The sequence below is a fragment of the Bidens hawaiensis genome, unplaced genomic scaffold, assembly GCF_021521415.1.
Source record: "Bidens hawaiensis isolate Kalapana, Puna unplaced genomic scaffold, B.hawaiensis_p1.1 tig00018566_1, whole genome shotgun sequence".
NCBI classification, from domain to species: Eukaryota; Viridiplantae; Streptophyta; class Magnoliopsida; order Asterales; family Asteraceae; genus Bidens; species Bidens hawaiensis.
The window spans coordinates 162,120-234,208 of record NW_027492809.1 but is presented as its reverse complement, the minus strand read 5'-3'; the positions used below and the strand labels follow the sequence as shown (position 1 = coordinate 234,208).

The 72,089-nt window shown below is 36.0% G+C and overlaps 4 protein-coding genes and 1 non-coding gene across 7 annotated transcripts in view; 2 read left to right on the top strand and 3 right to left on the bottom strand.

Moving 5' to 3' along the window:
• Window positions 1-324, top strand: part of LOC143556364 (protein PHOTOPERIODIC CONTROL OF HYPOCOTYL 1-like) — a 3,544-nt gene extending 3,220 nt beyond the window's left edge. For both annotated transcript variants that reach the window (XM_077045700.1, XM_077045701.1), the window contains exon 4: window positions 1-324. This exon is cut by the window's left edge and continues 529 nt beyond it. In XM_077045700.1, the coding sequence (XP_076901815.1) occupies window positions 1-164 (164 nt within the window). In that variant the 3' untranslated portion in view covers window positions 165-324.
• Window positions 325-1,959: 1,635 nt separating this feature from the next.
• TRNAE-CUC (transfer RNA glutamic acid (anticodon CUC)) lies at window positions 1,960-2,032 on the bottom strand. Its single transcript has one exon. It is a non-coding gene; the product is annotated as a tRNA-Glu (tRNA).
• A 1,793-nt stretch (window positions 2,033-3,825) lies between these two features.
• Window positions 3,826-7,486, bottom strand: LOC143556363 (glucose-1-phosphate adenylyltransferase large subunit 1-like). Of its 2 annotated transcripts, XM_077045698.1 has the most exons (14): window positions 7,200-7,486; window positions 6,824-6,946; window positions 6,042-6,212; window positions 5,809-5,901; window positions 5,614-5,697; window positions 5,471-5,526; window positions 5,304-5,397; window positions 5,039-5,224; window positions 4,881-4,961; window positions 4,708-4,794; window positions 4,501-4,605; window positions 4,298-4,404; window positions 4,154-4,214; window positions 3,828-4,073 (listed from the first exon to the last, which is right to left on the bottom strand). In XM_077045698.1, exons 1-14 carry the CDS (start codon window positions 7,419-7,421, stop codon window positions 3,972-3,974), a joined length of 1,572 nt encoding a protein of 523 aa, XP_076901813.1. In that variant the 5' UTR covers window positions 7,422-7,486; the 3' UTR covers window positions 3,828-3,971. The 2 variants fall into 2 exon arrangements, with proteins under 2 accessions (XP_076901814.1, XP_076901813.1); XM_077045699.1 differs by lacking the exon at window positions 4,881-4,961 and having other exon boundaries at window positions 3,826-4,073.
• A 43,623-nt stretch (window positions 7,487-51,109) lies between these two features.
• LOC143556362 (protein PLANT CADMIUM RESISTANCE 7-like) lies at window positions 51,110-53,610 on the bottom strand. Its single transcript, XM_077045697.1, has 4 exons — window positions 52,926-53,610; window positions 52,613-52,684; window positions 52,277-52,489; window positions 51,110-51,303 (listed from the first exon to the last, which is right to left on the bottom strand). Exons 1-4 carry the CDS (start codon window positions 53,308-53,310, stop codon window positions 51,239-51,241), a joined length of 735 nt encoding a protein of 244 aa, XP_076901812.1. The 5' UTR covers window positions 53,311-53,610; the 3' UTR covers window positions 51,110-51,238.
• A 2,802-nt stretch (window positions 53,611-56,412) lies between these two features.
• Window positions 56,413-57,211, top strand: LOC143556360 (uncharacterized). The gene is made up of 2 exons (XM_077045695.1): window positions 56,413-56,507; window positions 56,560-57,211. The coding sequence occupies exons 1-2, from the start codon at window positions 56,413-56,415 to the stop codon at window positions 57,209-57,211; spliced, it is 747 nt and encodes a 248-aa protein (XP_076901810.1).
• Window positions 57,212-72,089: the final 14,878 nt, after the last annotated feature.

Genomic DNA, 72,089 nt, shown 5'->3' with positions numbered 1-72,089 from the left:
GCCAGGTGGACAACGCGAAGTCGGAAATGGAGGAACTTGAGAAGAAGCAGTTTCCAAGCATTGCTGCAATGGCACTAATGGGTAAGGCCATGACTGGGTTTAGACAGTTTGAGTTGCAGAAAAAAGATTCTTTTGTTGTTTGGAACACTAAGGCTTTAGATTAGTTAGTTAATACCTTGGAGCGTGCTTAGCCAGGAATCAAGAATTAGTTAGTTTGATAACTTGATTTGGCTTTAAGTAGTGTGTGAGTGCTTTTATGGTTCTGTTTACTTGTTATAAAGAACACATGATGAAGTTTATGTAGAGTTCTTGATTCATGTTTTACATTATTGCTGTCTACGAAGGCATCAGTAGAAGACTAGATGGATAATCAGAAGCAGAACTAGAATGCTAAAAGTGATGAGTGGCACAACTTACAACACTTTCAACCCTGGTCATCAACGGGCGCTGCACCTGTTGTCATCACAGCTGGCACAACTTGCAACTTGTTGACACGATCACCATCATCAGTACCATGACCACCTACTATTCCTTGCACCACCATAGGACACATTAGAATTTCAATTAAAATTTTTAGTTTTTTGAACCTCAATTGCTTACATGACTAATATCTGTTCGATATCCTAATAATTCAATACAAGGTGTTTTTGTTTATTAGATAGAAGGCTTTAGAGTTAAGTGTCACATGTGGTTTAGCCAATTACGCAACTTTAGTACCTAAACTTTATTTTGTGCAACTGGCTACCCCAGTTTCAAAAAACTTGTCATTTTAGTATTTTTGGCTAACCCTGTTAATTTTTTCTCGTTAAGTCAAGGGTAAACTTGTAATTTCAGTTTTTTTATTATTTCATTTAAGAGTTAAGAGCCATTTTAGTACATGTGGTTTGGCAAACTACGCAACTTTAGTACCTAAACTTTCAACTTTAGGTACTAAAGTTGCGTAGTTGGCTAAACCACATGTACTAAAATGGCACTTGACTCTTCATTTAATCAAATTCCCCCTTTTGTAAAGGTTTTGTTTAGTTTTAAACATTTGTAAACCCTATGGACTGATGGTGTCAAATCTTAAACTAAACAGCCCCCACCCCCTTTCTCTTTCGTTTTTCGGCTTCTGTCCCGATCTCAATACCGGCGGGATTCCGGCCATCGCAACTCTGGCTAACTGGTTAATTTTCATTTTGAATTCCAACCCAAAATCTGCTATACAATATGTGCAGTGCATTGACCTGATTAAGCAGGGGATTAACAGCTCTGATTGACGAAATCAGAGGGCGGAATTGGGCCCAATTGTGGTGGTGTAACTAGTTGCATGATCCGTTATGACCAATTTTGACATTTCTATGGTTTATGAGGATTTGAGGGTCTTTCAAACTTGACTATAAGTATTCAGAACCAGCTTATGAACAAGTCAGTCACTTGTCCTACTGGCTATTGCATCCCTCGTTAAAACTTTGTAAAAACCATAGGCGCGAGTTCGAGTCCCTGTCACCACATATTTTTTTTGAGTTTATGATAAAATAATTGAAATTACAAGTTTACCTCTGACTTAATGAGAAAAAATTAACGGGGTTAGCAAAAAGTATTATAATGGCAAGTTTTTTGAAGCTTGGGTAGCTAGTTGCACAAAAAAAAGATTATGTACTAAAGTTGCGTAGTTGTCCAAATCACAGGTACTAAAGTAGCACTTAACTCTTTTTGAGTTTATGATAAAATAATTGAAATTACAAGTTTACCCCTGACTTAACGAGAAAAAATTAACGGGGTTAGCAAAAAGTACTAAAATGACAAGTTTTTTGAAGCTGGGGTAGCTAGTTGCACAAAATAAAGTTTAGGTACTAAAGTTGCGTAGTTGGCCAAACCACAGGTACTAAAGTGACACTTAACTCAAAGCTTTAAAATGTATTTATGTTGGTTATAAACATATAAATATATACCAAAAGTTAATAATCGAAAAACACATTCCGTTGCCGGGACTTGAACCCGGGTCTTTCGGGTGAGAGCCAAATATCCTAACCAACTAGACTACAACGGATTTATGCCTTGTTGTTACCTAAATATAATTAATTCAGTAGCTCTTTGATAAAAACACTTACATTTTTTATGATGCAGAATGATTAGTTCATATTTACTAGATTAATTTTATTTGATACTTATTTAGATATATATATATATTAAACTTTTAATCATGTTTTTTAAAATAAATAATAATATGACAAATCAATTTTATATTAAATCGACAAGAAACATATACAATTAAGTGTAGAGGTGCTCGGTATTTAAATACTAACTAATAAAAATCAAAATTCCAACCAATTAGAATTTGAATAACATGTTTGAATAAGGTTTTTGGTTTTTGAATAAAATTTGGACCCGAATCGAATTCTTAAATAGGCTTCCGGGCCATTACTTGATACACTTATGCATAAGGAAGATGCCATAGGCTGCTAAGACAATCATTGTCTAAGGATGGAGTCATGGAACAAGTTGACAAGCATCTCACATAGTGATCGTTCTTAGTTGGACCATGGGTTTACCTTAAATTGCATCCCCATACGCAATAATACAATAAAGCTACTTAATATTCGAAGTTATCACAAAAGACTTTCATCTTTTTATAGAGGAGCATGGGGCAAGTGGTGTGTATACCCGAATAAAGTACAGTACAAATACAACAAATACATCAAACTTTGGTTCTTTTTTTATACTTTGGTTCATTGTTATCACCGGAGTTTCTTGGTCCATAGCGGAGTAAAAAGATCATTCTTAGTTGGACAATGGGACAAGTGGTCTGTCGAGTGGATTCACGAAATGAAGCACAATTGCATCAAAATATCCATGTTTTATTGCAAAATCAAGCTAAAGGTCTACATGTGAAATTATACATATTCCTACTTATCAAGATTTCACTTACTACCATCAATGGCTTATTGTATCGTAAGTTAGTTAAATAGGACAATCAAACAACTCTGAAAGTCTTGGTACATTATTAGTAAGGCAAGACTATTGAATATGTCATGTGGAATTCCAGGACGAGCTACAAATTCTCTATCCAAGTATCCAGACTTGTGATCAAGAATTGGTTCAACTACGCTATCTAGACTCCAATTCTTGTGGAGAGAACTTGGTTGAAGTAAAGGATATTGTTTCGAAAGTTATTGAAGCACGTAGAGAAGTGTTATTGTAATAATGATCAATGACTATCGAAAGAAACATTTTTTTTTTAATTTTCAGTTTACCTGTAACGTATTTGACGCTTCATGTGTGACTAAAAACCCCATAGACGGAGATCCCAACAACCGGGTAAACCGCCCGCAAGATTAAATTATTTTTTGGTAGAAGAAAACCCCAAGATAGAAAAGGACAAGTTCATTGGTTAGGAAACCATGCACCTTGGAAATTTCGGTATGTCCATATTTGTTGAAACATATTCATCCAATTTTGGAATTTAATCACATCTGCACTCTCTTCTATACTCCATTGGATCCAACAACTTCGACAACCAATAATACATAAATATCAATAAATTTATAAATTTATATAACAATATAGAAATTATACTAAAATCATCCAAATGTTCTAGCAAGAAGCTAAAACCATATGTTCGAATCCAACTTTTACTGGTTTTCTATCTATAAATATTAAAGATTACCTCCCAACGCAAGTTACAGCTTTTAATATTTCAACGATGTTCCATATGTTTACCGGTACAAGTACAAAAATAAAAAGAAAACATTCGCTTATTACCATACATATGATACATAGTACAACAAAAAGGATTGATGTGTTGTGGCCCCATGTATGGTTACAACCAACACTAGGGTTCAACCAGCATGACCCATAGAGGTTAGCACCCCACTTGATCATGGTCATATGAAGGATAAACTTGTACTCTCTGCAATATCACTTGTACTTTACCCTCCAACCATCCATCCAGCCACCATAAAAGAAAGACCTTCATATATATATATATTTTATATAACAACACCATCTTTGATTGTAGCTTTCTCCAATATGATTGTAATCCCATCTCTTATGTAGAATCCTTCCTCTGCTCTATCACATTCTTCAACACCCTATCAACATTCCAACGCATAATTATTCCGGTTTTGACGATTAAGAAATAAATAAGTGACAAACATGAAACTTGGCTTACATCTTTATTCATGATCATGACATCACTTCCAATCTTTGCATTCTTGTAAATAATGCAATTCCTGCAACAAAAATAACAACATTAAAATTAAAGACCAAATTGGTTTTAAGGTGCTTAAAGTTTTCAAATTTGGCGTCTTTTTACCTGATTTTTGTGTTACTTCCAATACCAATTGGGACCTTTCCACTAGCCAGCAAAGACGCGATCTCAGATTCTGTCTGATAATAATCTGCCCCCATCATTAATGTATCCTGTTACAAGTTTTAGTCAAGAAAATGTTGTGTTCTGTTTAGATATCGGATCACGATAGATGCATATGTTAATAATGCAGATATAGATATTGTTACCTTAAGCTCAACCCCTGAGTCTATTCGTGAGCGTTCGCCTACTATCGAGTGTTCGATGCTGCATTCTCTCAAAAAACAACCGTGTGAAATGATTGCATTCTTTATCTGCAAATTTGACCAGAAACAAATCAGCTTTTTCTGACAATCCGACAAGCGCATGGACCGGTAAAACCCCTGTAAGGTTTAACTTTCTGCATTGACTTTTACCTTGCATTTTTCAATCTTGGATGGTGGCAAGAATCTTGGAGAAGTGAAAAACGGGGTCTTCGGGTCATAAAACTGGAATTTAGGTACCTTCAAAGTGACATAACGATATCAAGTGACAATCAAAATATAAAATTATTTCATCAAAAGAACACGGCATTTAACATGTGAATCACCTCATCTGTCAGAGCCAAATTCGCATCATAAAAAGACTTGATCGTCCCAATATCCTCCCAATAATCTCTGAACAAATACGCCTGTCACGATCATCAAAATTTAATAAGCAAAAATCACAAAAAACAACAAAAATGGATTATCTTCATTATGTCCTTACTTGCACATTATGTTCTGTCACTGCAGCGGGAAGGATTTCAGACCCGAAGTCGTTAGAGGTCGGGTACCTCCATCTTAAAAGCTTTAACAAAACATCTCTTTTGAACACATAAACGCCCATTGATGCAATATATGGTGATTCCTCAGCATCTTTTTGTGATAATCCAAGTATAGTTGTATCAACCCGCTGCAAAAAATAAAAAGAAATTTTCAAGAAAACAACTTTAAATTCAAGAGTGTGTTTTGTTTACAACATGTATACTCACCAGTGCTTGCAAATTGTCCCCTTTCGGTTTTTCAGCAAATTGGACAACTCTACCCTTGTTATCAAACTTTAACAGTCCAAAATCAGGCGCCCGACTGAAAAACACAATACTCGTGTCAGATTTGATAAATAAAGCACAAAAAAAACATATAAAGCAGACTAATAGACCTTTCACCAACGGGCACGCAAGAAACGGTGATGTCAGCGTCTCTGTCAATGTGATTCTGTTTGTTCATTATGAAGAATAGTGAAATCAGCTATAACTTAAGTGTTTTTCACTTCAAGATGCTAAAAAGAAAGAACAAACATACCTGCAAAAGGTTCAGATAGTCCATACGGTAAAGATGATCACCCGACAAGATTAGTATATCCTCAATATCCTTGTTCTTGGCATCCTACATTGACCGGAAAAAGTCAACACAAAGAAACATTGAATAAGGCATTAATTATTAGCTAGTACATAAAATTAAAGTTTTCTTTAAATGAAATACACGCACAAAACAGACCTCAAAAACCCAAGTAAATTGCCTCACGGCATCTGCGGTTCCTTGGAACCAATTCATACCAGTTTCGCCAGATGTTTGAGTAGCAGCCAACACCTATAGAAATCACAACTTTTTTTAAGAATATCTCAGAAAGTACAATAATTTATGTCTTATGTTTTAAAGCTACTGGTATCAAGTACACGGGGCCTACAATCACATGCTGAAACTTGATATTTATAAAATAAAGAACGTACCTCTACGAAACCATCACCGAAATTGACACCTTTGCCAAAATACGTACGGGAAATGTGACGATTAAGTGAAGCAGAATTGAACTGAGTTAGAACAAAGATCTTGTTTATTGTGCTGTATATACAATTGCTCATTGGGATGTCTATAAGTCTATAGCATCCTCCGACGGGTACCTGTACAACACATATCATCAAAATCACAAACAAGAAAAAGCATAAAAAGCTAGAGTTTTAAAGGTTATTCACAAGCTTTCCTTAACCCTCAAAAACATATCCTAAAAGCATTTGTAGCATATTTAAAAAGAGATCAACTTTGTCGAAAATTCATGATCTGCTACTGCGCACGGCTACACGAGGTGTTCATAATTCAAGAAAATCATAGCATGACTCTTGAAATAGATATAAACATCATGATTTCTTCACATATGTGAATCGATAAAGTAATAACAAGAATCTCGAAATCGATATAAAGATTAGAATTTCTTCAAGCTTTGAATCAAGAAAATCATAACATGAATCTTGAAACTGACATAAAGAACATGATTTCTTCAAGTATGTAAATAATGAAAATCATTGCATGAATCTTCAAACAGATACAAAGAACAGGATTTCTTCAAATATATAGATCAAGAAAATAATAATAAGAATCTTGAAATAGATAAAAAGAACACGACTTCTTCAAGAAAATCATAGCATGAATCTTGAATCAATATAAACAACAGGATTTCTTCAAGTATGTGAATCAAGAAATCAACAACAAGAATCTTGAAATGACATATGCTTACAGCCGGAGTAGCGGTTTTGCTTGTAAGAGGAAAGAGTTGAGTTCCTGCACCGCCACCGAGTATTATTGCCGCCACATTTTTGGGATCAACTCTTCTTCTCTCAAATTGTGGTGCTGTCAGTGTCTACAATTTCAAGAACACACACATGAATCAAACTCAAATGTCAAATAAAAATCAACAAATCTAAAAAGTTATTGTTTGTTTTCAAAATAGATATCAAATAACAAAAATCTTGAAAATTGTGATCAGTCACAGTAAATTGAAAAACAAAAAATTCTAATTGTAATAAACATGAACAAAACAGTATTAACCATCTTTCCCTCCTAATAAAAATGCAAACATTAAAAAATTTAATAAAAATGTGATAAAATCTTACCTCAACCAAGGTTTCTTTGCCATTATCAGATGTGATGACAGAAAAAGCAACCCCAGGTTTTGCAATCTTACTAATCTGCTTCTCAAAACTCAACCTTTTTTGAACATGATTATTATTATTATTATTATTATTAACCCTAATCTTATCCCCTCTCAAAAACCCATTATTTCTTAATTTTGGCAAATGGGTACCATTTTTTATCATTGAACAACAGTGATCCATCTTCAAAACTCAAAGTCTCACCAAACCCACAAAATAATAAGCCAATTAATACTAAAAAAAAGTGACAAAACCCCCTTGAATATTAAAATTGACTTAGTACATTAAAATTGACTTAATACTAAAAAAAAGTGACAAAACCCCCTTGAATATTAAAATTGACTTAGTACAGCTGATAATCTAAGTAACCAAGTAAAGTATAGATCACATAAAAATATCAACTGTTACTCAAAATCAAAGCTATCTCTTGGGATGGATTTTTATAGATTTTGATATTCAATGGGCTCAAACTGAAGCTTCCAAGAAAGTTTTTTTTTTTTTTTTTTAAAGAATCTTGAACTGTGGACCTTAGAAATAGTGTGATTAATGCATACAGTTGTTAAGAAGTGAGAATAAGATGAACCCAGATGATAAAGATTGAAACCCAGTTGAGTTGGGTGATTAATGAAAGACAGACGGTGAAGGGTTATTGGCCTGTGAGCTTTGTCACGAGAAAGCTGGTGTGCCTTTGTTGCAGGCTTAATGTCTGCATTTGTGCATGTATATAAATCACCCAGAATTTTAAAAAAATTAATAATTATATGATAATAAAAAGAAAAGAGCTTGGTAAAATCAAAATGTATTCAAACACCCCCTACTAGACACCAAACATGTTGTTGACGGGCCTTTATACAAGTCGTATAAAATCAGTCAACGAGTTTTGACAATAGATGACACTCATATAAGTCGTAAGAACGTATACGACGACTGAGTGTCTGAGTGTGAGGACGAAGTCATTCAAGATAAGGACTTTATTAATTTTGTATATAAAAGTTTCTAACAATTTAAGATATGGATTTTATTAATTTTGTATCCAAATAATTAATTGGAATTATTATTTAATCGGCTTGTTTTCTATTATTTGTGTGCTTTGCAACGAACAAACCGTGACTAAAAAGGATGGAAGATGAAAGATACATTGATGCTTAAGTGTTTGAAATTTCCAAACTTGTCATATACAAAATGTAGGTAGAAAAATGAAGTGGTATATAAGTTGAAGTCATCTAATGATGTTTAGTATTAAAAAAAAAACGAGTGAGAGGTTAAAGGGTGTGAAGCACGATGAGTGGCGCTCGGGTCAAAGACGTCTAATACAACTTAAAACTTTAAGGGTAAGCAATTTTTCATTGTTAAACTACTTAAACAAGGTGTTACCTAAGTTGAAAGAATTATTGATTAACTAGATTTTGAGAAACTTTGTACGCATTCAAGAATGCACAAACACACGTTTTCTGACAACATTTTGACACACATTTTTAAGGTGAGTTTTAAACTCATTATTCTTTTATAGTAAGAGAAAATGTTTCTTTTTGTTGTCTCCTAAGAGTGAGAGCCGATGTGTTCTCATAGGAAACACGAAATATACTTTTAGGAAACTGTGTCAAACACATTTCCTTGTTATTCTATTTCTACCCAGTTTTTCGTATTTTTCTTATTAAATTGTAATAACGATTGTAATTTTCTTTAATACTGTATTTGTTTTTCGATCATAATTTGTTTCTAAATTATGAACTGTGTTGCTACAGAATTTTGGTTCAAATGCTCGGCTAGACAAGAGGTTTGTGTACATATCTTAAGTACTTTTTAGCTATTTACCCATATAAGAGATCCATGATGAATAACCAAAGAGTGTGACGTGTGGTAATATAGGTAGGTGATAACTATACAAACACAAAATTATGTACACATTTGAACACCTTTGGTGAAGGGCTACATGTTATGTCGGTTAAAATAAAATCCATCAATATTAAATATACAATAAATATGCATATTACGTTCATTTTTTTTAAAATTTTTTAACAACAAATTTTTACTCTACTGTAAACCAATAATACACGTTCTTGCCCAAGTTTGAATCTAAGGCCTCTCCTTTAAGACCACACGTATTGCTAATTAAGCACATATGAGTGTTTTGTTTTTTTGACACGTGACATCACAGTTAGTAGTGACTAGTTTTGCAAAAGATGACGTTGTGATAAAATGCTCTATTAACCCATTATTAATCATTATACAATTATTACTTTTTAATATAGATAAATATTAAAATTAAAAAAATTGATTGGTCAACCATCCACTCGTTGTGTGTACAACGAGCCGGGCCAAAACAAAGAGGAAAACGAGGCAGGGCAGTGTTCATTGTGTTTTAGAGCCCGTTTTAGACTCTATAACAAACCACTACGTGTGATATAAGAGAAACATGTCTATATCAAATGAACCAGCCGTGCTAACATTATTTTCATTGTTACATAATTGGTTTTGGACATATCATAATGTAATCAATGTTACTGTAGATATTGGCCAGTGGGGGCTGTAGACTGGTTGTGTAATTATGTCTACACAATTTAAGGCTCCACCACCACCAACAAAAATCAACGGTTTGTATTTTTTTTTCTCAATTTATATGGTGGGGTTCTTTCACGTGTATTTTAAAAATTCTCTATATTGTTAAACAACATTATATATAGACACATTCCAAACGGGACAAAATATACTTCAGACATATTTTAATCATTTTGCTCATTTCCAAACTAAACTAGGCGTACTCCAAGTCGAACTTTTGAAAAGCACGAACAAATTCCGATTTGGCCCGCTTTTAGAAATATTTATATAGGAAAAAGATAACCTCTATTTATGGAATCACATCACATGATATGAAAATAGTCAATCTATATCCAATTAATCATCGGTTTATTCAAACAATAAAAAATCTGGATTGTCAATCGATAAATTTTGAACTTGTTCTTAATGAAAACTTTTTAGAGCGTAAATGAATTTTAACCTTGAGCATAATTTGTTGCGTGGTTCACGTATGTAATGTACGGTAAGCGATTATTGTGCAGGTTAAGTTGTCTAGCCATAAAAAGGTAACATTTATAATCGGTCCATTCGATTATAAAGTTTTTGTCCAAACATGTAAATACAAAGAAATAAAGGTTTTTAAAAATGTTATGAAGCCCATGAATCATTATGTTTGGGCATGTTATCATGTTTGGATCCTAGTAGGTTAACTTTTGGTTTCAAATCTCGTTAAATGCTTTTTACTGAAATGATGGGAACGTGTTGTGGGGACTATGGCAACCATTATTTGAATGAAGAGTAAATAAATTACATCTTTTGTATTGTTCACGTCGTCAAAATTAACCTAAATTTTTATTAATAAGTTACACTTTAAGATTACAAAATAACCACAGTAGTAGTCACATAAATAATACAATTATGAAGTTCATGGCAGGCCTAAGGGGTGGTAGGGTAGTAGATGGTCACATGGGCGACACCAAGCTAAGTTCGATTTTTTTTTTAAATTATATGAAAAAAAAATATATATATAATCAATGTTTCAACCCAATTACATAACCACTAGTTTGGTCTAGTGGTAAAGGGGTATGAAATCTAATCAAAAGGTTGTGGGTTCTAGTCTTATTTGAGACATTTTAAGCTTATTTTTATGCAAAATTTGTTTACACAACTCAAATCATAATCAAGTAAGCAAATTTAAAATTAAATTATTTAAACCCAATAGAATGTTCCTTTTATATAAAGACAAAAAAAAATAATTCACCTTTCGTCCAAAAAAAATTTCGCATCCTCGAAGCCGGCTCAGATGAAGTTCATTCGAAGACTTAAAACAACTTAAAAATCTCACACTTGCTATTAATTGATGCTAATAGATACATTTGGTGAGTTCGTGAAATCCATTAGGGGGTGTTTGGCCTAGCTTTTTTAAAGCTTATAGCCTTTTTAGTTTTTTTTATAAAATAAGCTTAATTTAGTGTTTGGTTTAACTTTTTAAGCTTATGCTTATGAGCTTATATAAGCTTATTTAGAGAAGCTTATGTGAAGATGGTTTTTTAGCTTATTTGAAGAAAATTATTTGTTTAAAATTGTATGTTACTCATTTTCTCTTAAATGGCGATGGATTAGTAATTATTGAAGTAACTTATTACTCTCACAAATTAAAAAATGGTGGATTTAACAACTTATTAAGACACATAAATAACTTGTAAGATATAAGTTAATCTAAACACTTGAAAATAGCTTATCAAATAATAGAAAATAAGCTATAAGCTAATTTAAAATATAAGCATAAGCCAAAATAAAAAAGCTAGGCCAAACACCCCTTAAGACTGGAGCCTCGTCGATGCAGGTTTCCATAAAAATTAGGATCTTCTTCCATTACTCAAAGAATGAATACAAGAATGCATTGCTTTCAAATTAAATATAATGTTATTAGTTTTTGAGACGGGTCCAACTGGTGAACCACTAGAGTAGTCTATTCAATTACCGATCTTGTTTTCAAAACGTTGATTATGTCATAGTCTCATAGATAGTGGTGATAAAGACGTTGGCCAACGCTTGAGTGGTTAGACAACTAATAATAATGTAAGACAATAATACTAGTAATGAAAATGTAGAGAGTTTTATATGGGGATAGAGAAACCATAACACCAATTTAGAAAAGCATACACACACTAAGGTAGAAGTCACAAAAAGTATCCAAAGTCCACACTACACTCCAATTTATTTCTGAATATTGGGATTTGAAAAATAATCAAAATACAAGACATTGATTCACCTAGCAGCAACAAACATTTCAAACTAAAACCTTGTTTAGACAGCAAAACAATCTATCATGGGATGTCTAAAATATTTGCCATTTTGCTAATGTCATCTACCATCCAAATACATACAAACAGCGTGCATGAAATTGGGATCATAATGCTGCAAGTCATATGCCTGGACGCGCAAAGAGGCAACTGCCTGTCACGCAGACGCGAATATCCTTTAAAACTGTTAAATTTTATTCCCTTTAATTAATGATTAGGTTCTACATTATCACTTAATTTCTAGAAACAAGAAACATTAAACTGACCAATATACTTATGTTATGTTACACCTATGTATCTATTTAGCTGTAAAGTTTGTTTTTGAGATTAAAAGTAAGGTGAATGTGAATATGCTATAAATCTCAATAAAGTAAGCTGTAAAGTCAACTTGTTACAAACTCTATACAAAATGATAGGATACTATATTGAGTTACAAACTCTATATTTACAAACTTAGTCAAGCATCCATATTTAGGATCCATATTTAGTCAAGCATCCATATTTAGGATGACGAGGGAATCTATACAAAATATAAATAAGAACTATGTTACAAACTCCATACAAAATGACAATAATACCTCTATGCAACTAACTAGTAACTATCTAGTATGCCTCCACGAGCAAAACAGGTGCAAGAACGTGGAACTTGGACCTAAGAGTTGTTAAACGTGTCCAACATCAAATTAGATTGGAGGCTCCTAAAATCTTGAAGAATATTTAATATAATAATTATTTTATTATTATAAGATAAGTTAGTCTTATTTTATTTAATCCTATTTGTTTTAGATTCAAATTGTGTATTTGAGTTAGTATAGTATTAGTCATGTATGGGCTCTATATAAGCCATACATTGTATCATTAATTATTAAGTTTTTTCCGTTAGTCGTTTTCTTAATAAAAGAGTCGATCGTGTGTTGATGAAATCTCATGTTTATGTTCTTGATTCACCCGCCTAAAGTTTAACAAGTGGTATCAGAGCCAAGGGTTCGTACCGAGAAGCGGTTTGAAGATCGGGGCAGCCTCCACCAGTGAGTGTGTCCGTCGGTGGAGGGCACATGTGAAAGATTGGTTTCTGTCGCAACTGGAAGACTTAACAAAAGTATACCGAGACCGGTGAGGTGTTGCGTTCAACCGTTGTTGTGCGAGAGTTCCGTACGTTTGGGGTTACAGGGGCGTCCATACGTCCGTGGTTGTTAGAAGAGATATATGGTATCGCAATTATTAAGTTTGCAATTCAAATTTGTTCGGCACTTATCTTCTTGGAATTGGTTATCAAAAAGTCAACCATAATCAACAAAGTTATTTTTATGATTATATCGAAGAAAAACAACCATATATATTATATTTGAGTCTTATTTTATCATCGATTGTTAGCAATAAAATCTTTTATTGGGTTTTGCTAATGTCGCGTTTAAGAAAGCAAAGGAAGTAGTTTGCTAGCATGTCTTGTTTCGCCATTCCGATTCTAGTTAAGAAACTGATCGAAGGAATGTGTGTTTGTGTTTCGATCGCGGTAAGTTTTCGATCGAACAAAGGTGTGTCCTGGTTCTGATCGATGTGAGTATGTTTTCGATCGAAGGTGTGTCCGGGGTTCCGATCGTGATCGAGTTGCGATCAGTTTGTCGGGTTAGTGACTGAACAAGATCAAAGTCGAAGGAAGCGAAGGCCGGCTGTTTTAGTTCGTTTAAAACAGAGAAACCGATCGAAAGAAGGGGTGTCCACGTTTCAATCGCCTTAAGTTTTGAAGATCGAATGAAGGGGTGTTCGCATCTGATCGCGGTACGATTAGACAAAGGAGTGTCCACGCTTCAAGTGTAGTACGTTTCTGATCGAAAGTGTTTGTGTTCCGTTGGAGTATGAATTCGATTGTATGCATCAATAAGATTGTGATAAAAAAATAATCATGATTTAATGATATGGTGATCGTTCGGCAACGAGGTGAACGTGGGCTGCATGGTAATGTGGTCTGGTAATTGCTGAAGGATTATTTTGTTTGGCAAATAATATTCTAGTTCCTTCTGTTTGTTATTCGTGGGTCGAAGTTATCCAAAGAAGTAATTGGTTTTAGTTTCAAACCAAACCTGAGTTGTGGGATTAGTTCCTTGAAGCCAAAGTTACGATTTAGTTCTTTCTTGTTCGAATAAAGAAGAAGCAATTGGTTCAGTTTGAAGTTGTTTTCCGCGTGACGTTTAGCCGTTTCATAGCGGTTCAGTGGCAAACAGTGAATGTTGTCCATGGGTGTTAATAGTGGTTACAAGGTGGTTTGGGGACGCCGGTATAACGGAGTGCAACAAGGTTGTGTGTCAACTTTGATTTGGTGTTCATCGAGTTAAAGGTTTCAGTGATGACGTTCCGTTACCGTGTGTCGGGATGGTTAGATCCCCGTGTGTCAGGACAATGATGAATGCTATGTTGTGATCGTGTGTCGGTATGGTTAAATCTCCGTGTGTCGGGATGATAAAATCTCCGTGTGTCGGGGTAGTTTAGTGGGCTGGATCGATGACCCAACAGTCCGAGTGGTAGCGTTATCGGGTTGCCTAAACGAGACAACAACATCAGATGTTTGAGCTCCGGTTTCGGGACCAAATCAAGGCGTATGATAAGGTTGTTTAGAGGTGAGTTGAATATGTCCTAGATCTTATGTAGATTAAGGAGTAATGAACCAAGACGCAACTTCGTGTGAAGGCGTGTGACGAGTCCAAGAATCAAGTCCAAAGAGGACGAGTGTTGCGGGCCGTGAAAAACCTTGGAGGAACAAGTATGAATCTAGAGGGAGTGTTGGAATTCAACATTAGAGCCGATGTCGGAAGATGTGACCTGTTGTGTTGATTCGTGGTTTGTTTCGATTCGAGGTGCTTCGTGTTTGTCACGGTTAGAAGAAGTTTGGTGTTGAGAGGGAGTGTTAAATGTGTCCAACACCAAATCAGATTGGAGGCTCCTAAAATCTTGGAGAATATTTAATATAATAATTATTTTATTATTATAAGATAAGTTAGTCTTATTTTATTTAATCCTATTTGTTTTAGATTCAAATTGTGTATTTGAGTTAGTATACGATTAGTCATGTATGGGCTCTATATAAGCCATACATTGTATCATTAATTATTAAGTTTTTCCCGTTAGTCGTTTTCTTAATAAAAGAGTCGATCATGTGTTGATCAAATCTCGTGTTCGTGTTCTTGATTCACCCGCCTAAAGTTTAACAAGAGTGTCAAAACGAGTGAGTGACCCTTTGGTCAAACTAATAGCTAGCTGAGAAGTAGCAGAGAGCAGAGACTAGAAACTTTTTTTTAGCTCGAATAATTTGTTTTCATTTCAAATAAAAGGATCAATTATAATAAAGAGGTAGGTAAACGGGTAACAAGCTGCGCCGCCACCCCCTTTTGAATGGCAAAACCGATCCTACTGAAAACAAAGTTATCGTTCTTCGGTGCCGATGAGTTACTACAAATTAATCTCAACGAGTGAATGAATATCAGTTTCTTGCATTAACTTTTATATAAAAAAAAATAAGAAATAAATAACAGTTATCTTAATCTTAAACCTAAAAGTAGTATTAACTATCCAACTCCGTCCATCCATCGTCTTATCCGGTCGCCCAGTCGATTTTTGTCTCGCATGTTCTATAGACAAGCAACACGATTATTGCCTCACACGTTTTAATATTTTATAAACAAGATCATAGGTTTGTTAGTAGAAAATTTGACCCCGAAATAATTTTTGGATCTTATTTTGCAAAACCGGGTACTCTTTCACTTTTCATGTTTATCTTACCTTAAAGTTGCCTTTTCATTTGATGATCATGACTAAACTATGCAGTACAACCACACTTTGTTGATCAGTTCTTCGTGTTAGTAACGGAAAAACATGATAATAAGATAAACCTATAATTATGTTATAGCCTGAAACCAGTACAAGGTATGAGACTTGTCCCACATCTATATTAGAGGTGCACAAACCGGTTTTTTTAAAAAAACCGGTTCGGTTATTAACCGGACCGGTTTTTTTTGGCCCGGAAAAAAACCGGTTCGGTTAATAACCGGACCGGTTAATAACCGGTTTTTTTCTGTCAAAACCCTAACCGGTCTCACCGGTTAGGACCGGTTTTGAAACCGGTTAGAACCGGTTAATAAACCGGTTTTTTTATTAACCGGTTTTTTAATAACCGGTTTTTTTTTTTTTTTTTTTTTTTTTTTTTTTAAATTTCGCGGTTTCAAATACGAATATTTGTTTTTTATATTTTGTACTTAATGAAGACCATTATTTTTTCACAGTATAAACAAACCGGTAACTACAAGGCAAACCGGTAACTACAAGGCAAAACGGACTGACCGAAGCCATTCTTTGCTTTCGTTGTTAGGGTTCTTTGCTTGGAAGATGAGTATGAGTGTGTGTTGGTGAATGTGTTTTCAACAAACCAAAGATTAAAAACACATAACTTTCATTTATAGTTTTTACATTAAAAATACAAACATTAAATCGTTATCGCATATTCGTAACTCAAAAATACAAACATTAAATCATTAACACTGAAGAAATCTCTGCCAAGAACTGTTGTTCATGATTTAACTCAAAAATACAAACATTAAATCGTGAACTAGCAGATGCTCCTGTTGTTCCCAATCGCAGTTTGTTCATGATTTGCCTCCATGTTTGCTGTTTCTTTAACTAAATTAGAAAAATCCAAATTAACAAGTAAATAAGAGCACATATTAGGAAAAAGAATGCTTAGACACGATTACATGAACAACTTGCTGTTTCTTACTCATGATTTGCCTCCATGTTTGCTGTTTCTTTAACTAATTTTCTTCGCTACCCGATCCCGAGCTATTTCTTAGGTAATCGTCGTACGCGGCTTCTTCATCGGTCATTGGTTGAGTGTGTCCTTCATTGACCTCGTCTTCATACAAGCCCGCTTCATACTCCATTTCCCCATCGAGTGAGCGTTGATGTTGTGCCCTATCTAAAGAGTCCAAGTAATCCTTGTAGCAAATCGACATCTCTATAGCTGGTGCAGTGAGTCGAGTCCTCCTAATCGATATAACCCTGCCAGAAACAGAAAAAGCAGACTCCGAAGCTACCGTGGAAGCTTGGACCGTTAGTAAATCTTTGGCCATGGCGACGAGGATCGGAAACTCATCCTCCTTACCTCTCCACCAAGCCAGCAAATCAAGATTTCTAAATTCATCCGGAGTCATGTGTTTCACAAAGTTGGTACCACCATACCTTCCAAGTTCACTGCTTGGGGTGTTTACCTTTTGACGTTTACCGGCGTCTTCCCAAATCATGTAGTACATCCCCATTTCAAGGTCGGTTTGGGATTGGGATTGGGCAACAGCTCTTAACGAGTCATGAATTTGGGAAGACGACCCGTATTTTGTAAGGTAGACATCATACATGTTTGACAAGGTGGTGTTGAAAGCATTCTTTAAAGTTTGGCTATAATAGGGGTTTTGATCGTCGTTTAACCCTAGCTCATTACAAATTTTTTCTATTAAAGCTTCAACACCACCAACATTGATGCAAGGGTTTAACGCAGCAGCACATGTCAAAACAGCGGGTAGTTCTTGAAAATATTTTCTAAATTTTTCTTTCATTTTTACACCCATATCAAAATAAGGTGCACCCCTACAATGAAGTTCACTCAACTTTGTGCACATGACAGCAATTTTTGGTAAAGCAATGGGGCTTGTTGGATAGTAAACCCCAGATAAACTAGTTGTGCAAGATTTAAAAATTTGAAGGACCTCCGTAACGATCTCAATCAATAACCAGTTTCTAGGATCGTACGGTGCACATTTACCCCTACTTGACAAAATTTGATGAAACGCAATTAATGATTCTTTTTGTTGGATGGCTTTCTCAAACATATTACAAGTCGAGTTCCATCTTGTTGGACAATCCCAATTTGGCCCCAATCATTGACAATTAGCTTCTACACAAAATTTTTTGTATCTTGAAAATGTTTTATTGTTGCTAAAAACATCTCGTAACATTCTTTTAAAATTGTTTCTTTGCGTTTCGATCACGTTTAACCCATCTTGCACGGCCAAGTTGATAATATGTGCAATGCATCGGCTATGAAAAAACGCTCCATCACAAATAGGTTTATACTTTAATTTTAAATGGCCAACCGCGGCCGTATTGTTGGACGCGTTATCAAACGAAATTGAAAAGATTTTATGTTCAATCTTGTATTGTCGAATGACTTTATCCAAGATTTGAAAAATATTTCTACCCGTGTGCGGGTAATCAAACAATTGAAACGCAACGGTTCGTTTCATCATTTGCCACGACTCGGGGTCAACCCAATGAGCCGTCACACAAATGTATGAGTCGGGCGAACCATGAGGTACCGACCACATATCCGTTGTTAAGTTTACACCAGTTTGTAAGTTTGAAAAGTATGAAATTAGTTCGGATTTAGCGTTTTTCCATGCTTTAAGACAATCTCTTCTAAGGGTCGAACGACTTACGTGTTGGTAGCGTGGTTGAACATAGTTTTGCATAATCTCCGTGAATTGAGGGTTGTCGAAGTGGTTGAAAGGAAGTGTTTGTTGAATCACAAAGTTTGAAAACTGTTGACGTACCGCTTCAACGTCGTACGTAAACACCGCTCCTTGATTCGTTATCTCCGGCTGCGAACTACTTCCCGATTCGTCCTTCAAGGCCTTGCAAAAGGGCCTTTGTATATGCGCTTTTAAAGTGGAGTTTGCATCTTTGCCATAAAACTTCAAACAATGTTTGCATCGAGCTTTTTGGCTACCGTTAGACATTTCGCATAGATCGAAATGTTGCCAAACATCATGGTTTCGTTTCGTGGGGATGACCCGAACGACCGTTTCTCCCGTGTTCGAGGCACCCATGTTGACGGATGAAGCAGCACTTTGGGAGGCCATGATAATCGACTACGAAATAAGAGTGGTATACTCGAGTATGAAATAAACGACTACGAAATAAGAGCGTATGGAGTGGTAATGTGGTATAATTGAGCGTGAGATAACAAAATAATCGCGTATGAAATAAACGTTTAGAGCGTTTGGAGTTGTATAATCGAGTGTGATCTAACCAATACCCAACCTAAACTATATATAGATGTTTGTGGGGGTAAAATGGTAAAAAAAAAAAAAACGGTCCAAAAACAAAAAAAACGGGCATATAGCCGTTATACAACGTTCAAAAACCGGTTTTTAACCGGTTATGGAGAAACCGGTTAACCGGTTTTTCCACAACGGTCAAAAACCGGTTTTTTTATAAACCGGTTAACCGGTTTTTCCATAACCGGTTAATAAAAAAAACCGGTTTTTCCATTAACCGGTTCGTTAACCGGTTTTGGATCTAGAACTTGTAACCGAAAGACGAACCGGCGGTTTGTAAACCGGTCAAACCGGTTTTCGTAAAAACCGGTTTCCGGTTTAAACCGGTAAACCGGTTCCCCAACCGGTTTTTTTGGCCATCTCTAATCTATATGGGCAATTGATGTGGGGTTTATAAGCCAAATGGGTTCCCTCATGTAACAACTCGGACTTTTCAAAATTCATATTTTTAGTAAAACCTGACCCATTTCGATGTTCGAGAAATGTAAGGCCCCGTTACCGGTGACTCACATTTAGACGTTGGATTTACTCATTCACATAGTTCTAATTATCAGGGTTAATAAAAACATTCGCGGAATATAAAAACCTTCATAAAACATTACATAACTTGTCTTAAACAAACATCTTTGTCTTTTAAAATAAACAAACATTAAACATAAACTGATAAACGTCTCGAGTCTTCCGATGCCAGCCTCTTTTTCAATGCCACGCGTTGCCCTCAAGCGAGCTGCCTCATCATACTCACCAGCGTGCATACTAAAAGTCAGCTACGCTGAGTGAGTTCTAGTTAAACACATAACGTACAATGCATACATACTTACATACTTTCATTCATACTTTCATACTTTTATCTTATTCTTACTTACCTTCATTTCTTACGTTATAAAGAGCATTACGCCTTACTTCCTCGAGTATTATTAGGGCTCGGTCTCTCTTTCCTCGAGTATTATTAGGGCTCGGTCCCTCCTTCCTCGAGTATTATTAGGGCTCGGTCCCTCCTTCCTCGAGTATTATTAGGGTTCGGTTCCTCTTTCCTCGAATATTAGTAGGGTTCGATTCCCTCTTCGTTACCATACAACCATACATCATTTTCATTCATTCATATATCATACATAACATATCATCATTTCACATAACATTACAACTTGACAATACGTGCAATATCCGAAGATCGTTCACGTACTGACAAGCAATCATTTATACTTTTCACATAAGCACGTAAGGCATACATTTATCACTTAGGAAAACGTATTAACAAACACATCGAGTATGCACACAGCCCCGAAAAACACAACATGGAAGTGGGGCTAGAAACTCACCTGGATCCTGTTGCGTTCACCGTTAATCGTTATCCCCTTTCTTAACTGTGCACGGCTAACTGTTATATATATGTGTATATATATACATATATGCTAATTAACGGTATAATTAATTAAGTTGGTATTTAGTTAACCAATGTATTTTCTAAGGTGGGCTCGTTTGTTTAGTCTAAGGTGATGGACTAGTTTGTCTTAGGCAGGATATGGGCTTAATATTAGCCAAGCTAGCCCAACTGTTCATTTAGGCATCTAGGCCAATTGGGTTCAGGCCCACAGACCACCATAAGCCCAAATGGCCGAGGACTCTTGGCAGAGAACCCATGTTTGACCGAGAACCCTTGCGTTGATCGGGAACCTATGCCTTGACCGAGAACCCTTGGTCACCGAGAATTCTCGTTGACCGAGAACTCGTGTTGACCGCATGTTGACCGAAAACCATCAGGTTTGACCGAGAACTCTCAGATTTGATCGAGAACTCCCAGGTCAGATGTTTTCAGCTCATCTTTCTATCTTATCATTTCTGCCCTAGCTCAGTTAATTGTTTTATGGTTCATTTCAACGGTTTTTTATCACCTTTTCTATTCATCCTAACGGTTTTACACCCGTCATTATTACATCATATAGATCTAACCCTTTTTGGGTATAAAGTTTAAGCCTGTATAGATTTACAACGTTATAGGCTAGATCTAGGGTTTATATATGAACCGTATCTAGCAATGAGTTCGTTAAGTCTGTTTTAATCATCAAGTTTGTATTTTTATGAAACATCTAGACCCGGTCTACTCTAGGGTTAGGTTTCATAACAAACCGTTTATAAAAACGTAACCTTTAAACGTAAAGAACATACTTTTTTACGTTTCTAGGCTACAGTTTGACTTGTTTATCAACCTTTATCTCGTACCTAGCTTGAGTAACCAATATCTATCGGTATTCGGCTTGGTTTTGTGTTCAGATGATGGCTGGCGACTATGAAGGTGTGTTTGGCTTAAGTGTATGTTTTAAGGTGTATGCAAAGGTGTAGAATGGATGGAAATGGAAAGGATTAGGGTTTAAGGGGTATTTATACTCCCTTAAGCCCATGGACCTAAGGCTCATCTTTCCTTTTTGGTCCATAATTAGCTCCATCTAATTAGCCTACTTATCTCTCTATCATAATTATTTTATTATTCCCTTAATAACACAAGTACACTTTTTCGTCGTAACAATTCAACATAATATATTATTATTCGAATTTTCAGGATGTTACAAGTCTCTCTCCCTTAATGAGGTTTCATCCCCGAAACCTAACTCTTACCTAAACAAAGTCGGATAAAACTTGCGCATTTCTTCTTCAACTTCCCAAGTAGCATCTGATCCCTTACGATGCTTCCATATCACCTTCACTAAGGGAATAACTTTATGACGAAGTTGCTTCTCTTTGCGGTCAACTATCTCGATCGGTTGCTCAATATAATTTAACTGCTCATCAACCTCAATGTCCATCAATGGTACGTGCGACGTGTCATCAGCTAGACACTTTCTCAGATGAGAAACATGGAAGGTTGGATGAATTCCTTCTAACTCATCGGGTAAATCCAACTTATAAGTCACTTCACCCACACGATATAAGATCTTAAACGGTCCAATGTATCTCGGAATCAACTTTCCTTTCTTCCTGAAACGAATGATTCCTTTCCAAGGCGAGACCTTGAGCATCACATTGTCAAACTCAATTGGTCGTCGTCGCTTGTCAGCATACGACTTCTGCCTGTCTTGAGCAACTTTCATTCTAGCCTTAATCTGATCGAACTTTGAAGATGTCTCTTGAACAACCTCTAAACTTCCCATCTCTTCCTGACCAATTTCTCCTCAACACACCGGGGTTCTACATCGTCTACCACAAAGCATCTCAAACGGTGGCATACCAATACTTGAATGGTAGCTGTTATTATAGGAGAACTCTGCCAGATGCAGATGATCGTCCCAACTTCCACCAAAATCTAAAACACAAGCACGTAGCATATCCTCAAGGGTTTGGATCCTCCTTTCAGACTGTCCATCTGTTTGAGTATGATACGCCGTACTGATGTTTAATCTCTTTCCCATAGCTTCATGGCACCTTTTCCAAATCCTTGAAGTAAACCGAGTATCTCTATCAGACACGATCGATAACGGTACACCATGCTTAGTCACAACCTCTTTTATGAACAAGCTCGCTAATGTTTCTGATGAGATAGCCTCTCGTATAGGCAGAAAGTGAGCACTCTTGGTCAAACGGTCCACAATCACCCAGATGGTATCATGATGCTTAGCTGTATGAGGTAGCTTAGTTATGAAATCCATGGTGATGTGTTCCCATTTCCATTTAAGTATCTCAAGCGGTTGCATTTTTCCATAAGGCTTCTGATGTTCGGCTTTGACTTGTAAACAAGTTAAGCACTTACTAACATAATCCACCACATCATTTTTCATTCTCGACCACCAGTAATCTCTTTTCAGATCTTGGTACATCTTCGAAGCTCCAGGATGAATCGAGTATCTTGACTTATGAACTTCATCTAAGATTCGATCTCTAAGATCTCCATGACGTGGAATCCACATACGGTCAAACATAGTCTTAACACCATGAGTGTTTTCCATCAACTCATCTTGCTGGCCGTAAATTCTCTCTTTCTTCACTAACCATTCATCTATTAACACCTCTGACTGTACTTTGATGATTTCTTCAAAAAGGCTTGAATTCATGATTAACTGGTACGAGTTCACCGTTGCGAGGACTTCTTCATTCTTACGACTTAACGCGTCGGCGACCACATTAGCTTTTCCAGGATAGTATTTAATTTCGCAGTCGTAATCCTTAATCAACTCCAACCATCTCCTTTGTCTCATGTTCAACTCCTTTTGCTCGAAGAAATATTTTAAACTCTTATTATCTGTGTAGATGGCACACTTAGTACCATACAGATAATGTCTTCATATCTTAAGAGCATGCACTATAGCTGCTAGCTCTAAATCATGCGTCGGATAAGTACTCTCATGGACTAGATGCGTAAGCTATTACTTTACCCCGTTGCATCAACAAGCAACCTAACCCATGGTACGAAGTATCAGTACAAACGACCAAATCCTCGTCACCATCGGGTAAAGCAAGGATTGGAGCTTGCGTGAGTCTCTTCTTTAATTCCTCAAAATCTTCTTCTTGGAACTTTCCCCAACTGAATACTACCGACTTTCGGGTCATACCGGTCAACGGTGCGGCTATCTTGGAGAAACCTTCGATGAATCTCCTATAGTAGCTAGCTAACCCTAAGAAGCTTCGTATATCAGTCGGATTCTGTGGAGTCTTCCAATTCGTTATCGCTTCAATATTAGCTGGGTCCACGGTAATCCCTTCAGGATTTATCACGTGACCTAGAAATTGCACTTCTCTTAACCAGAACACGCATTTTTAAAACTTAGCATACAATTTCTCTTCCTTCAGAACCTCCAACACTTCCCTAAGGTGCTCGGTATGATCAGACTCACTCTTAGAATAAATCAATATGTCGTCGATGAAAACGATAACTGACTTATCCAACATTGGCCGACACACCCTATTCATCATGTCCATAAATGCTGCAGGAGCATTTGTTAGACCGAACGACGTTACGAGGAACTAGTAATTTCTATACCGCGTCCGAAACGCTATCTTAGGGATGTCTGCCTCTTTCACTTTCAGCTGATGATAGCCTGATCTGAGATCTATCCGTGAGAACCAACTCGAACCTTGCAGTTGGTCAAACAGATCATCAATCCTTGGAAAATGATACCTATTCTTTACCGTAAGCTTATTCAACTCGCGATAGTCTATGCACATTCTCATACTTCCATCCTTCTTCTTCACGAATAACACTGGTGCGCCCAACGGGGAAACAATTGGTCTAATAAAACCCTTGTTGAGGAGTTCTTGCAGTTGGGACATCAATTCTTTCATCTCAGACGACGCTAGACGGTAAGGTGCTTTTGCGACGGGTTGGGTTCCTGGTACTAGGTCTATCTGAAATTCTATCTCTCGCTCAGGTGGCAATCCCGGAAGATCCTCAGGGAATACTTTTGGGTAGTCGCGCACGATAGGAACATCTTTCATTTCTTTCGTCTCGGCCGTAGCGTTGAAAACATACGCTAGGTAGGCACCGCCTCTCCTTAACAATCCCTCAGATTTTTTCATTGAAATGACATTAAGCCCAAAACTTTCCTTATCACCATAAAACGTCACCACACTACCATCCAAGGACTTTAACCTTATCATCCTACTCTTACACCCACCTTGGCGGGTCGCATCCGTTGAAAAACTTATACTTGCACCCACCTCGGCCTCTTTTCCTGTCATCGAATTTCATAGACTTAACCCCACTCGAGACCTCCCTCTCTCCTTCCTCATTTCTCCTAACATCACCACCCGCCCCTTCAACAGTTCTTTCACGGCTTCCAGCAGACCCTCCAGGAGTCATATTATTCACAACAGTGGCTACAGCTTGAACAATAGCTACTTGAATTGCGGGATTCAGTTGAACCCCTTCGTTTTTGCTCGGGTTTCTTCCACCCGCGCTTCCTTCATCTCCGGTGTTGGAAGTTGTTTCAACCGAAGGTTGTTGGACACGACGAGGCCTGCCAGGACGTCCAGTGCGTCCTCCAGCTCTCACAATTCCTCCCGTTCCCACAACTCCTCCCGTTCCAGCCATCGTATTCTAAAAGGGAAAACACAAACGTCATCACTCAAGGAACTATCTAGTACAAGGATAGTAAGGCTAACAGGTAATAACAGTGGCCAAATGTGATTAGCTGATCACGTTGCTTTCCATGTCCTATACACTTCTCCTTATGAGTCTATTTGTGTTGGTTCTACTTTAAACAGTTAACCAATCAGATAATCAATTATCACACATTATTTAATCATACATTTACCTTTACTGAGCTTGCTTAAGTGACACATGGAATTCTTGGACTGACATCTTCTTTCTTTTCTTACTTAAATCCCATTCTATGTTCGAGTTTAAGCATGTAGGATGCTTAAATCTATCTAACTTTGCTCTGATACCAACTTGTAAGGCCCTGTTACCGGTGCCTCTATTTGGACGTTGGATTTACTCATTCACATAGTTCTAATCATCAGAGTTAATAAAAACATTCGCGGAATATAAAAACCTTCATAAAACATAACATAACTTGTCTTAAACAAACATCTTTGTCTTTTAAAATAAACAAACATTAAACATACACTGATAAACGTCTCGAGTCTTCCGATGCCAGCCTCTTATTCAATGCCGCACGTTCCCCTCAAGAGAGCTGCCTCATCCTACTCACCAGCGTGCATACTAAAAGTCAGCTACGCTGAGTTAGTTCTAGTTAAACACATAACGTACAATGCATACATACTTACGTACTTTCATTCATACTTTCATACCTTTATCTTATTCTTACTTACCTTCATTTCTTACGTTATAAAGAGCATTACGCCCTACTTCCTTGAGTATTATAGGGCTCAGTCCCTCTTTCCTCGAGTATTATTAGGGCTCGGTCCCTCTTTACTCGAGTATTATTAGGACTCGGTCCCTCCTTCCTCGAGTATTATTAGGGCTCGGTCCCTCATTCCTCGAGTATTATTAGGGCTCGGTCCCTATTTCCTCAAATATTAGTAGGATTTGATTCCCTCTTCGTTACCATACAACCATACATCATTTTCATTCATTCATATATCATACAACATATCATCATTTCACATAACATTACAACTTGACAATACGTGCAATATCCGAAGATCGTTCACGTACTGACAAGAAATCATTCATACTTTTCACATAATCACGTAAGGCATACATTTATCACTTAGGATAAACGTATTAACAAACACATCGAGTATGCACACAGCCCCGAAAAACACAACATGGAAGTGGGGCTAGAAACTCACCTGGATCCTGTTGTGTTCACCGTTAATCGTTATCCCATTCCTTAACTGTGCACGGCTAACTGTTATATATATATATATATATATCTATATATATATACACACATATATGTTAATTAATGGTATAATTAATTAAGTTGTTATTTAGTTAACCAATGTATTTTCTAAGGTGGGCTCGCTTGTTTAGTCTAAGGTGATGGACTAGTTTGTCTTAGGCAGAATATGGGCTTAATATTAGCCAAGCCAGCCCATGTAAGGCCCCGTTACCGGTGCCTCACATTGGGCGCTGGATTTACTCATCAACATAGTTCTATTAATTAGAGTGAATAAAAGCATTAGCGGAATATAAAAACTTTCAATAAAACATACATATTAATCCATGACTTGTCTTAAAACATTCTTCTTGTCTTTCAAAATCAAAACATAACTTATAAAACATAGCAGATCTTCAGATGCCAAGCTTTTATTCTTCTGCCATGTGTCTCGCTCACGCCAGTTGTCGCATCCTACTCACCTGCGTGCATACTAAAAGTCAGCTATGCTGAGTGAGTTCTAGTTAATCATACCTCATACAATACATGTGTACATATATACTTCATTTATACTTTCATACATTTGCTCATACTTACTTACATTCATATCTTACGTTATAAAGAACATTACGCTGTACATTCCTCGAGTATTATTAGGGCTCGGTACCCTCCTTTCTCGAGTATTATTAGGGCTCGGTACCCTCCTTCCTCGAGTATTATTAGGGCTTGGTACCCTCTTTCTTCGAATATTAGTAGGGTTCGGTTCCCTAGTTCTCGAATATTAGCAGGGTTCGATTCCCTCTTCGTTACCATACAACCATACATCATACCTCGAGTATTATTAGGGCCCGGTACCCTCTACGTTACCATACATTAACCTTTCTTTATTTACTTTACAACATTCATACATATAAGCATACATATCATACTTACATTATCCTTAACCTTTCAACTTATCAGTACGTGCAATATCCGAAGATCGTTCAAGTACCGATAAGCCATCATTCCTAACTTTCACATAACCACATAAGGCATACACTTATCACTTAGGATAAGTATATTAACAATCACAACGAGTATGCACACAACTCCGAAAATATAACACAGAAATGGGGCTATAAACTCACCTGAATGCGGTTACGTTCACCGTTTATGGTTATCCCTTTCTTGAGCTGTGCACGACTAACTGTATAACAATTACACGTATCAATTTAACTATCACTTCCCATATCGTGTTTCTAGTTTAATTATTGCCCTCAACGAACGGGGGTCCGGGGGCAGCGCTCCTGGCAGCGGGGTTCTAGGGGCGGTAGCCCTTATCGGGGTACAAGGGGCAGAGCCCCTGGCTGGGGTTAAGCTGTCAGGTCAGCTTGGAAAAATTTTATTTTCATTAACTGTCTTAATACATTTTCCATTAACATTTTAAATTATTTTCTAAGTTGGGCTTGCTTAATTTAGATGGGTTATGGGCTTAGGTCAGGCTCAACCGTCCATTAAGCACTTAGGCCCAACTAGAGTCAGGCCCAAATAGAAATTGGGTCAGCCGAGGACTCTTGGCAGAGAATCCCTATCTGACCGAGAACCTTGTTCCCGATCGAGAACCCATGTGCTTGACCGAGAACTCCTTTTCTAACCGAGAACTCAATGGCCGAGAACCTTATGGCCGAGAACCTTGCTGACTGAGATCTCATATTGACCAGGTTCTCGTGCTGACCGAAAACTCATGTATGATGTTGTCTGCTCCTGATTCCTATCTTAAATTCCGTTATAGTCTCGGTTAACGATTCGAATTTACACTTTTAATCACCTAAAACTCAACCCCCTTCACCATTTACGTTCGTTATCACCCCAAAGCCAAGACCCATCCCGTTTCTAGCATAAAGCTTGAACCTTTAAGCATAAAATGTCCATTAAGATAAATTTAGGGTTTCTTGATGTACCGTTCTTAGCCATGAGTCCTTTACGTCCGTTTTAATCATAAAATTTGAAACTTTATGATTTGCATAAGCCCGATCTAGTTTATGTTCAAGTTTCATGGCTAACCGTTCATAAAAATGTAAGCTTTAAGATCAAGAACATTCCTTTATGTGCTCTTAGATTACGGTGTAGCTTGATGTTCAACGATGGTCTTGTATCTAACTTGAGATATCACTATCTATCGATATTTGGTTTGTTTTGGCCTTGGATCTCGTCCTCTCTCTTGCGGCCGAAATGGAAAGGGTTTGTGTGTGTTATGGAGGTGTAGTGATATAATGCTAAATATATATATGTTTCCCTTGTTTATTTTATTTAATATTTTAATTGTTTTTGTTCGTTTTTAGTCAAGATTTGTATACTACTAATGTTTTTGTGTGTCGTAGGTTCCGGGATTTGATCTTGATTAAAAAGGGAGAAAAACGAGCTAAAACGAGCCGAAACGGAGATCCGGAACGCGTCAGAAGGGTCAGAACAGAGAACCGGTCAGACCAGACCGGTCTGACCGCCCCCATGAAAAAGCACGCCGCGCCGCGCGAAGGGGGAAGGCTAAACCTGGCCGCGCGGCGCCTAGGCAACACTGGGCTAGATTTATTTTGTTTTTGCTTCTTGTCGGGCCTTGTTTTTGGTATTAAAACACCTTTAACTTAAACCTGACATAACCTGAAACCCTTGGCCGATTTTGGAAAGTTTTTGGAGCTATTTTACGACTTTGTTGGTGATTTTGAAGGCAAGAGAACATCCGGTGAAGAGTTACACGTTCACGTTCGAGTTTACGGGTTTTATCATCTTCGATTCCCCGTTTCTTATATTTTCACCATGTTTTCATTATTATTCGTTTTGTTTGATTTAGACTTTCTGATGCTAGGATAAATTCCATAAACTACCTAGGTCGTGATGAACCTTAGTTCGGTTTGATTTTATTTGGATTTCATTTCGTTATGGATTTTATGTTCTAAGTAAACGGTTGAGTTTGATTTAATTGATGCGTTTGATTGCTTGGTTTTGTTTACTTGAATTTATTGTTTCACATTGCCCTTGTTGATTGTTTCATAGATAGGGTTTTGTTAGGTCAATTACTGTGTGTTCTTGGCTAGTTTGTGATTAATATGCATTAAAATCATAGAAATAATAAAATCAAGTAAACAGATAAAAGTGAACTGCTAGTCTAAAAAGCTGTAAGGCGATAGACTATTGATAGATCTTTGCTTGTCGGGATTACTAGATTTTGTTCTTCGTAAGGAGTCCGTCTAGGTTTGATTGTCAACTTAGTCTATTAAGTTAATTGAGTCTGCTTTGCTATCTTTGAATTCCGCGCTGTAAGGTAGGGTTTCGTCATAAAGATACTTAGACATAAGTTATTAAATAACCATAAGAAAATTTAATTAATAAACTGGTGAGTCTTAAAACTTGTTAGAAATCCATAGGCGTCTTCTTGAAGTTCAAGGGTCCTGTTCGGGTTTCCTGTCAAGGGTCTATTTCATGATCCCAGTTCCATAACTTGAGTTTTCCATTTAATTAATAACCGTAACTTTGGGGATTTTAGCCCATGTAGTTATCTTCATCATCTGAATTAATCAAAGCTTTCTAAATTGTTTATTAGTTTAAAAGTAATTAGGTTAAAGGTTTATCAATTAATTAATTAGTTTAAGGTTATGATTATGTTTTATTATTATTATATAAATTAGGATTAGGTTTTATTAGTTTAATAGTTAAGTAATCATTAGTAAGTTTTAATTATTAGTTAATTAGTATTTACTTAGTTGTACTAGAGTCGAACAGTTCACTTGACGGTTAGTAGTTTAAGTTAAGTTTAAGGGTCTAGAGTATTACTTAGTGTCTAGATTAGTATAAATTTAGTAAATAATTATTTGACTACTTTCAGCACATCAAGTTTTTGGCGCCGTTGCCAGGGAATCTTAGCGATTGCGTTATTTGCTTTATTTGGACTTAATAGCTACATACGTGCTATTTGTTTTATTTTCGTTTGAGTCGTAAGAGTCTAAGTTAATTTTAGTTTATTCTCGTTTTTAGCTTTAAATTTTAATTTTTAGTCTACTTACTTGGTCTGTTGCGATTTCAGGTTTATGCCACATCTTCGTTCGCAAGGACCACCGCTGGTAAATCTGGATTTTTCTCCGTTCAAGACCGAGACCAGCTCGTCAGTAGAGAAACCACCGTCAGAAGCTAATTCTTCACAAAAATCTTCACCACACAGTTCACCACCAGAAAGTCCGAGAATTCAACCAGACATTCAAATGGCTGACGATAGGACAATTGCTGCTCAAGCCTTCGATGGCTTAACCGGAAACCAGTCATGCATCGTCGTTCCCGCGATCAACAATCCCAACTCGTGGCAAATTCCATCATACGTCATGAACAACATCGTTCAAAATAATCAGTTTCATGGGAACGATGAGGAGGATGCACCTGCTCACATAAACCGACTTTACCGCGTTTTGAAAACTTTTAATTTGCAAGGTGCTACTGAAGATGCTATTTTCTTACATCTTTTTCCTTCTAACTTGCAGGTAAAGCAGCTCTTTGGCTCGGCACTAAGCCGCTGGCACATTCACCACTTGGGAAGCACTACGTTTTGCTTTTATTAAGAGATACTTCCCACCGGCTAAAGCGGCTATTCTTCGTGATCAGATTCACTCGTTTCACATGGAACCAGATGAACAATATTGCCATGCTTGGGAGCGTTTTCAGAGTTTGCTTGCTCGTTGTTCACAGAATGGTCTTACACCATGGGCTCTTGTGGAAAAGTTTTACAACGGGCTGACATACGAAATCCAAGTTCGTTTTGAAACTGCTGCTGGAGGTAACTTAATGGCAAGGAAAAATGTCGCCGAATGCAAAGAGATGTTTTAAAGCTTCGCTCAATCGGACCTCGCCAAAGGGCCACGACGCGGGAATTCCACTCCCGTTAGCAGTACATCCTCATCTTCTCGAGGTGTACACCAGGTTAATCTGGATATTACTGTGGCTTTTGCTTTGGAATCACTAACCCGAGAGGTGAAGGAACTCAAGACTAAGGTGGACAAGTGTGAGTTTTGTAGAGGTGGACATGGCACTTTGAAGTGCCCGGTGATGAATCAGCAAGTCAATTATGTTGGTGGTCAGAATAGGTTTCCCAATAACAACTTCAACAACAATCAGAATTGGAACACCTACAAGAATCCAAATCAGAATAACTCCAACTGGCGTCCGTCAAGCGCACCACCCGGCTATCAAAATTCTTACAATCAAGGACAAGGTCAGTACAACAATAATAATAATAATAATATCAATGGTACTAATGTTCAAAATAATATGCAGGATCCTAATGGAAGCATGGGACGTCTGGAGGAGATGATGAAGCAAATCTTGGAGAGAGATCAAGTCACACAGAAAAAGTTGACCGAACACGATATGCTCTTCAAGAACCAACAATCTTCTTTTCTCGAGATTCAAAGAACCGTTGGTGACATTGCTCGTCGTCTCGATGAAAGGCCTCAAGGACAGTTTTCGGGTTCTACTCAGACGAATCCGGCCGCTCAACTGAAAGCAATTTCTACTCATAGCGGAAGGGTTTTGGGTCCAGAGGTTGAAAAAAAGGGTTGGAGTTGAAGAAGAGGAAGTGGTTGATGAAGAAATTGAGATGGAGGCCCCGGGTAAGTCACAAGTTAAAATACCAATTATTGAGCCGCAAGTTGAGAAAGAGCCGGTCGTATTTCGGCCACCATCCGAAATTAATATTGCCCATGTTCCTTATCCCGCTCGTCTCAAGAATCAAAAGTACACGAGGGAATACGGGCACTTTCTAGATATGTTCCGAAAATTTAAGATTAATCTTCCATTTGTTGAAGCTCTCCAACACATGCCAAAGTATGCGAAATTTTTGAAAGATTTACTCAAGAGAAAAGATCGGTTGGGAGAGATTTCGTCTATTCCACTTAGCGGGGATTGTTCGGCGGTAGTGTTGAACTGGGTTCCGGATAAGTTGTCAGATCCGGGTGTGTTTACAATCCCGTGCACGTTCGGAAGTGATATGATGAGTCAAGCGTTGGCGGATTTGGGTGCGAGTATTAATCTGATGCGATATTCGTTGTTTGAGAAATTGGAGTTGGGTGAGCTTACATCGAATCATATGTCGTTGTCGTTGGCGGATCGTGCGGTTAAGTATCCGCGAGGTATTATTGAGAATTTATTAGTAAAAGTTGACAAGTTTGTATTTCCGGTTGATTTTCTGGTACTTGACATGGAAGCCAACAAGAAGGTTCCCATTTTTCTCGGTCGACCGTTTTTGAGAACGGCTAAGGCTCTTATTGATGTGTATGAGGGGAGGATCACACTTCGGGTTGGTGATGAGAATGTTACTTATGATATTGCAAAGTCTATGAAGCACCCGGGTGATAGTGATGATGTTAGCGGACCATGCCAGTCGGTATATTTTCTAAATTCTTTTATTCCGGATTTTGATAAATGTCTTGATTATATTTGTGGAACCGATTTGGTTCGGATGGACGAGGAAAACGAGTTGACGGAAATTATGGCGGATGATGAGGAAGACGTGGTAAATGATGTTTCGTGTTCGGCGGAGATCATGGAGGTTAGTGAGATTATTTGTGAGAAAGAGGTGGAAAAACCCGCTCCGTTGGAATTTAAGGTACTTCAGTCACATTTAGAGTATACGTATCTTGAAGAGGGCTTGGATTTGCCCGTTATTGTTTCGTCTAAGTTGAGTGAGGAAGAAAATTCAAAATTGATAGAGGTATTGAAGGTGAATAAAGGGGCATTGCATGGAGACTTTCGGATATTCAAGGTATAAGCCCCGCTTATTGTACCCACCGAATTTTGATGGAAGATGAATATAAACCGGTGGTTCAACCTCAAAGGCGTTTAAATCCGAATATGCAAGAGGTTGTCAAGAAAGAGGTTCTTAAGTTGTTGGATGCCGGGGTGATTTATCCGATTTCGGACTCTCCATGGGTAAGTCCGACTCAAGTTGTTCCAAAGAAATGGGGGATGACGGTTGTCATGAACGAGAAGAATGAACTTATCCCTTCGCGTACGGTTACCGGTTGGAGGGTTTGTATTGACTACCAGAGGTTGAATGATGCTACTCGCAAAGACCATTTCCCATTGCCGTTTATTGATCAAATGTTGGAGCGTCTCGCGGGTCAAAAGTTTTATTGTTTTCTTGACGGTTTTTCAGGTTATTTTCAGATTCCTATCCAATCGGAAGACCAAGAGAAGACGACTTTTACTTGTCCGTATGGTACATATGCCTATCGTCACATGCCGTTTGGGTTGTGTAATGCTCCGGCTACCTTTCAGCGTTGTATGATGGCAATTTTTCAGGATATGATAGAGACGTCCATGGAGGTTTTTATGGATGATTTTTCGGTGTACGGTAATTCTTTCGATCATTGTATAGTTAATCTTGAGAAATTGTTGAAGAGGTGTATCGAGACGAAGTTGATGTTGAATTGGGAAAAGTGTCACTTTATGGTGACAGAAGGGATAGTCTTAGGTCATAAAATTTCAAGAGACGGTATAGAGGTGGATCGGGCGAAGATTGATACGATTAGTAGGCTTCCTCCACCGACAAATGTTAAGGCTATAAGAAGTTTTCTTGGTCATGCGGGTTTTTACCGGCGGTTTATTAAAGACTTTTCAAAGATTTCCCGCCCGATGACCCGATTATTAGAGAAAGATGTCCCGTTTGTGTTCGATGAAGATTGTTTGAAGGCGTTCAGGTTTCTGAAAGATCAACTTGTAAGTGCTCCTATTCTCGTGTCACCGGATTGGAATTTACCGTTTGAGCTCATGTGTGATGCGAGCGATTATGCGGTTGGAGCGGTTTTGGGGCAAAGGCGTGAGAAACATTTTCACCCTATTTATTATGCGAGCAAGACGTTGAATGATGCCCAAGAAAATTACACCACCACCGAAAAGGAACTTTTAGCCGTTGTATTTGCATTTGACAAGTTCCGGTCTTATCTCGTACTTTCCAAGACCACCGTTTTTACTGATCATGCGGCGTTGCGTTTCCTCTTTCACAAGAAAGACGCGAAGCCCCGTCTCATACGGTGGATTCTTTTACTTTCCAAGTTTGATATAGAGATTAAAGACAAGAGGGGGCGGAGAATGTTGCGGCGGATCATCTTTCTCGTTTAGGAGATCCAAAGAGAGAAGAGATTCGCGAAGAAGAAATTGGTGATAGATTTCCGAATGAGTCGATTGATTTTGTTACGGCCGAAAAGCAAGGTTTGCCATGGTTCACCGATGTTTGCTAATTTCTTATCTACGGGCCTTGTGTTAAAAGGGATGACTACTAAACAAAAGAAGAAATTTTTCCGGGATGTTAATCGGTATGTTTGGGATGACCCTTTTCTTTTCAAGATTGGTGGTGACCGAATTCTTAGAAGATGTGTGTCGAAAGAAGAAGGGTTGAATATTCTGAAGCATGTTCATGAAGGTTTAACGGGAGGCCATCATGGAGCGCATGCTACGGCCCAAAAGGTATTTGATAGTGGTTTTTATTGGCCGTCGGTTGTAAAAGATGCGGTGGAATTTGTTAAGACTTGTGACGCTTGTCAGCGCACCGGAAATATTTTGTCGAAAAACGAGATGCCTCAAAACCCCATACAAACTCTTGAAATTTTTGATGTTTGGGGCATCGATTTTATGGGACCGTTTCCCATTTCCGGTGGTCACAAGTATATTTTGGTGGCGATAGATTATGTTTCAAAGTGGGTTGAAGCCCAAGCATTGGCAACAAATGATGCTAGAGTTGTCGTGAAGTTTTTAAAGAAGTTATTTACTCGGTTCGGAACTCCACGGGCAATTATTAGTGATCGAGGTACTCATTTTTGCAATTCCATCATGGAGAAAGCATTAGCTCGTTATGGAGTTACTCATCGCACCTCTACCGCTTACCTTCCTCAAACGAATGGTCAAGTTGAGAATGCTAATAGAGGGGTGAATAGAATTTTGGAGAAGACGGTTGGGATTAGTCGGAAAGATTGGTCGGAGAAATTGGATGACGCGTTGTGGCCATTTAGAACCGCGTACAAGACACCGTTTATGTTAGTTTATGGTAAATCTTGTCATCTGCCCGTTGAGTTGGAACACCGAGCGTTTTGGGCGTTGAAAACGGTGAATGTTGATCTTACTGAAGCCGCAAGGAAAAGGTATTTTCAAATTCATGAGTTAGAGGAGATTCGTGATGCAGCCTATTCTCGATCATTGGATATCAAGGAAAAGACGAAAGTGTTGCACGATCGACGTTTAAAGGGAGGTAAAGACTTCAAGAAAGGTGATAAAGTTTTTTTATATAATTCTCGTTTGAAGTTATTTGCAGGTAAGCTGAGATCCAAGTGGACGGGACCTTATTTGGTGAAGGAAGTATTCCCGTATGGAGCGGTGGAGTTAGAGAATCCGGACAATGGAACTTCATGGAAAGTGAACAGTCATCGTCTAAAGCATTATCTTGGAGGGCCGGAGGAGTCAATCGAGGTGGAGGAAACTCCCCTCAATCCATCGAATTAAATCATCTTACCGGGTTCTTGAGTGAAAACTCAAGTGTAGAGTTTGTATAATTTCTTTATTTTATTTTCGTTTCGTTGGGTCACTAACTTTCGTTTTTGTAGTTTGGTTGCGTCGTCGAGTCATTGCAAGGAATCATTACCAACATACCGAGAGGTTTTACGAGGATTTGTAAGTTGTCAGGTAAGTTTTGCACGTAAAATTAACATAAAATGGACATTAGAATGAGTGGGCAATTTTTATAAATTTTTTTCTAAGACAAAATAAGGCTCAAAACATAAAAACTTTCTGTCAATACACCCCCTGGCGTCACGCGACGGGGGTCTTGTTTTTTGGCGTGGCGGGCCGTGAAGGCAACAACAAACAAATTAAACCTACAGCGACGGGTAGGCGTCGCGCGACTGGAAGAGCTCTCGGGCTTCGAGCGCCGCGGTGCCCCCCACTCCCCTATATCTGAATTTTTTTTATCTAACACCATATTATGCATATTTTTCATCTTTTTCAAAAACCCCTCTTCCCCCTTTCACAATCTTAGCCGCGAACACCCCTTTCTTCACCATTAAATTCGATTTTTCAACATTATTCACCAAATTAATCATCTTAATCACTTACATATCATCCAAACATCATAATCCACCATTAATTTCACCTTAAAACTCACTTAATCTTTCACTTGCACACACTTTAGTTCTTCAACTTTTTGCAAGTTCATCCGGGTTTTCACTATCCAAGGTATGATTTCTTGTAATTTTTGTAATCTTTGTATAATTTAATGTTAGTTTTAGCTTAGGTTTTGCAAACTTTGTTGTTAGGTTTTGTTCAAGTAAGATGTTTAAGTTAGATTATTGGATGTGGGTTGAAGGGCTGGCAGTTTCGTTGGGATTTTTGGGTGCGGTTGTTGGGTTGGACTTTGTTGACACTTTATTTTCGGTTGTGGTCGGGTTGTCGGTTTGGGGTTTAAACGAGTTATTTATTGTTGGATTTTGGTTTAAGATGTTAAACTTTGTTGTGTTAGTAGTTAAAAACGAGCCAGAAAACAAGTTTTAAGAAATATATATTTTACTAAAAGTGTGTTTTTTTCGCTCCTTTTTTACTTAATATTTCGGGTTTTTGGCACTTGGGGTTTATTTGGGACAATTAAAGTGCCGGGATGAGGTGATGTTTGTTGAGTCGGTGTGAAGGTTTTCGGGTTTATAAGCTAGTAAAAGTCTTAACAAATTGGTTATCCGTTACCTTTTAAGTAAATAAATAAACCACTCGCACTTATTCAATTTTCATCTAATTGAGTCGGTTTAAAACGTTTTGTAACCCGAACTTCATCTAAATGAGTCGGTTTAAAACGTTTTGTAACCCAAACTTCCAAAATTTATTTTATTTTCAGTTTTTATATAAAAAAAATTATAAAATCCGAAAAATTAAAAAAATATTTTGTTTTTATTCTTTTTAGTTTTTTACTTACTCCCATGTTTGTTTGCTTGTTTAAATGTGTTTATATGTCTAAAGAAGCGGGAAAGAGGAAACGAGGTCCGACCGCACGACCGCGAGGTGAGCCAGAACCGGTTATTTTCATGGACCCGAGGGCTCGGGTGATCGAGTATCAACCCGGACAGATTGTGTTTAGAAAAGATGCCAACCTTAAGAAAAATTCATTACTTAAGTTTGATGTTAATTCGGCCGAGTATGATCAATTATGTAAGTTAGTTAACTTGGATCTCCTCAAGTTCAAGACGATAAATTGGGATTTAGTGGGTTCGATTGGTCAAAAAGAGCGCATTGAAGAGTTATTGGGCCCGAAGTTTAGGGCGATGTTAGAATTAAACGAACCACAGTACCAAGAGCTTACACTAGAGTTTCTGAGCACGTTTAAATACACAGATGGTAATTTTGCTCAGTCAGATGCGGTGTTGTTTTCTTTGGGACGACAATTGTACAATATGACTATCGCACAGTTCGCGATAGCAAGTGGTTTTTATACGGATGCGGAGGTGAGAGAACCGGGGTTTGTGACGGGTCTACGGGGTGCGTTTTTTAATAAGCACGATGTGAGTATCGGTTCGGACGAGTTGGCCACTTTTTGGAACAAAATTTCTATTTACTCATATTCGGGAGCGAATGTGGCGTCGGATATTCTAGATCCCGCGCTTCGGTTTATCCACCGGGTTTTGGCTAATACTTTGATTGGTCGCGGTTCGGACGACAATAAAGTAAATTGGTTGGATATTTTTTGTTAGATGGCTATGGTTGATAAGGTTCCGATAAACTACGCGAGTCTTTTGGCGTGGTCATTTCATCGGAAGAGACGTGGGGGAACAAAAAATAGGTTAAGGTTGGATATGGGCCCGTACATTACACGAATTGCTAGATATTTGGGTGTGTTTGATATGTTTAAACCGGAAATTTTGACAGAGGGACCCATTAGAGAGTTTTTGGAGGTTAAGGATTTGAGGAATGCTGGAATTTTGAAGGGGTCTGACCCGTTAGAGTGGGAGGATGTCAAGACGGGCCCACAGATTCACCCACCACCGAGGACCGCGGCTGCTGCGGCTATGCGAGCTGGCTTACCGTCCTGTCACCAGAGACCGCTTCACAGATCAGAGAGACCAGGTGGTCAGTTCCCGGTCAGAGAGCCTCGCCCCGAGGATATTACTTTGGATTCGTTATATGACCGGATGGAGTCCAGTTTTGATCAGATCAGGGGTTATGTGACCGAGAGCCTGGATGTTTTGAGGTAGATTATTCAAGAATAGCAGAGGTTGATTAAAGCGAACCAGAGGAGACAGGATGAGCACATGAGGCATATGATGAGTGCACTGCGTATTGATTTGCCTGCTTCTCTTCGACAGCCGGACGATGTGGGTCCGAGCGGGTCAAGTGCCCCGGGTGGTTCAGGTTATGGTCATGGAGTACCTTTTTATAGGACGGGTCATCAAGAGTTGATGAGCTGACATGGGAGTTTATGTTTTGTGATGTTTTTATTTTATTTTTTTATGATGTTTTTGTTTTTATTTGGTCTGTACGGATTTTATTTTAGACTTTTTGGTTGGGTTGGCGGGTTGGAAGTTGGTGGATGCTTGAACTTTTTAAGTAACCTTTATTTTTAGATTTTATGTTTTATGTTACTTAGGTTTGTCGAGAGGAGAGGCCATGTCCGTTCAGAAAGAGAGAATGAGTTACCAATTCATGTTGAGCGGTCGGTAAGGAGAGCACCCATGGAAATAGACTGGCACATTGACAGTCTCGCATATTACCAGCTAAGTCTTTTCCATTGTACTTTGTTTTCATGTTTTTATGTTTGTCTTTGTTTTTATCTTTTTAGGTTGTTGTTTTTTTATTTTTATATTTTTTAGCTTTTGTTTTTAAATTTTTCGAGTCGTGTTTCCCGTGCCCGCATTGAGGACAATGCAAAATTTAAGTGTGGGGATGGGACACAAGTGTTTCAACTAATTTTAGTTTTGTTTTGTTTTTGTACTTGAGTTTGATTTAAAAAAAATTAAAAAATGTTTTAAAAATGTCCCTTGAGTCTAGTTTTTGTTGCGTAAAAGTGGGAGATGTTGATATTTATCGGAAATTGGTTTTTCAAACTAATAATAATACGAGATAAATAAAAGAAAACACACTTAACTTGGGATGTGTCGGTAGGCTCAGCCTTGAAAATGAAAGGGCAATTTGATAAAATGGTTAAAACGGAAATCTTTTGTGGGTAAAGCGTTTTGTCCGTGAAAAATAAGTAATGAAAGGTCGGGCCATACTCAAGCCTCAATTATTGGTATGAAAAGTGGAAATATTATAAGTTTTAAAATCTGAATACGTTATCATATGATGCTTGGGCAGGTTTAACGTTAGAGTATGCCGTGTAGCCTGTGATATAAACTTAAAACTGCTAGTTTAGTGTTTTACACTTCATTGGCGTATGGTTTTATAACCTTAAATCTTGTATTGATGGGATGCTTCGGGTCCGGAGACCATGGGTCTGTATGCAATCTATTCATCTGGGTATTCACAATTCCTAAGTGGGGTTGTGGATATTTAAAATTAAGCCAAAAAGAGCAAACCCTTATAAGTCTATAAACATGATTACAAAAGTACAAATACACTACAGACTTGATCATCCACGCTGTTAGCCATGTGGGGTCCCCTTGCTCGCGTCTCATTACCATTAAGAAACGGACCACAAGGGACATGCTACATGTAAGCCTTACAGATGAAATTTTACATACTCACCTATGGTGATGGGTTCGGGGTGTTGCTTGATAACGGGGGTATGACATGTAGTGGGGAACACTAGCTATAAATTAATTGAATCTTAATCGTATCTAATGGCTGCTTGATAGACTTTGATGTTTAAGCTTAGGTGGATAAACAATACCCTTGATCCTCTTAACTATTCATGAAAAAAATAGAGCAACAAAAGTTTTAAATCTCCTAATTTTGAGGTTTAAGTCAAGTTGGGGTGGTCTGGTCCGGTAAAACTGAAAATAAGCGGGTCTTAATTGTGTAAACCACTGAGTAAAAAATGTCGGATCATATTTGTCCCGGTAAATATTAAGGCATGGGTTTAAGTGGACAACAATATCGGTGATCGCGGTTTTTGCGTTTTTATTGAGCTTTAAAAATTAACCTATATATTTGTTAGACTTTAATTTTCCGATACTGATCCAACTGCATCAAATTTTTTCAGGGACGAAAAAAGAATAAGTGTGGGGATATTTGATATAATGCTAAATATATATGTTTCCCTTGTTTATATTATTTAATATTTTAATTGTTTTTGTTCGTTTTTAGTCAAGATTTGTATACTACTAACGTTTTTGTGTGTCGTAGGTTCCGGGATTTGATCGTAATTAAAAAGGGAAAAAAAAGAGCTAAAACGAGCCGAAACGGAGATCCGGAACGCGTCAGGAAGGGTCAGAACAGAGAACCGGTTAGACCGGACCGGTCAGACCGGCCCCCATGGAAAAGCACGCGGTGCCGCGCGAAGGGGGAAGGCTAAACCCGGCCGCGCGGCGCCTAGGCAACACTGGGCTAGATTTATTTCGTTTCTGCTTCTTGTCGGGCCTTGTTTTGGGTATTAAAACACCTTTAACTTAAACCTGAAATAACCTGAAACCCTTGGCCGATTTTGGAGAGTTCTTGGAGCTATTTTACGAGTTTTTTGGTGATTTTGAAGGCAAGAGGACATCCGGTGAAGAGCTACACGTTCACGTTCGAGTTTACGGGTTTTATCATCTTCGATTCCCCGTTTCTTATATTTTCACCATGTTTTCATTATTATTTGTTTTGTTTGATTTAGATTTTGTGATGCTAGGCTAAATTCCATAAACTACCTAGGTCGTGATGAACCTTAGTTCGGTTTGATTTTATATGGATTTTGTTTCGTTATGGATTTTATGTTCTAAGTAAACGGTTGAGTTTGATTTAATTGATGCGTTTGATTGCTTGGTTTTGTTTACTTGAATTTATTGTTTCACATTGCCCTTGTTGATTGTTTCATAGGATAGGGTTTTGTTAGGTCAATTACTGTGTGTTCTTGGCTAGTTTGTGATTAATATGCATTAAAAACATAGAAACAATAAAATCAAGTAAACAGATAAAAGTGAACTGCTAGTCTAAAAAGCTGTAAGGCGATAGACTATTGATAGATCTTTGCTTGTCGGGATTACTAGATTTAGTTCTTCGTAAGAAGTCCGTATAGGTTTTATTGTCAACTTAGTCTATTAATTTAATTGAGTCTGCTTTGCTATCTTTGAATTCCGCGCTGTAAGGTAGGGTTTCGTCATAAAGATACTTAGACATAAGTTATTAAATAACCATAAGAAAATTTAATTAATAAACTGGTGAGTCTTAGAACTTGTTAGAAATCCATAGGCGTCTTCTTGAAGTTCAAGGGTCCTATTCGGGTTTTCTGTCAAGGGTCTATTTCATGATCCCAGTTCCATAACTTGAGTTTTCCATTTAATTAATAACCGTAACTTTGGGGATTCTAGCCCAGGTAGTTATCTTCATCATCTGAATTAATCAAAGCTTTTTAAATTGTTTATTAGTTTAAAAGTAATTAGGTTAAAGGTTTATCAATTAATTAATTAGTTTAAGGTTATGATTATGTTTTATCATTATTATATAAATTAGGATTAGGTTTTATTAGTTTAATAGTTAAGTAATCATTAGTAAGTTTTAATTATTAGTTAATTAGTATTTAGAGTTTTAATTAATTAGTAAAACAAATCCCCCTCAAATATTATTAATAAATAGTCGCGTCTTGTAGTTGAGTCTAATTTAGCTAGTTTACGTAATTAAAAGAGTCTCGTGGGTTCGATATTCGAACTTACTTAGCTGTACTAGAGTCGACCGGTTCATTTGCCGGTTAGTAGTTTAAGTTAAGTTTAAGGGTGTAGAGTATTACTTAGTGTCTAGATTAGTATAATTTTAGTAAATAATTATTTGACTACTTTTAGCACATCATGTAGGGAGAATAAGATGAATAAGATGGATGTAAATGGAAAGATTTAGGGTTTAAGGGGGGTATTTATACTCCCTTAAGCCCATGGACCTAAAGCCCATCTTTCCTTTTAGTCCATGATTAATCCATCTAATTAGCTTACTTATCTTAGCATCCTTTATTATTATTTTATTTACCATCTTAAGTAAACTTGTCCATCAAAAGAGATAATATATAAAATATTATTTATTGAAATTTTGGGATGTTACAAAACTGTTCATTTAGGCATCTGGGCCAATTGGGTTCAGGCCCACATACCACCATAAGCCCAAATGGCCGAGGACTCTTGGCAGAGAACCCATGTTTGACCGAGAACCCATGCGTTGATCGGGAACCTATGCCTTGATCGAGAACCCTTGGTCACCGAGAATTCTTGTTGACTGAGAACTCGTGTTGACCGCATGTTGACCGAAAACCATCAGGTTTGACCGAGAATGGTTTTAACCACCTTTTCTATGTTTTATGGTTCATTTAAATGGTTCATTTATGCCCTAGCTCAGTTAATTGTTTTATGGTTCATTTCAATGGTTTTAACCACCTTTTCTATTCATCCTAACCGTTTTACACCCGTCATTATTACATCATCTAGATCTAACCCTTTTTGGGTATAAAGTTTAAGCCTTTATAGATTTACAACGTTATAGGCTAGATCTAGGGTTTATTTATGAACCGTATCTAGCCATGAGTTCGTTAAGTCTGTTTTAACCATCAAGTTTGTATTTTTATGAAACATCTAGACCCGGTCTACTCTAGGGTTAGGTTTCATAACAAACCGTTTATAAAAACGTAACCTTTAAACGTAAAGAACATACCTTTTGACGTTTCTAGGCTACGGTTTGACTTGTTTATCAACCTTTATCTCGTACCTAGCTTGAGTAACCAATATCTATCGGTATTCGGCTTGGTTTTGGGTTCAGATGATGGCTGGCGACTATGGAGGTGTGTTTGGCTTAAGTGTGTGTTTTAAGGTGTAGACAAAGGTGTAGAATGGATGGAAATGGAAAGAATTAGGGTTTAAGGGGTATTTATACTCTCTTAAGCCCATGGACATAAGGCCCATCTTTTCTTTTTGATCCATAATTAGCTCCATTTAATTAGCCTACTTATCTCTCTATCATAATTATTTTATTATTCCCTTAATAACACAAGTAAACTTTTTTGTCATAACAATTCAACATAATATATTATTATTCGAATTTTCGGGATGTTTCAAGAAATTTTACCGCATTTATCGAGTAAATTGACTATTATTATATTATTATTTAATTAATTATATAAAACGTATTTATAACTTTCAAATTGTGGCAATTTTAACCCAAACACAAACTATTACCTCATTGTGTTTCACCTTCAATATTCAGGGACCATGCCGCAATTTCTGTTTTAATTATTATTATATTAAAACCCATCCTGGACCCGTTTACCCAAGATCCGACCCATATCCTAACCCGTATTACACACCCGAGTACCCAAATATCTAGTTTGAACCACAATTCTTGTCCAAATTATGGATTATATTTGTGCGTTTGATTCTTCTTACTTAACTAGGCCTTACCGGCGCCTCCAATTAGGAAATTACGATCAAAGAGATACGATTTGACTAACCTATTAACCCGTCTTGTTCATAATCGATGTTATAGTATTTAGCGATCATTATAATCCGACTATGATAAAGCCCGTGTTACACACGGGTGGAAAAACATATCAACAAACCATATAAATATAGACAACAAATTCAACCAACAAAAATATGTTCCGAGCAAGATGATACTTTTCGGATGGCAAAAGTAATAAACTAATTAATCTTTATATAATAGGGTATAGGAGATCAATGGGAAACTTTAAAAAATATAACTAGCAAGTTACCAAGATTAATGTGCAAATCTCTCAACTGTTATAGAAAAATGTTGCTTTCAAAAACTCTTCATCAAGAGATGACAACAACTTCAACAGAATTGGTCTACGAATGTTCAAATCATTACCATTTAGCAATCCAAAAAGCTGCAAATGACAATTCTTATTAAATAAAAGTAACATATTCAAAACTATTAGTAAAAATATATAGGAAGAAAAAAACAGACAGTAATTGTTATATAACTGTTCTTTATTCTTCAATTTCAAATAATTAGTCGTTGATAAACACATGGCTGTCATCCGAGCCAAATAAATCTCTTTGTTATTATTGATTGAAATAACATGAGTTTCATTTAAACAATAATAAATAAATAAAGATATATTTTATTATAAATTACTTTTTAATTAAACTTTTGTTTTATTTGGATTAAAGGACCTTTTAGTTAAATGTATTAAGTTAAATAAAGTTTTATTCTACTAATTTCACTAATTAATTATAAATAAAATAATATAAAAATAATTATAACAAAACCGGTTAATTTAAATTTTATTACATAGAAGTCATTCCATAGTTAAAATTTTATTAAAGTGACTGTAATTTGTAGTAAATTATGTATCAAACTCATTAACATCATTACTTTATTTAAAATCAATTTCATTATATAAACATTAATATTGACATTTATGCATAATTAAAAATTATTCAATATAAAAGATAGAAACTTGTAGAGAATGGAGACATTTAAAAACTATAAAAGAGTTGTCAAATTCGGTTTAAAAATATAAATAAATAAATGTATAAATGATTAAAATGTATCATTAAAATTAAAGATGGTGAATATTTAGCATAAATATGCAATTATAATGAATATGTAAGATTTTTTAAATATAAACTTGAATAAGTAATAAACAACACATTAAATTGGTCAAATAAATTAATGTGTATTTAATACAAAACATATTAACTTTCTAATATAATCAAAAGTAAATTATTTAAATTTCCAGTATACTAATATTTGTCATTTATGCTAATTAAAAATTGGTCAAATATAAAAGATGGAAAGTTTGATGGCATTGAATACTATTAAAAACTAAAAGATTGTTGCAAGAGTCGTTAATTTTGGCTTTGTAAAAACAGAAATAAATAAATATTTTAAATATTATTATAAAAACTTTCAATTTTTTTGAAAGTTCACTAACTAAACAATATACTATTATTTATTTTAATTATCACGAAATTATTGTCAACATTTTAGCATCATTATCTTATTTAACAATAAATTTAATTAGATAATTCTTTTTCCAATTTTATACATTAATCTTGATATTTATGCCTAACTAAAAATTGGTCAAATATAAAGGACTGAAAGTTTTTATTTTCTATTTAGTTTAGTAGTATATTTCTTAATTTAGCCAGAATAATTTAGTCAAATAAGTAAATATTGACATTTATACCTAATTAAAAATTGTTCAAATATAAAAGATGTAAAGTTTATTGAGAACCGAGACTATTAAAATAACTACAAAATAGTGGTCAAAATTCGGTTATTAAAAAAAGAAATAAATAAATGTATAAATGATATGAATGTATCATTAAAATTAAAGATGATTATAAATATTTAGCATAAATAAACAATTATAGTGAATATCTAAGATTTTTTAAATATTAATTTTAAATAAGTAATAAACAACATATTGAATTGGGCGAATAAATTTATGTGTATTTAATACAAAACTTAACTTTTGAGTATAATAAAAAGTAAATTATTTAAATTTCCAGTATACGTTAAATTTGTTATTTATGATAATAAAAAATTGGTCAAATATAAAAGATGAAAAATTTGTTAACATTGAAGACTATTAAAACTACAAAAGATTGTTGCAAGAGTGGTCAATTTCGGTTTTTTAAATACAGAAATAAATAAATAGAAATATTATCATAAAAAACTTTTCATTTTTTTAGAAGTTTACTAACTAAACAAAATGCTTTAACGTTTTTAATTATCATGAATTTATTTTTAAGACTTTAGCATCATTACCTAATTTAACAAAATTTTATTAGATAATTCTTTTTTTTTTAATTTTTATACATCAATCTTGGCATTTATGCCTAATTAAAAGTTTGTCAAAATAAAAAGATGAAAAGTTTTTATTATATCTATTTAGTTTATTAGATTATTTTATAATTTAGTCGAAATAATTTAGATGAAATGGTAATTCTTGACATTTATGCCTAATTAAAAATTGGTTAAATATAAAAGATGTAAAGTTTATTGAGATTGGAGAATATTAAAAAGTAAAAAAAAAGTGGTCAAATTCGGTTCTTAAAAACATAAACAAATTAATTTATAATGTATAAATGATTGAAATGTATCATTAAAATTAAAGATGATGAATATTTAAAATAAATAAGCAATCATAGTAAATATCTAAGATTTTTTAAAATCACATTTTAAATTGGTCAGATAAATTAATGTGTTTTTAATACAAAACATATCAAATTTCGAGTATAATCAAAAGTAAATTATTTCAAATTTCATGTATACATTAAATTAGTCATTTATGCTAATTAAAATTTGGTTAAATATAAATGATGAAAAGTTTGTTGAGATTGAAACTACTAAACATTACAAAAGATTGTTGCAATATTGGCCAATTTCGGATTTTAAAAACAGAAATAAATAAATGTAAGTATTATTATAAAAAAACGTTCCAGTATTTGAAAGTTCAATAACTAATGGTAAAATATAAAAGATGGAAAATTTGTTAAGATTGAATATTACTAAAAACTACAAAAGTTTGTTGCAATATTGGTCAATTTCGGATTTTAAAAACATAAATAAATAAATGTAAATATTATTATAAAAAACGTTCCGTTTTTTTTGATAGTTCAATAACTAATTGGTAAGACTTTCAAGATATGACTCAAAAATTATAACACATAAAAATAAAGATTGTTATTCATATATAAATGAATTAATTTACATGAATTGTTTAAGCTACATAAAGTAATAAATGGTCGAAAATTAATAACTAAAATACATTCATAATGATCAAAACAAATACAATCAACATACTCTCAATCAAATACTTTTTCCATACAATTAACCAATCTACCAAGTTAGGCAGCTATAAACTAATATTATTAAAAATAAATTAATGTAAGATATACTGAACTATTAAAAGACATATCAGTAAGAATTATCAATGGATGTAATCGGAATAATTATCATGATAATTCTGATTAGGAAATAAATCAACAATATTTCGTATATCTCAAAACCTTCAAAATGTCTATTGAATCTCAGAGTTTGATGTAGAACCTATATAGATTATAGTAAAATTAGATTACAATGAAAACAATACAAAAATCAAAGTGAAAAGAAATTGAAATGACAATGAAAATAACGAATAATTTTTGGTATGACAATATATCTTACCAAACGATTCTTAATAAGAACTTCAAGAGAATTGTTATTCACATGGTCATCGTCAATATAACAACAACCACGGCCAGATCAACAACACCAAAGCTATCATCATCTGATTATATAAATATAAAACAAAAGTTAGCAACAAATATTATAAGTTTAAATAAAAGTGACTAATATATCGAATAAACACTTCACCGGAATGTTGGGTCCGGCCAATCGAAGCAATGGATGATTGGAATGAAAACATATTCATCTTGAAGCATTATATATCGTATATTGACGGGGAGAGAGAGAGAGAAAGAGAGAGAGAGATAAATGAATTTGAGGGGTTAAATGCTAAGGTTTATATAGTAGTTAGGGGTGATTTGACATTAATAAAAAAGGTAATATGTGACATGGAATCTATGTGACATCATATGTGGATGCTCTAATTGAATGCCATGTGGAGCATGTATTACTTTAATAGTATTGTTAGATTAAACGCACCTGCACGATCCTCATAATGTCTCCAACAATAACCCTATGTCTAATTATATTATCTATGCTGTTCATATCGTGTTCTAGACCTCGACCTGCCGGCACTGTATCGGTTTGATTAACCCACTTTTGATCATTGTCTAAGGCAATTAAGTACACTATTATGTTCGTCGTTAGTCGTTCAGCAAAACCCCTGTGGTTAATTAACCCAAACGAACGGGATTAATTGATTTTGTTTTCTAGGTTTCATGGGCTAATCTGGTTCTTTCTTTGTTCGATTATATATTTTCGCTCTTGGGTTTCATCAATTGATCAGCCTAGATCAGTTGCTTTGGCTGTGTATCTGTATCCTTCGTTGAGCCGGTCACTGGCGCGGGTTCGAGTCCCGGCCAGCCCATGTTTTTGTTATATTTTTATTAATGATATTTAACTACTATATTAACTCACTTAATTGTTTAAATTATATTATCTAGTATTCGAAATTAATAATTAATCGGTATTTGTCTAAAACCGACACAAACTATTCGTTTTTCCGAACCTTGGTAAAACCATATATGTATGTATATATAAGCATATATTAATTATTAATATTGTTAAAGGTTTTAGTTTTATAAAAAGGGTTTTAATATATATTTAGAATATATCGTAAAAATTCAAGTGTTTTATAAAAAGATTATATTTTATATAAATATTATTATTTATTATGTATTAGTTACTATATTTAGTTAAAAGAAATCTTTATTAATGATAAACACACACACACACACACATATATATATTTAGATTTAAATAAACAAATCTCTTTATATAAACTAAAAAGTTTTATAAATAATTATTTAAGTGTTTTAGGTATTTTGTATAATAATCATATTATAAAACTTTGATAATAAAATTAATAATAAATCTATTAATATTTAACTTTCGTAGTATGCCCGATCATCAAATCTCGAACCTCTATTTAGTGTTAGCTTTGTTATTCTATCCATATTTATTTTCTCTATTATTGTAGATAAGATTCTTGTCGGTAAATCCTGAAGAGCTTGACTTGCGGGTTTCTAATTTAATCATTATTTCTTGCTTAAATGCTAAGATGAGTAATCACTCTCTTTTTTACTTATTTTAAATCCTTTTGGGGACATATGCGTATTTATAATATTTATCTATTATCTAGTATTCAAAACCGCAACTGTTTAATCCTTATGTGTATATCAGTTTATTCCTAACTTGCTATTTGCTTTACTTGAACGTATTTTGGTGAAGTTCCTCATTTTAGTATGATCATACGACTATCTTTGGCAACCGATGTCCACTTTTATGGCAACGGTTTAGTCCTTTCTTGGTAACCAATGTCCATTTATATGGAATTGGTTGAGTTCTTTCTTTATGGTTTGATTGATTGTTTATATGATATGGCTTAACTGTTTATTCTCACATGAACAATTTGCATCTTTCTTTATTAATTATATATTATTATTGTTGTGTCTTAAACTGATGTTTTACTCACTCAACATGTGTTGTTGACAAACCTTTCTATTTTATACGCATATGCATGTTATTGTTTGAACTAGTTGCAAGATTTGGTAAAGACTTAGTGAATAATTTAAGTTAGAAAACTTTTAATCAAGATCATTTGTGATATAAATTGTATTGTTGTATGATTATAGATTTTGTTCTTTGTACTTGAATTATTTGATTTATTTAATTGAATTAAATAGATATTGTCACTTTTAAATTTTGCTTGATAGTACCTTGATTGCTGTGAGCAATCAGCTCACGCCTCGACATTTCCGCCTTAGGTTGGGGTGTGACACCTCACCTATCAGACGAGTCTTTTGGGTTGAAATCTTCTATTTGGCTTGAAACATTGGTATCAGAGCCAATCTCGAAGTGGTGGCCCACGGAGTGTTGGAAATAATACTTGTGCAATGATGTTGGAAGATTTGAACATTGATGAATCGTAAATGTGTGAGTGTTGGAAATAATGGTTATATATATATATATAATGTATAGTTAAATAACAATTGATTTCTTACGTACTATCAATTATACAAAATGTACCATACATAATTAGTGAAAAATAAGTAAACTAGCATAATGGAATATGTTGTAACCATTATTTTTAATATTGACATATTTTAAATAGATTTTAACTTAATGCCGAAATTCAATTTGATTGTTTTTGTTAGCTTGTAATATATAAAAGTGTAACCTAAGATGTAATAATGTCACCAACCTAAATCCAATTAAATTATTATGTTTATTTTAAGTGAATATGATGAATACTAAACATTAAAGTTTTAAAGCATGTTTTTTTAGATATTCCTAGTGAAGTTATGAATTTTTAGAAATATATTATTTTCTACAAATATTAACACCGCGTTAGTTTACTTTTCTCAATACAATTGTCAAATTTTTTTGGGTCCATTATAAATACTTAGCCAATTCGCCTAAATCCAATTACATTATAGTTTTTATATAACGTGTACGTATTTTTTGGCATGATGCTTCGTAAGGACGACCGAGATGATAAGTTTTAGTTATCTTTTTTACAATATAATTTCTTATGTTAAGTCCGTAAGTTCTATATTATGTGTTTGCTGTATTTATTACAACGTTTATTTGTGAAATATATATGTTTTTATAGGTTTTTTCATGTTTTTATGATTTTACATTACATTTTATTGCCTATTTAAGTTACGTACGTAATAAATATCATGTTGCCGTCCCCAAAAATATACTACAAACTATCTTGTTATTTAAAATTATGTGTGTTTGTTAGACGATTTCTATATTTTCACTCGTGTCGTACACGTGTCAATAACCTAGTTTCTCTAATAAAATCTACATGAGTTATTTATTTAGATATTAAAACAAAGATGTCTCCTATGTAAGTATTTTGTGTAAAAATTAAATACCCAAAGAAATCCCAGCAAAATTACACCGCAATTCAACATGTCGATCATTCACTTGTAATCTATATTTTAGAATTTGAGTAACATACTCAATTTCTAAATCAGCCACGGTAGCTAGCTGTTTCATCTCATAGATTGGTAGCCAGGTGGAACCATTCGATGTTGTTGCAAGTTATGATTCATCCATCCTACACAAGGACAGTTTTGTTAGTGAATTGTTGTTATTGTAATCACGCATGTCATTTGTATTAAAATATAATCATTTTTTTTCTACTAATAATAATATACTTGTATATTGTATTGTAAAATATTCATGTTGGCAAGGGTTGATGGCATGTGTATTGTGGTGTATTTTTAGTACAAAAATATTTTTCTTAATCTTGTTCTTGATAGTTTAATTTATTATTCCATACAAAATAAATCATTTTGAAATGAACAATTGATCTCCGAACCTTTTTTTTGTACATACAATCTTACCTAGGACCAACAATGGGTTTTATAACATCGTGGATTATCACTTATCCATATCTACTTTGTTACTTCGTTTTATTTTTATGTTTTTTAGAATAGATCCCTTATTTTTTTTAGCCTGAATCTTTTCATGGTCATCATGTGACCGAGCTACGATTTTGAACAAAATGTGTAAATGACTGAAGTGAGTTCATATCATTTAATTATGATGATTATTTAAATAACATTAAAAAGGGACAAATCTCATATTCCATATATATGATATAACTATATGTAATTTACCGGATTTAATGGCACAATAAGACACAATATATTAGATATTTTATGATAAAATGTGTACACAAAAATCAAATGTAACATATGAATATTGTCTTTTCATAAGATGCATGCCATTCCAAACATAATAAAATAACCTGGTAACATTTGGTAACACTAAAGGAAACAATACTTGAGCGGCAACATTTGCCACAGTTAAAGCCTTTACCGGTGACATGTCGCCTCTAATACCCTACATGTCGCCGCTAAAGGTTTAAACACTCATTTTGATTGAACTTGTTAATTGTTATAATTATAACATTTCTAGGTGATAATAAACTTTGTATACAACTTTATTTATTTATTAAAAAAAAAGCCTCCAAACATTCCTAATAAAGAACATAAGATCGGAGGTAGGTCAAAAAACGTACATACCTGCGGAAGGATTGAGGCCCCTATAGTTGAGCTCCCTATATTCTTGACAAAGTGCACAATATTCACAACACAAGTGAGTTATGCAGTCAGATGCAGGTGTTTCATAGAGTCCGTAATGGTTTCTGAGTTTGGTTCGGTATGTGTAGGAATATATGCATGGCATGGCAATGCACAACGCGATTCCAGTGTAGATGCATCCAGCTGACTCACATGCTGAATCAAGATTAATATATATGATCATGTTACTCTTAATTAGAAGAACAACTTAATTTGTATAAGACGTTCTTATGTTCATTTTTTGAACGGCGTAAGATATACTTATTATAATGTACTCACAAGTTCTTCCATTGTCGATTCTCTCTGCAATTTGTCCGAATGTCACGCAGGGACAGCACAAAGTAATAATTGCTGTACGCCAAAAATAATAGATCCGGTAAACCATAAAACAAAATTTTGGTTTATTATCAGAAAACATGTTTTTGTCGACGGATATTTATTCAACCAATTTTTAACTGGAAACGAAGACACCAATATTATGGCCGAAAAATATTATGACCAATATCTTTGTCCTCAAAATATATAATATTCTTCACCATCAACGAGTTGTATAGAAAAAAAGAACAAAACAGAGGGGTTAATGAAGAAATACCATTTTCAGGATCATCCATACAATCAAAGAGTTCAGTTGACCAGTCTGGTTGATGCACTGGTTGAGGAGGGCACACCACCGGAGGCAGTTGCGGTTGACTGTCTTGAGGGTAATAATAAGTTGGATTTTGGGAAATTGGTTGAGCATAACTCACTTGAGGTACTTGGATTTGTGGTTGTATGTAAATTTGTGGTTGTATATAAACTTGTGGTTGCCAACTCCCTTGTTGCTGCTGCTGTTGTTGCTGTTGCTGTGAAACTTCAACAAAAGATTCAAGTTGCGGCTCATTTTCCTGAAACAAAGGTGGAGATGGAGTTGATTGATGGAGAGTTACTTCTGGCTGTTGGCTATGATTTGGCTTATTGTTCGCACCAACACGTCCCATTGTAAGACCACAAAAGAGTAGTGTCTTGTTCTTGAAACTATATATCTCTTATGGAACATTCATGCATATTAAATTCGTCATTGTCACCCCCGCAACAATGGCCGGCAGATAATAAGCTAATGATGACGAAAACTCGTTTAACTTGAATCTATTCTCTTGTAATTAACGTCCATAAATTGTATTTTATTTATTTTATGGATTGTTACGGTTGTCCACATTGATATGATGAAAATAGACTTTTTGCAAATATAAGAGACCATCATCGCTAACAACCAAGCAACAAAAATATGTGTGTACATAAATGTTTTATTCTCTAGTTGTCTATTGATTTTCTTTTGACTAGAAACATGTCTGAAACTAAAAGTATACAAGACACCAAATAAATAAATATAAACTAGCAGAGAGCCCGCACGTTGCAGCAGGGTTAAAATATGACCACAAAATTGTTGGTCATCGGAATTTAAATATAACCGGCTATATGTCTTGGTGTGAGAACGTCTTACTATTGTCCCCAAGCCATGTTTTTTCTCCTATCCACATTATATAGCTCACTTCGCGGAGGGGGCACAAGGGGTATTCGGTCGGTAGGCATTTGGGCTTTAACCTACGGATAATGGGTCAGTTCGATACATACTATAATATGGTTGATAGTTTATATTCCTTAGCGGGTGCATTTTGGTTTTCAAATGCAATAAAAGTATGCATTAGGAAAGTTAAAACCTTGTTTAAAGTTATTATATTAAGAAACTAAGTACTCATTTTCTGTTAGTATTCACTTAATTTAAAAACGAGCCAGTACAAATACAATATTACCCACCAAATTATGTATTAAACAAACTCAACAATGTGACTTCGTGAAAATTATAAATGCAGGTTAAAGGCATTAGATATGCCCTTTTTTAACCAAATTCAGTAATCTTTATTTGATGTATTATAACATACAAATAAAATCTGCATTATCATTTCTATAATACTTGACTACACTTAATACCAAACAAAAAACGAAAATTGTTATTAAAAAGCTTGTGTCAATATGGCTTTGCGTGTTGTCGACACCGATTGTTTCCTGAACCTCAAACAACCAGGTTGTGACTCTTTGGTCCATTTTGATCATCAAAGTCAACTCTTGATTCAAACCAACTTTGACCCAGTAAAGTCAAAACTGATCAGAATGTAAAAAATAAGTAAGCCTAACTTCTTTTCGCGAATTATATTGAATACGGAAATACCATTGATGGTGTAAACCTTCATTTTACCCTCTTTCTTACTGTAAAAGAAGAGCTCACAATCCTAATGACCCAAATGTTCATTAACTTCTGACCCGTTAATGAAACAAAAGAATGACCTGTTGATTGGGTTAAATTTAACCCGCTCATGAAACTTAAAACATGACTAATCCCAAATAATACTTTGTTACAAATTTTAGGCAAAATATGTTCAGGGTGAACCCGACCCATTTCGCCCATTCTAACATTACCCTATTATGCTACAAATACATGACCAAATATGTATTCTTGAACCAAACACTATGGAATTATTTGAGGTAACTAATGTTTAGAACTCCTTACCAAAACCATTGGGTACATCAGTAACACATGCATACAACAATATATCAGCTTTTCATTATTTGATATTCTTTAAGGATTTGATAACATACACATGAGAGACACATGAAATGATTTAATAACACATTCACAAAGTCAAACCGGCCAACCAACCTTTAGAACCCAAGACACTTCCTCACAATAAACACACAAATAGAAAAAGCTAGGTGACTTTGTAAGCATCTAAAATATTACTCTTTATATCAAGAACCAAGCAAGTATATTAGCATACATTTAGCAAACATCTTATAGCAAAGCTACGCAGCATACATTTCAAGTACTAAGACAAAATATGAAGATTCAAAATCAAGTCCACAGATCTAAAGAACACGATATTTTTTATTGTAGAAAACATTAAATGCATTCTATTAAAAAAATGTCATAGCGTACAAGTTTAAAGTAATTTACATAAAAATGTACCTATAACAACCGTGTTTAAAAATTATAAAATAGGAGCTAGTTGGAACCTTCTTAGATTTCAACTGAGGATACCTATGACATACTTAAGCTTACACCTGGCCAAGTTTCATCATTTAGTGTACCTAATAATCGGATCAAGAACGTGTCATGCAATTCAAGAAAGAAGAAATAATATTGAATCCAAAATGTTATTACTTGTTAACCTGTATGTAGCAAGTGGTGAACCACATAATCTCTAGCAAAAATGGATGTATTTGTGACCAATTCTGCGAAAAATATAAAAAAACAAACAAACCAAATAATGAGTTAACTTATGTCCATTAATTTAAACAAAATTCAAAATGCACCAACCAACCCGTCCGGATCAGCCAATCCAACCAACAAAAGATCATAGATAACCGAAACAAACCAACAAAACAGAAACTGAAAAGATCATAGATAACCGAAACAAAAACTGAGAAAAAATGTATAGAGAGGAAGATCGGAAGAGGAAGATTAACCTGTTAATTACACATCGATTTGTTGAGAGTTCAGAGTTCATTGATTTCAGCTGTTGTCTGCTTCTTCGTTGAGGTTTAAATAACAAACATCACATGAAGTTCCATCCACCTTCACATGAGCTAGGTTCTTCCTAGTTGAACTTGCTTCTTTTTCCATGCTTTCGTGTTATCTAATAGTTATGTAGACCATGTTAACACGAAAAGTCATAAACAAGTTTCATCGATTTGGAAGAGAAAATTTACATTCCTGAAGCAATAATATTAGAGCACAATGATATCCGTATATTCGGTTCCATATTTAGATTGATTCGGTTACATATTTAGAGGGATTTGGTTGTTAATAGGAGATATCATTGCCTTGTATAGAGGAGATAGTTTTGTATTTATATTGTAAAATATTGAATGAGAAAGGCACGATTTCAAACACTATCATGGTATCATCCTTCATTTCTTAACCTTCCAGCCGGATCTTTCTCTCCTCCTCTCACCGACGCCATCTACGGCGTCCTCCCACCTCTCCGGCTGTAAAATCCGATCCTCTCCCATCACCCCTTATGGCTTCCCTTCACCCAGCTCTCATGGTTACAAACATCAAAAGCTTTGTCCCTATTACACTCGATCTTGAAGATGGTCAATACACGTTGTGGGTCGAGCTATTACAATTCATTTTACTGTATTTGATGTCCTACATCACATCTTCCCCCCATCACATCCTCTTCTACCAGCCAAGACAAGGAGAAAGACAAGGGTAAAGAACCGGCCGCACCAACGGTGTCATGGGATCGTTTGGATGTGGTAGTGAAACAATGGATTTATGGAACCATCTCAAATAACCTTCTTCATACTATCATCAAACCAAAAGCTGCTGCCCGTGAAGCTTGGGAAGCCATTGCCAATCTCTTTCGAGACAACCAAGCTTCCCGCGCCCTCATTCTCAAGAACCGTCTCATCAATACCAAGCTCGAGTCATTTTTGAGCGTCTCCGCGTATTTCCAAGAATTGAAAGTACTGTCTGACCAACTTGCCAATCTCAATGCTCCAATGTCGGACGCCGATCTAGTTCTTCAACTCGTAACCGGTCTCACAAATACTGAGTACGACGCTATCGGCATGTTCATCAGCCAAACCGAACCTCTTCCAACATTCTTCAACGCTCGGTCCCGCTTAACAATGGAAGAGGGACGACGGGCTGGTCAACCACCTGTTGGTTCCGCCTTTCAAACCCAGGTAGCACCCACTAATTCGCCACAATCTCGGGAGTCCTATGGTCGTGGTTCCACAGATCACTCATACGACAACCGGGGTTACAACGACTCGTCTCAATGCGGTCGTAGTCGAGGCCGTGGAGGCCGTGGCAGAGGCCGAAGTAGTTCTTGAGGGGTAGGGGAAATTATTCTAATCAGGGAAACACAAGTCACCACAATTTCTCCAATCACTCCGCATGGCCGAACTCCTCATTTGTCAACCAATATGGCATGCACATACCACCAGCACCTCACCCCACCACCCCCACATGTGGACCTCCTAACATTTCACACCCACAACAAAGCTTACTTGGACCTCACCCACAAGCCCACCTGGCCCAGAAACACGTAAACCACCAGCAAACTCAGTACTACACCCCTTTGCAAAATCAGTACATACCCACTAATGTTGACCAAGCATTTCAGGCGATGCCTCTTAACCCGGACCTTCAATGGAATCTCGACACCGGGGCTACCAACCACATGACGAACACCACAGGTACACTCTCATCTTATGTCAATAATAGTATTGCGAACAGCATCGTCGTTGGCAACGACTTCCAAATCCCCATCATCGTGACTGGTTACACAAAAATTAATACCCCGTCCAAACCTTTACACTTAAATAACATTCTTTACGCACCAAACTTAATCAAAAACCTTCTTTCAGTTCGCTGCCTTACTATTGATAATATGATCTCTATTGAATTTGACCCATTTGGTTTTCTTGTGAAGGACTACCAAACGCGGATCCCCATCCTCCCCAGCAATAGTACCAGCGACCTCTATCCTCTCGTTCTCTTCACAAACACCAAGTTTACGAGACCAACAACTTTTGCAGCTCTATCACAAGACTTATGGCACAAGAGACTTGGATATCCTGGTCACTCATTGTTGCAACATTTAAGTAAAAACAATTTGGTTTCTGTTTCAAAACCTTATGATTCTCTTATTTGTCAGTCTTGTGTGTTTGGAAACCATATTAAATCACCTTTTCATGGGTCATTATCTTCTACGTATTTACCTTTTCATATAGTGCATAGTGACTTATGGACCTCTCCGGTACTTAGTACCGGAGGTCACCGATATTATATATTGTTTCTTGATAACTTCACAAACTATTTATGGACTTTTCCCTTAGCCACAAAATCTCAAGTCTTCTCTATATTTCATATCGTTCATTAATTCATCCTCACCCAATTCAACATATACATTAAGTCACTTCAATGTGACAACGGCACATAATACAACAACAAAGCATTCCATGATTTTTGTGCCAAAAACGGGATGATGTTTCGCTTCTCATGCCCGTACACATCCTCCCAAAACCGTAGGGACGAACGAAAAATATGTTCCCTTAATAACGTAGTTCGAACTCTTCTCACTCACGCTTCGGTTCCCGCCAACTTTTGGCACCATGCCCTCCAACATGCCACATACCTCATTAACATTATACCAAGCAAAACTAAAAACAACAAACACCCACCTTTCTCCTATACCAAAAACACCCCATCTATACGCACTTACGCACCTTCGGTTGCTTGTGCTACCCCCTTCTTCCTTCCACATCCATTAACAAGCTCGAAAACCGCTCCTCCCCTTGTGTGTTCTTAGGCTATCCCTCATCTCATAGAGGATACAAATTCTATGATCTTTCCACACGAAAAGTTATCCTATCTCGACATGTGGTTTTTGATGAACACACTTTCCCCTTCTCCAATCTCAACTCCCCTCTCCCATCCTATAACTTTCTACATGATAACCTACACCCCGATTATACCTCGGTGTTTTGGACCTCACCACACCCGCCCACTGTCACCCCATCCAATAACTCACCCTCACAAATGGCCGACTCTCCTACCACAAGCCCATCCTCGGCCCAATACCCGCCCTCCCCACCCTCGGCCCACTCCACTCCTAACACTTCCTCAGCCCAATCATCTCCACATTCACCATTGGCCCAATCTCCCTCCCCATTTACCAACTCAGTACCAGCAGATAATATAATACCTACACCTCATACCAATACTACCCCACAAACTCCAACCTCCCACATTCATATACCATTCCCACCCGATTCACAGTCCCATAAAAACCAACCACTGTCACCACCGAATAATCGACCAAATCAACCAAACCGCACCATGACAACCCGAAGCATGGCCGGGGTAGTCAAACCCAAGCAGATCTTTAACCAACACACCCACACCACCCTTGAACCATTACCACGCAACCCACATGAAGCCTTAACCAGCCCGATTTGGACAACAACCATGGCTGATGAGTTCAATGCGCTTATTGATAATGAGACACGTGAGTTGGTACCCCGTCTACCGAGCATGAATATTATTCAATGCATGTGGATTTTTAAACATAAGACCAAATCTGATGGTTCTCTCGAGCGATACAAAGCTCGTCTGGTTTGTGATTGTAGGTCTCAGCAGGTGGGAGTAGATTGTGACGAGACATTCAGTACGGTGGTTAAACCAGCTACAATCTGATTGGTACTGTTGTAACACCCTGGCTAAAGCGGAATACGCCTGAGTGTGACGTACAGATGCCCAAAACACATGTGACACTATTAAGTGACAATAATATCATTAATTAATTTAAACATCAAGTACACAAGTTTGTAACAAGAAATACAAGGAAAATACAAGAACAATTAACAACTTGTCCATTTATTAATATAACCTAAGTTCTAGTGTCTTCTTTGTTTCATCCTCTAATAATTGTACCTGTAACATCTAAATAAAATAAAGTCAACTAAATGAATAGTTGGAGAGTTCACACAAGTTTTGATATACGTATATAAAAATCATACAATTCCATGAACAAGTGTAAATGAGAAAGTAATGTCCTTTCCAACTGGGATTGTGCACCAGCGTACTCAGATAAGCGCAAGTAAAGTCCTTTCCTGTTCGGATTGTCACCAACGTACTCGGAAATGAGGCCCCTTTCCACTCATAACAACAAATGTATTGAGCGCAGGGGGGGTATGATCATACTATCTTGAAGTAATCCATGAGCAAGTAATTTGTAGCAAGTAACAAGTAAACACACAAGTCCATGTAACAAATTGTAGTTTGTAAATAATGAATAAACGAAATTGAATTGTTGATAGGATATATATGTTACCCCCAAAATAATTAAAAAAAAGTAAAAAAAGGGGTGTGAGAAACTCCCCTATGAAATAGGAATACAACTTGGAAACCAAACGGAAAACACGTTATATGAAACCGAACGATCGAATCTCACGAGCTAAAATATTAAGAACACAAGAATTACTAATTAATTTAATGAAGATAACTTGTCAGTTTTAAGGTTCATGTATTATTATTTGTATATATATACTTTTTCCTTTTAAAGTATATTAATATTAAAGTTTAACGGATTCTAACGATATATTATTATAATATTATTTATGAGTTTTATATTAAATTTGTATATAATAATGTTACGGGATCCTAGCGTTACCGGTGTATTTTATTTTAGTATAATCGTTGTCTTTTTAGAATCTATAAAGTTTACGACGATAACATATTTATATATTTATTTTACGAGTTTTAACAAGGGATTTGAGTTTGTAAAAGTTGATTATTGAACGAAAATTGTTAACGGAAATCAAAACATCTTTTATTTAACTATAAAACTTATTTTATTTATTTTGTATGATTTTGTAAATATATATTTGGTTTATTATATATTAACAGTTTTTTAAAAAAAATATGAAAGGATATGCTGTGAACAGGGTTCGAACCCGGGTATCCACAACCATACCAAGCAGACGCAACCACTGGACCAAACCATCTGTTTTGTTTAAAAGATGAAAACAATTAATTATAAACAAAAATACCAAACTTCATCTTCTTTACCCAAACCCTAGAGTTTCAATCCTCCATAACCAATCCATGTTTGTTAGATTTAGTTTAGGGGTTTTGATAGTCACATCAACGTGATCAAAAACCATATATTGTTTACCTCGATTGGTGCCGGAATGATAGCAAACGAAGGGTGGCCGGAATCGGATTTTGACGAACGGTTTATGGATTTAGAGTGTATATTAGATGGAGATGAATATGTGAGCGAGTTTAGATGAACGAGTAGGTTGTATTTATAGGATTAAAAGATCCGATTGATGTTAATATAGAGTTAATGGTGATTCTTTATTATAATCCGGTTATTGGTTGATTAATACGAGTTAATTACGAGTTAAATGGCGAACTAAATTGTATATTATTGTTCGTCGTTTAAGGAGAAGTCATTTAGAATATTTTACCGGATCAAACGGAGTTATTATGGGGCGTTTGATTTACTCTGGCGCCGATTCCGGCCACCGGAGGTCTCACCATGAAAACGTGGTGTGGAGGCTGCTACTTTTACCTTTCATTATTATTATTATTATATTATTATATATTAATTTCATATTTTCACTTATAGTCCTTCAACTTTCATTTTGTATTTAAAACATAATAAAACTATAATTACCATTTGAATCTTATACTTTTAAATATCATATAAATGTAATAAAATGTTATGGATTATTTGTATATTATACCCGGCTAGTTTGCGACTCGTTTAAGTAACATGTTAAAACTTGAAATTTCGTTAATGAATTACACGAAATAGAACATGAGTTAATAATGACAATAAAACGTCATAGTTATTATTAAATTATCGAATGATATTTACGAATACATTGAAACGACGAAACAAGTTGGTTTAATGAATTCAATTTAAAAAATACATAAACGAATTATATATATATATATATATATATATATATACTTAAATTGAACAAAACCGAAATTTAAAATGGGTCAGGTTTTCGGGTTTGAAAAGTAACGAATGTTACAGGACTTACAACTTTTAGAAATTTCGTCCCGATATTAAAATAAAAATAAAATTTTAAAAAGAACAACTAATATACGGATTTGTTCGAAGTTTTAACAATTTTATATATTAAAATAAAATAACGCCGATTTTTGAATGACCCGAAAGTACGCCACAAATAGGAAATATGACAAGGACACTTATATATAGGATGTACCATCGGCGTATCAACCATGCCCTTATCATATTGTATTTGCCCCGTTCCCCAAAATCATTCCAAGTTCCGAGTTATTTCACACAACCAGACTTATTAAAATTTTCATGCGAGGACTTTGATAATTACGTGTCGACCCATAATTACCTCTATCGTCGGATGGTCTATATAACTTGTTCTATTGTGTGGTTTTAAGACATAGACTTTACACAGGTAAATAAAATTCTCATATATAACGTTGAAAATAAAAAATAATGAATTTAACGAATAAAAACATTACAACACACAATGATAGACCATTTAGTCCAAGGACAACACGAAGACACTAAGTCAAATCATCGTGTCTAAACCAAGTAAAAGATGTTAAAAAATCGAAATAAACGAGATAATGAAATTAAAGAATGAAACATTTAGAATTATAAACATCGTAACATGTAATTCAAATAATGGAATCGAAAATAATGTGACATATAAACATAGCATTTAACCAACGAGATATGAATATGTAACTTTATAACGCATTGGGTTCGAGAATAGCTTAAATGAACGAACTTTGAAGTATCAAAATATCATGATGTTTAAAAAAAAATAAAAATCTCCAATAGAACATCGCCGTGACAAATGGCAACATTGAGATGAATAAACAATTATATCTTACAAACATGTAAATTGATAATAACTTGAAATGAAAACGAAAATTTTTATATTAAAATATTGAAATCGATTAAGTTTGTGAAAAGAAAAATTTCCAATAGTAACTTTGTGCTTATCAAGTATATAATTAGAACTTCGAAATTAAAATAAAGTATTTGTCTTAGATTGATGAAATCAAGAACAATAAAATGGTTCAAATAAAACATTGAGTGGAAGAGAAGTACAAGAATAAACAAAACAATTTGTTTATTCAAGTAAAATGGTCTAGGATTTATAGTTCAACCCATAAGGGGTTGCCAAATGGTCTAGGATTTATAGTTCCATCATCCAAAAGCGATAAACACATAGGTAAATAAGCATAGAACACCAAATCGAGCAATTATTCAAGTAAAGTATACAACAACGTTTGTGGTTTAAGACCCAAGTATGAAACATTTAGTTTAGATAAGATGAAATGTCACCCCCAAAACAAAAGATAGAAAACGGGGTATTAAGTTACTCACGTTCAAGTAATAAACTTGAAAAATTGATTATTTGGAGATTTTCCGGAACGCCGTTTTTAACGTATGAAGCCTAAATAAAAGAAAGTCTTGGATTTAGAAAGGTTGTCTTGAAGATCTTTAAATAAAATAATTGTTGTAAAAAGTAAATAATTAAAGTTCAAGGTTTAAAATGTAAGTGTTTAAGAATTAATAATAATAACCCTTTTAAAAATGTAAATTTGCTCAAAACCGGGTTAAAGTATCTAACCTTAATATTTACTTAACCAATGTAAAGTAATAAGGTGGGGAAAATGCTAAAATGAAAGTTCCATTGGGCTAAAGATACTAAAACGGGTCTTTAACGAGTGTTTGGGTTGTCGGTTCGGGTCTTGACGAATGGTCAAACCCAAAGTCAACTTTCCAAAATATTAATTATTATGAGATAACTCATTAAAACATGATAACACTTAACCAAGTATGTAGATCTATTGTTTTAGAACTAACAACGTACGTTAAGCGAGTGTTCGGCTTTGTCGGTCCAACCATGTTATGAGACCAAGTTGGATCCAATATTTCCGAGTACTTAAGAAAATGATTAAAATCATCTTGTAAACTATTTTCAAAGAAATATACAAGTCTTGATAGCTAAAAACACACTTGTGTGACTTAAGCGAGTAAAAATCGGATCGGTTTGGTTTCCATCTCACAAGAAGTTCATAGATGGATTCCACATACCCATATATCATAGATCTTGTATAATAATGTACAAATGAAAATATTTAAGTTCTATAACTACAAAGTCAACAACAAGTCTTTTTAACATAAGTTTGGTTTGGTTCGGTTTCCATCTCACAATGAGTTCATAGATGGTCTCCACATACCCAAGACTTGTAAATGTGACTAACAAACTAAAATGAGAAGAAGTTAGGAATAAATAATATGTATAAATAAGTTATGTGTGTGTATATATATATCAAGATCTCGAAGTCCTCCATTAAGCCTTGCCTTATGACATTCGAAACTTAACCAACCGGAGTCGGTGAAGTAACTAACAAAGGTAACAAGGGGTGTGTATTATATATATGTTGTACCACCATATTCAAGAGTTAGTAATGTTAGATGAACAAGTTAGAATTAAAGATAAAACTCAGTTTGACTTTTAGAAGTCAAACCTTCAAGAACACAATGAAAATAACCTTATGATCTTTGAATTTGAGAGAGAAATTTGGAGTTGTAGCAGAGATTAATGGATGGAAAGGGTGGTGTATATATAGGGTAAGTTGAAATGGTCAAGTATAAAGGGTCTTGCATGAAAATGGGGTGTTTTGGTCACATGTTTACATAAAAATAAGCTAAAACGGGCTGATGCGCAGGTGTGCCTTCGCGCTACGTGACCGGGTAGGGTGTTCCCGTCGCGCCCCGCGAAGGGGTTATTTTCCAGATTTTCAAAAATGGCAGTTTTGGCCCTCGAAGTTCGTTTTTAGTGATTTTTAAGCGTTTTAAAGACCGAAATGAATGTTTTCAAGACCCAACAAGTGTAAAACAATTTTGTAACATAAAATCCATCATTTTTATTATATCAAAGGTTTCGGTTTACAAAACGGGTCGATTTACATCAATAAAGTTTACAAAACAAATATGAATCGAGACCCGAAATTGGCGAATGTCACAGTATCCCCTACTTTAGGAAAATTCATCCCGAAATTAAGATGAAGACGACGATGCAAACAAATGTGGATACTTCTCCTTCATTGCGTCTTCTCGTTCCCATGTAAACTCCGCGCCACGCCGTGATTCCCAACGAACTTTTACTAACCCAATACGACTACGCTTGGTTTTCTTCTCGTTGCGATCCATAATCTCAACGGGTCGTTCAACCATAATCATAGACTCATCAACATGAACTTCATCGAGATTTATATGGAGATTACCCTCGGCTAGACACTTTTTGAGATTCGAAACATGAAATGTCGGATGAACACCGGCAAGTTCTTGCGGTAGTTCAAGTCGATACGCTACTTTCCCAACACGCTTAAGAATTTTAAAAGGACCAACGAAACGAGGAGCTAGTTTACCCTTCTTTCCAAAACGGACTACCCCCTTCCAAGGAGATACTTTTAGAAGGACAAGATCGTCAACATTAAATTCGATCGGTTTTCGCCGTTTTTCGGCGTAACTCTTTTGACGATTTCTAGCGGATAGGAAATTCTTACGAAATTGATTAATGACATCGGTGGCTTCTTGGACCATCTCGGGTCCCGTGATTTGAGCTTCACCGATTTCGTTCCAACAAATCGGGGAACGACATTTACGACCGTAAAGAGCTTGAAAAGGAGCCACATCAAAGCTAGAGTGGTAGCTATTGTTGTAGGAGAACTCGATGAACGGAAGATGAGAATCCCAATTCCCACCAAAATCAAGAACACAAGCTCGTAGCATATCCTCGAGAGTTTGGATTGTACGTTCGGATTGATCGTCCGTTTGAGGATGATAAGCGGTGCTAAGATCGAGACGTGTTCCCAAAGCTTCTTGGAGAGATCGCCAAAAAATGAGAGGTAAAACGGGCATCGCGATCGGAGATGATAGACATTGGCAAAACGTGTCGGCACACGATTTCCCGAACATAGATTTGAGCAAGCTGCTCGACAGAATACTTCTCGCGGATTGGAATGAAATGAGCAGATTTGGTTAATCGATCGATGATCACCCAAATGCTATTGTTGCCTTTTTGGGTGTTGGGTAATTTGGTGATAAAGTCTATAGCAATGTCTTCCCATTTTCAAATGGGAATCGGTGGTTGCTCGAGTAGACTAAAAGGTCTTTGATGTTCGGCTTTGACTTTTGAGCAAGTAAGCCACTTAGATACAAACAACGCTACGTCCTTTTTCATACCCGGCCACCAAAAAGTAGCACGAAGATCGAAATATATCTTATCCGCACCGGGATGAACGGAATACCGCGAATTGTGAGCTTCGTCGAGTATACAAGTACGAAGGTCATCGCGATCCGGAATCCACAAACGATTGAGAAAGTACAAAAGACCATCGGGTTTGGTTTCGAGTTGAAGTTCGGCTCCACATGACATTTCGTCGTACATGTTACCTTCTTCAACGGAGGTACGTTGAGCTTGAAAGATACGAATTTGAAGATCGGTTTGAACAATGACGCTTAGAAGCAACACAGATTTAACATTAACCTTTCGACTTAGGGTGTCGGCGACAACATTCGCTTTACCGGGGTGGTAGCGAATCTTGCAGTCGTAATCACTAAGTAATTCGGCCCATCGTCGTTGTCTCATGTTGAGATCTTTTTGGTAAAAAATGTGTTGAAGGCTTTTATGATCGGTAAATACCACACATTTTGTTCCATAAAGGTAATGTCTCCAGATTTTGAGAGCAAAAACGGCGGCACCAAGTTCGAGATCGTGAGTCATATAGTTCTTCTCGTTGACCTTAAGTTGCCTTGATGCGTAAGCGATGACTTTACCTCGTTGCATGAGAACACAACCAAGACCTTGATGAGTGGCATCGCAAAATACAACGAAATCGTCGTTTCCATCGGGAAGGGTTAGAATAGGAGCATTGCAAAGCATGTCCTTTAGAGTTTGGAAAGCTTCCTCTTTCTTCGAACCCCATTCGAATGGTTTCCCTTTATGAGTGAGGGAGGTAAGAGGCAAGGAAATCTTAGAAAAGTTTCGAATGAAACGCCAATAATATCCAGCCAAACCAAGGAAGGATTGAATTTCCGTGGGAGTCGTTGGAGTTTTCCAATCCTTAACGGCCTCAATTTTAGCGGGATCAAAATGAATACCTTTTTCGTTTACGATATGTCCCAAGAATTGAACTTCCTCGAGCCAAAATTCACATTTGGAGAATTTGGCATAGAGTTGTTCATTTCTAAGGAGCTCGAGAATGGAACGCAAATGATGTTCATGTTCGTCTTTGGATTTAGAGAAGATAAGGATGTCATCAATAAAGAAAATAACGAATTTATCAAGGAATGGTTTGCAAACGCGGTTCATGAGGTCCATAAATACCGTGGGTGCATTTGTTAACCCGAATGGCATAACCAAAACTTTGAAATGTCCATACTTAGTATGAAAAGCGGTTTTTGGAATGTCTTCTTTGCGAACACGCAATTGATGATAACCCGATCGAAGATCAATTTTGGAGAAACAAGTTGCGCCTTGAAGTTGGTCGAATAAGTCGTCGATACGTGGCAATGGTTAACGATTTTTAATAGTAAGCTTGTTAAGTTCACGATAATCAATGCACATACAAAACGAACCATCCTTCGTTTTCACGAAGAGAACTGGAGTGCCCCAAGGAGAAGAGCTTGGACGAATGATGCCTTTATCGAAAATTTCTTCAAGTTGGTTTGATAGTTCTTGCATTTCCGACGGGGCTAGACGATAAGGAGCCTTGGCCACGAGCATCGCGCCGGGCACAAGATCGATTTGGAATTCAATCGGAGGAACGGGAGGAATACCGGTGACATCATCGGGAAAGACATTAAGGAAATCACGAACAATAGGAATATCTTGGATCTTCCTTTCCTTTTTGTCTTTTGTCACCGAGAGAGCTAGCAACGGAACGTACTTTTGGCGTAAGTACTTTTTTGATTGGGAGCACGCCATAAGATTTAGCCTTCGAGAAGTTGTGTTTCCAAAGACCTTAAGAATTTTACCGTTGACGAGCGGGATGCGAATGAATTTATCAAAAGAATCGACTTCGGCACGGTGCAAAGATAACCAATCCATGCCTACTATAACATCGAAGCTACCCATTTGCATCGGGATGAGATCGATAGAGAATTTATGCTTAGAAAGAATAAGAGAACAATCGCGGATGACGGAATCGATGGTAATAGAATTTCCTTTGGCAACTTCAACAGAGAACGGTCGGGAAAGCTTAGTTCGAGGTATCGCAAGTTTCTACTCAAATTTCAAAGAAATAAAACTTCTATCGGCACCGGTATCAAATAAAATAGAAGCCAAATGATAGTTCACCAAAAACATACCGTTCACGACATCGTTTGTCACTTGAGCTTGATTCGCGTTTATCATGAATGCTCGCCCTTGGTTGCCATGGTTGACTTGAGGTGCTTGTTGTGGAGGTGGAGGTGGTGCTTGGATTGCTTGGATGGGTTGGATGAGTGGTGCATTGAGTTGGGGAATTTGGGGTTGGTAAGTTTGAACTTGGTAGGATTGGGTTTGGTAATAAGGTATGCTTACGGTTTGAGATTGGTTGGCAAAAGCTAAACGTGGAAAATTTTGGCGGAAATGGTTGGGATCACCACAATTAAAGCAAGCTCGGGGTTGTTGGGGTTGGTTTGGTGGATATGGTGCATAGCGGTTTTGGGCATTTTGGGGAAAGTTTCTCGGTTGGTTTGGTTGGTTGGGTTGGTTTCGTTGGGTGGATCGGCATGTGTTGGGGAAGTGACCAAATCGGTTACAAATTGTACAATGGCGACACGGCGAGTTTGTTGGGTGGTGAAGTTGGCAAGTGTTACATAGTGGGGAGTTACCAACATAAGGTTTTCGGTTTTGGTGAAGAGTTTGGGCTTGTTGTTGTGGTTGAGGTTGGGTGACGACATAGTTTCGGTAGTTGGTTTTGGGTTTCTTTTTGTTGTTGTTGTTGTTGTGACGGGATGAGTTGAAGTAGTTGATGGCTTGTGCTGCGGGTTCAACCTTGGCTTGGGGAGCGGGCTCGGATTTGGCTTTCTCGGTCGTTTTCTTAATGGTGAGGGTACCCGCTTTCACGTGATTTTCCGACAGCGTGCCGGCCAAAGTGATGGCATCCTCAAGGGTCACGGGTTTGCTACTCATGACAGAGTCCCGGATTTGCATTGGTAAACCCCCAATGTATTTACCAATTTCATGTTCGGTTGGGGTAACCAAATGAGGAACAAGGATGCTCAACTCATGGAAGCAGAGTGAGTAAACAGAGTTATCACCACTCTCTTGCTTAAGATTCCAAAATTCCTCCTCGAGCTTTTGAAGTTCGTGCTTGGGGCAAAACTTCTTCATCATGAGTGCTTTGAGATGGGACCATGGAAGAGCCATAGCCGTTTCCGAACCTTGGAGGTGCATAACACTACTCCACCAGGTTAGAGCGGTTTCTCTAAACATGCTTGATGTGAAATTTGTCTTTTTTTCGTCAGGGCATTCGCTGTGTCGGAACACACTCTCGTCGATTCGAACCATTGCAACAAGGTAGTCGCACAATTGGTTCCAAGGAATTTTGACGGGTTGGCACTAATAAATTGCTTGAGTAGGTAACATGCGGGTTTGGGTTCAACGAGTGCAACAACGGGTGTGGGTAGTGTGGCTTGGATTTGGGTTATATGTTCGGGACTCACAGCAACCATTTGTTTGGCGACGAGAGCGGCCATGCGTTGGGTGGTGTTCTTGCGCGGTTGGCGTCTTAGAGGAGGCATGCTAAAAGATTATAAAGAAAAATGGGATAAGTTTTGGGTAAAAAGAAATGTATATGAAGGTGTAAAAAAAAATTAGATGAAGTTTGATTTATTGATTGTGAATCCTAAAGTTAGTAAGGATGAGATGTTGGTGTTAGATGAAAATATAAATCTTTGTACATAAACAACAAAACCGAAAACAATAGTAAATTGTTTTTGAGAAGTTAAAGTTTAAAAATTTGAGATTTTGAGATTTATAGAGTTGGAAAAATCGTTCATGAACCACCATGACTTGATATTCCAACACTAAAAAGTTTTATAAAACAACATATTGGAGTCTAAACATGTGTACGAACCATCGAAACTTTTTCATGTTTTCGACTCAAATAACGATAATAACACAATAAATCGAGATACAACGTCATGTCAAAACACTAGTCCACGAAATCACCGTAGTTCTATTGTTTTAACACCGAAAATTTGGATGGCGATCGGAACGCTCGCATTCGACTACTTAAAGAATTGACATATATAACATGATTTGTGGCCTAGAAAACGAGCACTATAACTCAACCATCCCAGGTAAGTAAATCACCTTCGATTCTTGGAATCTTTTTATCAAATGGTCATTTTATAATGTCTCGTTTCCTATGATGGCTACAAACCCGAAATAAACGCAACCTTTAAGGGATTTGAAAAAACAGGATCCAAGTTAATCTTGTAATCGATAAAACACAATGAAAATCTACTTTTTGCATTTTAAGGTAAGGATGCCTTGGAAATACTATGAAAGTGTGTGTATGTGAACATTTAGGATATTGGTGAATTTTAAACAAATTTATAAATAAATAACATGCGATATGAACAATCAATTATAGAGTAAACACGTATAAGCACACGTATAGGACCCTAAGCATAACAATTATAAGTCGTTACGTCTAACCACTTATCCTAATGTCTCGTAAACCGTTTTAATAAAGCGAATAAGACTAATGTACGAATTTACGTTTCATAAAATACAAACGAATATGTGTCACACCTCGATCAAATGCGGCGGAACATGCCGAAGTGTAACGATTGCCCATAAGCGCATGACACTAATTTAAAGCGACAATATTTAACAAACTCATTTCATTTCACAACATCGAAAATGTCACATAAAAATATTCATAACAAGTCTCAACAAAATATAACATAATATTGCAAATAAAATATTGTTCATTTTTGCTAATAACTTAAAGGTATTGACTTTCGTTTCCTCCACAATCATCAAATCAACCTAGATGCAAACATGTAACATTTCATAAAATAAAGTTTGTCAATACAAAGGTTGGTGAGCAATTTATAAGTTTGAACAATAGATATATAATATGAAAAGCCACAAAACTAGTATACAAAACCATAAATAATAGCTATAAACTTGGATAAAATAGTTATCGCTAACAAGTTAGCGACACCCAACTATAAGGGGATGCCAAATAGTTTAGGATTTTATAGTTATCGTTAATTGCATTACGTTAACGACACCTTGCCATGAGGGGTTGCCAAATGGTCTAGGATTTATAGTTCCACCATCCAAAAGGGATAAACACATAGGCAAATAAGCATAAAACACCAAATCGAGAAATTATTCAAGTAAAGTATACAACAACGTTTGTGGTTTAAGACCCAAGTATGAAACATTTAGTTTAGATAAGATGAAATGTCACTCCCAAAACAAAAGATAGAAAACGGGGTATGAAGTTACTCACGTTCAAGTAATAAACTTGAAAGATTGATTATTTGGAGATTTTTCGGAACGCCGAGTTTAACTTATGAAGCCTAAATAAAAGAAAGTCTTGGATTTAGAAAGGTTGTCTTGAAAATCTTTAAATAAAATAATTGTTGTAAAAAGTAAATAATTAAAGTTCAAGGTTTAAAATGTAAGTGTTTAAGAATTTATAGTAATAACCCTTTTAAAAATGTAAATTTGCTCAAAACCGGGTTAAAGTATCTAACCTTAATATTTACTTAACCAATGTAAAGTAATAAGGTGGGGAAAATGCTAAAATGAAAGTTCCATTGGGCTAAAGATACTAAAACGGGTCTTTAGCGAGTGTTTGGGTTGTCGGTTCGGGTCTTGACGAATGGTCAAACCCAAAGTCAACTTTCCAAAATATTAATTATTATGAGATAACTCATTAAAACATGATAACACTTAACCAAGTATGTAGATCTATTGTTTTAGAACTAACAACGTACGTTAAGCGAGTGTTCGGCTTTGTCGGTCCAACCATGTTATGAGACCAAGTTGGATCCAATATTTCCGAGTACTTAAGAAAATGATTAAAATCATTTTGTAAACTATTTTCAAAGAAATATACAAGTCTTGATAGCTAAAAACACACTTGTGTGACTTAAGCGAGAAAAAA

Coding starts and splice junctions, on each gene's coding strand:
- LOC143556360 (XM_077045695.1), top strand. CDS start 56,413: ATGGTTACAAACATCAAAAGCTTTGTCCCTATTACACTCGATCTTGAA. Junction 56,508..56,559: donor CTATTACAATTCATTTTACT/GTATTTGATGTC, acceptor CTCTTCTACCAG/CCAAGACAAGGAGAAAGACA.
- LOC143556362 (XM_077045697.1), bottom strand. CDS start 53,310: ATGGGACGTGTTGGTGCGAACAATAAGCCAAATCATAGCCAACAGCCA. Junction 52,685..52,925: donor TATGGATGATCCTGAAAATG/GTATTTCTTCAT, acceptor TTTGGCGTACAG/CAATTATTACTTTGTGCTGT. Junction 51,304..52,276: donor GGGCCTCAATCCTTCCGCAG/GTATGTACGTTT, acceptor GTCCTTGTGTAG/GATGGATGAATCATAACTTG.
- LOC143556363 (XM_077045698.1), bottom strand. CDS start 7,421: ATGGATCACTGTTGTTCAATGATAAAAAATGGTACCCATTTGCCAAAA. Junction 5,225..5,303: donor GGGACAATTTGCAAGCACTG/GTGAGTATACAT, acceptor TATTTTTTGCAG/CGGGTTGATACAACTATACT. Junction 4,215..4,297: donor GGAAGTAACACAAAAATCAG/GTAAAAAGACGC, acceptor TTTTTGTTGCAG/GAATTGCATTATTTACAAGA.